Source organism: Panthera pardus, unplaced genomic scaffold (genome assembly GCF_024362965.1).
Source record: "Panthera pardus isolate Hobbes unplaced genomic scaffold, ASM2436296v1 HiC_scaffold_20, whole genome shotgun sequence".
Lineage (NCBI taxonomy): Eukaryota > Metazoa > Chordata > Mammalia > Carnivora > Felidae > Panthera > Panthera pardus.
The window spans coordinates 27,154,991-27,227,079 of NW_026526766.1; the positions used below are offsets into that span (position 1 = coordinate 27,154,991).

General features: G+C 43.8%; 2 long non-coding RNA genes across 13 annotated transcripts; both read left to right on the top strand.

Annotated features, from left to right (window-relative positions):
* Positions 1 to 8,908: 8,908 nt before the first annotated feature.
* LOC128778573 (uncharacterized) lies at positions 8,909 to 19,560 on the top strand. 2 transcript variants are annotated; one of them, XR_008424167.1, is made up of 4 exons: positions 8,909 to 9,414; positions 14,155 to 14,244; positions 14,525 to 14,615; positions 18,971 to 19,560. It is a non-coding gene; the product is annotated as an uncharacterized LOC128778573 (long non-coding RNA). The 2 variants fall into 2 exon arrangements; XR_008424166.1 differs by having other exon boundaries at positions 19,058 to 19,559.
* A 904-nt stretch (positions 19,561 to 20,464) lies between these two features.
* LOC109251686 (uncharacterized) lies at positions 20,465 to 48,635 on the top strand. Of its 11 annotated transcripts, none has more exons than XR_008424168.1 (11): positions 20,465 to 21,434; positions 26,273 to 26,336; positions 27,062 to 27,199; positions 30,305 to 30,465; positions 30,808 to 30,965; positions 40,609 to 40,828; positions 41,241 to 41,333; positions 42,785 to 42,920; positions 45,473 to 46,693; positions 47,702 to 47,972; positions 48,497 to 48,635. It is a non-coding gene; the product is annotated as an uncharacterized LOC109251686 (long non-coding RNA). The 11 variants fall into 11 exon arrangements; XR_008424173.1 differs by having other exon boundaries at positions 42,785 to 42,895; XR_008424170.1 differs by having other exon boundaries at positions 41,241 to 41,326.
* Positions 48,636 to 72,089: the final 23,454 nt, after the last annotated feature.

Consider the following 72,089-nt stretch of genomic DNA (forward strand, 5'->3'; position numbering starts at 1 on the left):
TTAGTGTGACATTTCTGAGCTTTTGTTCCACAACTATTCAACACACACACACAGATGTTATTCATATTCTTCAATCTACTGAAAAGAAAAATACCCAAGTCTACTGTGTTACCGGAACTGAAGTAAACATTGGCAGCAAGTGTGGAAGGACTGACTGACCTGGTGGTTTAATATTTTTCCACTTCAAGCCCTTAATGTGCATCGTGTGAATCATCTAACAACAAAATGTCATGCTCTCCCTGAGGTTTCTCTGCTAATTACCCAGTGAGTTTTGCCTTCCCAGTTTTATGTTTGGTGTGATTGTGTGCGTGTGTGTGTGTGTGTGTGTGATTTTCTCCCATTCCTATTGATGTATAATTGACAAATAAAATTGTATGTCCTTGAAGTGTGCCACCTGATGTTTTGATATACGTATAGGTTGTGGGTTGTGGGAGATAATGGTCACAATCAAGCTAATTAATGAATCCATTACATCACATAGATTTTCTTTTTCTTTTTTTCTTGTAGTAAGAACACTTAAGATTTACTCTCCTAGTAAATCTCAAGTATACCATACAGTATTGTTAAGTATAGTCACATTGCTGTACATTAGATACCCCTTACCACCTCCCCCCACACCCCTGGCAATCACCATTCTACTCTCTGCTTCTATGAGTTTGATTCTTTTAGATTCCATATATAAGTAAAATGACGTAGTATTTGTTTTTCTTTGTCTCGCTTTTTTTTACTTAGCCAAATGTCCTCCAGATTCATCCATGTTGTTGCAAATGGCAGAATTTTTTTCTCTTGTAGAGCTGAATAGAATTCCATGATTTTTAAATTTCACGGGTTCCATTGCTTAATTCTTGGGTGCATTTATTGGAAAATGGAGCTCTCGATCCCTGACCTATCCACCTTAGTGGTTTGAGGTTTGATTTACAATACTTACAAGAAAGAGAAATCCCACAAATGATGTAAACGGATATAATCTTCTGTAAGGAGATGATGGAGAAAGAAGAAAATTAGTTGATATTTGACCAGAAGTAGCTTATTCTACTACTAATAAAATCAATTAAAGATGTACAAATATCTCTTTTGAGCTAGGTATTTTGGGAATAGAAATCATAAATAAAAGATGGTCCCAGCTCCAGCTGGCCTCCTTTCTTTATGCAGCATGATGACCCCTCTCCTGTAAGGCCTGGCTCAGGCCCAGAGAGGTTTACAAGCCTTACCTTCCACCTTGGCAATTAACAAGGTATTGAACTCAACTTATGGCTGCTTCCTAGAAGAGATCCTAGTGCCATGTGAAGATCATAAAATGTTCTTTTTCTTACCACATCTATATCCTCACTCACATTTTCTTTTTTTATGTTTACTTATTTTTGAGAGAGAGAGAGAGAGAGAGAAAGAACATGAGTGGGGGAGGGGCAGAAAGAGAGGGGGAGACAGAGGATTTGAAGTGGGCTCTGTGGGCTGGCAGTAGTGAGCCTGATGTGGGGCTTCAACTCATGAGATCATGACCTGAGCCTAAACCAGAAGCTCAACCAACTGAGCCACCCAAACACCCCCTCACTCACATCTTCTAGTGTAATATTGCTAAGGACTTTTGGAAGAAAAAAATTTAACTGCCCACTATCCCAATAGTTTCCTGTTTTGGAAGGAATTCCGGGATGGGTGGAAGTTGAGTCAGATATTGAATCTCCAGAGGGTCTTTGTGATCAGGGTTGTTGGAGACTAGTCCTGGGTGCAGCTGCAGAGACTAGTGTCCAGCACCATGGACTGGAGGGGTTTTTGGTGGAGCGGTGATGACAGCAAGTGTCCATTGTCTCTGGTGCCATTGGGCATGCAGTAAGGAGATAGTTCTGGTGGCTGTCCTTTGCCTTCCTAGGTTCTCTCCAACTCTTGTTCTCTGGGCTTCTCCTAGGTTCCTTGAGATACCTAATACCCATTTGATGAATCCCTTGTTTTGTTTGAGTCAATCAATGCCTATTTCTATTGTTTGCCATCAAGAACCCAGACTGCTACCAACATTTTGCATATGCCTCGCATCTCAAAATCTTTTTAGATAAATATTTTGAATGCTTAAAATGATCAAAGTGATCATGATGGTCTTTCTTATCATTTGGGTAGTATCAACCTGATCAACACTATCCTATGTTTCCCCCTCATCCTCATGTTTTATCTTCTGTATATTTAGGACTGAAGTAAAATTTTTATTTGACTATAAAACAGCTTTTTAAAAAAAATTAACTCTAAGAGAAGTTAAAATATTTAGGTATTATTGACTCAGAAGATGCATTAATTCCTGCTATTGTAGTTAACTAAGAGATGTGTCTGGGGTATATATTTAACCTATTTTCATGAATGAACTAGCCTGCTTCTAGACAAAGGATTGAGCGAAAGTCCCCAAGCTACTAGCAAACATTAGTCTCCCCTAAGTGCTTTATAAGTTCCTTATTTTGGCACGCCTGCAATATGCCATCCAAAGATGTTGAAGGGAATGTCTATGGACAAAAAACAGCTCGAAACTCTTGATTTTAGGATTTTATTTAGCTGGTTCTTATAGCAAGAGCTTAAAAACTGTGCTCTGCAGAGTCCTGGGGGCTTCATGGAATCCCTTTGGGGATTTCAGGAGAGGTATGCATGAAGGAAGTGACAAGGGCTAGAATGTCTTCCTGCAGAACAACATCTTTTTCTTTAAGTGTCAGGTTTTCACACAAACCACTGGACCTCTTTGAAACACAGTGAAACTTTCGGACCCCTATTCTGCAGAAAAATTCACATACAAGACATAGAGAAAATTTTCGCATGTAATTTTTAGGGTGTTCATAGATTCTGATGATCTTTTTGGATCTTTATTCTATAGGTTCCCAGATTAAGAACCTTTGAGGAAAGCTTTCTTAGTTGAAGTTTTCTTTTACTTAAGAAAGGAAAAAAAAAAAAAAAAAAAAAAAAGGAAAGAAAGCCACCATCTGTCTATACTCACGTGTTTGGGTTTTCTCCATATCTCCATATGTAGGCAGTTCCAAAGAGCTGTCTTTTCATGGCCCTTTGAAATGGGTTCTCCTTGCACACAACGATGTGTGTAAAGAAGCTTTGTCCTCAGCCAAGACCAGTCCATTTACCTGTTTCACATCCAGAAGACTACTAAGAAAAGTTTCTCTGCAAAATAATGTCTTCTTGAATACCCTTGAGCTGGAGAGGACTTTTCATAGGGAAAGGCTGGAATAAGGAGCTCATGGCTGGAAGACACCTTCAAGAGTCCTTAGACTCAAAGGAGCTAAGAGATCTAGATCAATACCCAAGGAAAGCCCAGAGAAAATGCTGAGAGGGGTACGGGGAAAGAAGGGAAGAATATGGAGAACCACAGAAGGAGGAGGAATGATCTCGATAAGGGTCAGAAAGTGGTTCAAGCACTTTCTCCTTCCTCAGGATCTGTGTGCATCTTGCTCCCACTGCCTGGTCTTGTCATCCTTCTTCTCATCCGCTTCACTCTGTGAGTCTTAGATGAAGAGTCCCCTCCTTTTCCTCACCGCTCAATATAAGGTGGATTTCCTCAGTTATTCTTTCTCCTAAAACTTAAAAAATTATTCTTATAGCACATATCATAATTTAATATTATATATAGAGAGCCATACATATATAATGTATGGCTATGATATGATATGATATATTTATACATATATAAAACAGGCTTTGAGGGTGAATATGCATGTGTATATATAATTGAAATATGAATATATGAAATATATGAATATATGAAATATAATATTTAATAATATATATGTCTACAATATAAAATACATACTATATTAGTGTTTGTCCTTGTTTATTGTCTGTCTCTAGAAGCCACTGTAGGGTCAAGGACTGTGTCTATTTTGTGCTTGACAAAGAGTATGATTGTTAAACAATAGTTGTTGAGTGAGTGAGTGAATGATCACTAGAAATTATGGTTCTCCCTAGATGAGGCAAAGAGCTATGCCACCCATTGGCCTAAGGATGGGTGACTTAGACTTAGGGAATGAAGAATTGGTTGAAAGTAGAGAATATGAATTTTTAGAGGAGGGACCTGCTCACAAGAAAAAGCTGAACTCAGGAATTGCCTTGTTCTGGATTTCTGTTTCAAAACCCCAAAGTGAATACCACCTGTAAGTCAGATACAGCCTGTTCCTGCTGGTGATCCCCACTTCCACCTCTAGTTTAGAAGGGGCTCTACTTCTGAGAAGGGGTGAGAAGGATGGGAAAGAGAAGAAAATCACTTTCTGCAGTCCACAGTGTTGAGGTAGCACCTCCTAAGACCTCTCCTGCAGGCAGTGGAAGAAGACAACCATGCTTACCTTCCCTTGGCTGTAGATGGTGTAGTCCCTGCATAAGTAAGAACTTTCCAGTGAGTGTGTGGTTTCTATATTCATTGGAGTCTGCTTCTGGGCCTTAAATCTTACTTGGAAGTGCAAGCATCCAAGGAAGGCATTCTGCGCTGTGAGCGGGAACTGGAAATGTTCCCTTTTGCTAGGACTAACGCAATGCAAAAAGGAGCTGAGGGCTAGAAAGGCAAATATTCTTCCTGGAACGATGACCATGAGACCAGTTATATTCAGGAGATTTCACATTTTGTAGTACCTTTCTCGAAGTGTATTAACTTTCTTATAAATAGATAAATAACATAAAAGCCCACAGCCTTACATTTTCTTGGTTGGAGTTCGCATGAGTTGACTTTTCTTTATCAGTTAGAGGGAAAATAATCCTCTCATCTTGCCTGAATTGCCTGAACATTCTAGAGAGTGATCTAACTTTCTGTTTCACTTCCTGCTCTGTAGAGGTGGCATTGACAAACTATATATATATTCTCTGCAGTAAAAACCCCAAGAATACTTGGCTTTTGAAGGACCCTGAATGCAAGGAGGCAGAAACTTGGTTTGGAGTCCAGACCTGCCACTTACAAAGCAGATGATCTCAGAGAAGTGACAGAGCGGCTGGCATCTATGACTGAGAAGATTTAGATGGTCTCCAAGCTCCTGTTACAAGATTGTGTGACATTCTTAATGAACCCAAGAATCTATGTTAAGGTCCTTTCTATCCTGTAATTTAAAGGAGAGGGAGGCTGACTAGTGAATATAAATGATTTTTGTTCTACAGTTTACCTACTCCAGGGGTCAGCACTATAGGGTAGGTGTGCATCTCCTTATTTGTTCTAGAATGCTCCTTGGGGAGGGCCAAGACCTATTCAGCAAGGAGCTTCATCCATCCTGATGAAACATTTGGGGAGAGGAGAGGGGGTTTATGTGTGTTTGTTGAGTAAACCAAATTTATAAGAAACTTTGTCTAAATCCTAGATTCCATCTCAGCTTATATAGCCAGAGAATGTGCTAGAGTTGAAACAGACAACTCCACCCACGAGAGAATTTCACAATGAAATCTCTTGCGTGCTGCAGCGAAGTCACAGACAGCGCTGTTTCACAATGTAATGATGTGGAGGTAGAGGCCAAATTTATATGCAGAACAGATGGGCCCATAGCTAGAAGAAAGGGAAAGACTGCTCCAAAATAAGCTTGTTAACTATTATTATCTCTGAATATAAGCAGGGAGAAAATGCAGTGTTTGGGACAAGCTAAAAGTATCTTAGGACCTTTTGAGTTTATAGTCATTTTTTTCTCACATATTTGTAAAAGGGCTATAGATGATGGGATGCCATCCCATCTGATGAGTACACTTAGCATGATTTTAATTAGTAAATTCGGCAATCCCTTAGAAAGAATTCTACCCAAAGGTGTTGTCTCTGAAATATCAAAAAAACCTAAGGACACCTGAGGAAACATGGACCCACGTTGGCTTTTCATATCTGTTGGATGGGTCAGTGATGACTCATTTAGAAGTCAAAAATTTCCCTTCACTCCTCCCAAATATTTTCTGCCCTATATGCTCACAGATTCTTGAAATTTCTTCTTCAGTGACTTCCTTTCATTTTACCATTTAAAAATGAGATATGAGAGACAAGTACTTCTACAGATGTAGCACTTTGACTAAAGTTCTTACTAAATAGTAAATGACTGATACAAAATTCATTTTCAAAGGTGAATTCCAATGGGATAGCTGGGAAAGATCACGTAATGAGGGCACAGGCTACCCAGGAAAGTGGAGAGGGTATAACACACAGTAAGCTTGGACTGGCCTGGAGCAAGACAAATGTTACTTATTTTGCTCTTTTTGTAGATGCATAGTTTTAGTGAATATAGGAGAGTCAGATAATTATTAGACTTTTGCCAAAGCTGGGTCTTTAGCACTGACTTTAAAGGAAATATCTGATCTGTAAGGTGTGATAATATCCCAGTGTGATATGTGGAATACTAAGAAAAAAAGTAGTGGTCCCATATATACTTCTTAGCCCATCAGTGAATATGAGGAATTCTTCGACCACATGCATAGAGGGAGGGATAGGAAGAAAGGATTGATAAGAGGAGGGTAGAAAAAAAAGCTGTAACTAGGTGTCTGAGAGGGGAATGGAAACTAATAAGAACCCCCCACCCCACCCCAAGTGCAACCATAGTAATAAAATATAGCATGTTGTGTGGTTTCTATACTCCAGGCGCTCTTTTGAGTATTTTACATATATTAACTCATCTAGAGAACACATTTGTCAATATCATCACATAAATATCTGTTCTTAAGTTATTCATTCAATAGACCTTCGCTGAGAGTTGATTATGTACCCAACACTTTACCAAAGTTTGGAGTTACAGAGGTTAACAGAAAAAGGCAAGGCTGGTGCTGCTATGGAATTCACAACTTAGTGGGGGAAAATAAGCAGAGAATAAATAAGTAAATCGACAAATACCATTATTCTAAATGATGATGAGCTCTATGTGCTATCAGCACAGTATAATAGAGAGTAACCGGTGTCCAGGGGATGATGGAGTGGTCGGGAGGCACCTCTCTGGGGAGGAGACGAGTGACCTTCCACCTGAACGATGAGCAGTCAGTCACATGAAGTGGGCAAGGGAGGCTGGGCATGAGGCACAACACTTGCAAAGGCCCTGGGGTGGGATACATGTGGTTTGTTCGAGGGACTGAAGAAGGATCAGTGTATGTGGAGCACAGTGAGCACAGACGAGTGGTAGAAGGTGAGTGAGGTCAGCTGGGAGGAGGAAATGCTCTGTGTGGCCTGTCATTTGGATTTTAGACAAAGTGAGAGGAAGCACTTAGCATCTGGTAGGTTCTGAAGATGAAAGGCATATGAGATTAAGCGCCTGTCTCATGGGTTCACCAACTAGCATCATCTTTCTAGAGCCCGCTTGTTTGGCCCTTCGCCTGACTTAACGTTTGTCGTGGTTCTAAGAAAGCAGCACACCTAAGTGTGAGAATGGTCAAGAGAGTCTCTGTGGTGGAAGCTAAGCATGTGCTGGTCATGCAGAGAAGGGGAGTGGAGAAAGGAAATCCACGAGCTAGAGTCTGGCTGCCGTCAGCTCGTTCTCAGTACCTGTAATAGGCAGCACTCACTTTTCTTACCGATTTTTACCTTTGCTTGAACATACTTTATCTGGAACTCTCATGTTCCCTGAGGGTGCGTGCATGTACTTACTTAAGAGTGTGTGTGTGTGTGTGTGTGTGTGTGTGTGTGTTGGGGCACTCTACATTCTTTGGAGCCAAAAGACATTTGGTGGAAAGCTTATTAACTTTCTTGGCTCCACCAGTTGAAGTATGGCCTTGTAGTACCGTATAAGCTTTTTAGGGATGAAAATTTCCATTTCATCTCAGATATTTGCTATCTTGGTCCCATAGACAGATGTCTAGAACCTTTGAGGTAGTGGTACATGCTCAGTTCAGTTCACCAAACATTTGCTGACGGCCTACTCTATGCCAAGTGCTGGGTGAGGCCCTGTCTCAACAAAGATGGGCAATTTGCATGCCTCGCCTTCATGGAGCATGTCTGAAACCAGAATAATGTTTCACATGTCAGCTAATTCTGCCTTCTCGCTTCCCCTGTGCTATACTTCAGGTCCTAGAAGTCCACCTGCACACGAGCTCACCCCCGTGCAAGCTGGGCTCCAACCTAATCCACAGAGGCTCTATGTTGTTCTCAGTGAGCCACATTACCAGGACAGCATGCAAGAATCAGAGGGGCCAGAGTCAAGAGCTGCGTTCCATTGTACTTCTCCAGCGGTCATGGATAGCTGGAGCCTTTGAAATGGACACAGATGATTTACAGGCAGAAAGCATTGAGAGGATAAAGTCTCAGGAATGAAAATCCAAGAGGAGAAATAAATGGGGAATGCATCCCAGGGAGAGGAATAATATTTACTAGAGTATGTTTGTTTCAAGGCGGATTCCTAAGTTTTACTGCTTAGAGTGGTAATCTTTGTGAGAAATTTCAGGCCAGAAGAAAGGACTTGAGAAGCCAGTCTGACCTGTGAAATGCTACATCCTTGGCATCTGTCTGCCGGGGGAGGGGGCTGGCTGGCCTTTAAGGGGCACGATATTCTTCCATTTGCCTAAGAAGCGGTCTCTTTCCTCCCTCAATTCCCCTAGAAGCTTTCCCTTTAACAAGTGTTTTCCTAAGCACCAATTCGGTACCCAGAACTAGGCCAAGCAAAGGGGATACGGTGACGAGCAAGATATACCCAGGCCAGCTTGGGGAGACAAATGAGGTAAATGGTCACCAAGTGGTTAAGTGATTTTGCCTGCGATAAATACCACGGACGTCATGAAGGAGAAACACGCGGCAATACATGTTTTGGCCACCTTGGTATGACGATGAAAGTTTTTCTGATTGTGTCTCGGGTTCCAGGCCTTGGGTGTGTCTTTGTGAGCAGGATTTGGTCAGGTTGAGCTTGGACAAGGAGGACTCTATCCCCTAATGCGCTCCTCCAGACCTGCTTTTCCTCCATGTCCTCTTTTTCACTTATTCCCACCCTTCGCCTCTTCTGCACAGTCTGGGAACTCCTTTAGGTCAGGGATCATGGTCTTGGCTCCGAGTCGCAATGCTCTGTGCAGCGACTGGTACATGACAGGTGCCAAATTCATGTACACTGAGTTGAACTATAGACCTTTCTACAGCGTCTCTGCTTCCAAGTATAGGCTTCGGCTGGGCAGAGGGGCTGTGGGTCCTACCTGGGTGTCATTCTTCAGTGCACCGAGGATTCCTGACCGCAGCGTCTGGCTAAGGGGCTGAGACAGGAGCAGGACAGTGAAGATGGCTGCGAAAGCAGGGGATTTCTGCTCCAAGCGCTCCCCGTCCTCCATCGAGTGATGCAGGTTTCGCACAGATCCTTTCTACTCTGCTCTCAAGGGATGCGAAAGATTCGGATGTCAGCTTTCCTCCTGAAGGGTTTCAGAATCAGACTGATTGCTTTGTCTCGGCCAGTACCTTCCAGATTCTCTCAGAGGGACCTCCTGATGGTGTTCCGATGGAAGGTGTCAGTGTTTCACAGCAAACGCAATGTAATACAACCTTGACTCTACATGCTCCCCCGCCCCCAACAAAAACGGCACTGTTTTCCCTTGCATTCTTTAGGTTGCTACCATCCACCCCGCAGCATTGCTGCTACCCTAGAATCCAACTTGCTTTCCACCACTAATTGCCTTGCCTCCGCGCTCGCATGCGCTATCTTGTCTCCTCCTAAATATATTATGTATTTCTCCCTCCTCTCAGTCTCAGTTACAGATTCCTTAAAACAAACAACTGGTCACCCTGCCTCAAGTTCATGCTGTTTCCAGAGATAACTTCTCGAGATACAGATTTATAGTGACTGCCTCGGAGAGCATGCTTGTCACCCACGGTGTACGTGCAGAAACCTTAGGAGGGCATAAAAAGCCTTTGAAATCTGATCTCAGGGCACCTGACGGTGTTTTCACTCCGTTCTCTACTTTCAGATATACTGTGCTCCCATGGAACCAAGCCATGTGCAGTTCTGAACCCCATTACGTTCTTTGGGCCTCGAGGCATGATGTGTCATCGTCTAGAATACGCCTCCAGCCTCTTGCCATGCCCTTTCTCCATGTCAGCCTTGTCAACATCTACTCAGTGTTCACGATCCAGCTCAAGCATCCCGGCTTCTGAGAACTTCTCCTCTCTCCCTTTCCCATCCATGCACCCGACCCAGTTATTCACACCCTTTTCTGGGACAGCAGTTTCCACCTGACTCTACTCTGGGATCTATCATAGGGCGCTGGAATTTTCGCTGTCTACCCTTTTGTTCTTCACCTGTGTCTTGTTCAGGTTTATGTTCCCTGCACCTTACACTCAACTTCCTGTTAACTCCGTGGCTTTGGAGACATTATATAACCTCCCCCGTTCCTCCCCCCCCGCCCCCCCCCCCCCCCCCCCCGCCGCCAGCTTCAGGGGCCCACTTCACAGATTGTTATGAGGGGTTAACACGATACCTACAGCACAGTGTAACTATCTAATAAACGGCGCTGTCTGTTGATGTTATCTATTAGCCTAATATCGATGCAGATAAGAATTGTCTGGAGGGGCGCCTGGGTGGCTCAGTCGGTTGAGCGGCCGACTTCGGCTCAGGTCATGATCTCACGGTCCGTGAGTTCGAGCCCCGCATTGGGCTCTGTGCTGACAGCTCAGAGCCTGGAGCCTGTTTCGGATTCTGTGTCTCCCTCTCTCTCACCCTCCCCCATTCATGCTCTGTCTCTCTCTGTCTCAAAAATAAATAAACGTTAAAAAAAAAATTAAAAAAAAAAAAAGAATTGTCTTCTGGAGATGTCAGGGACTGTGTATGTATGTCACCAGAAGGCAGGGTTTCTTCTGTGCTTTGGGTTTGACGTAATGGATTTTGAGGAGAGGGTACGGGTCCACTGTTACTTTCAGCTGCTGAAGGGAGATTTTCACTTAGGGCCCATGGTCATCCTGGAGGAAAGAGAGGCGTGAGCTTTGCCTGGGACTAGTCTGGAGCTGTTGGTATGGAGGGTGGGGGGTGCGTGCAGAATGAACAGGTTGCTGTGTTACTTGTGCTGTCATAGGATTTTCAAGGCGAGACGGTTACAAACTGGACAGAATCATAAAAAATCTTACCTAGATATATTTTATGGTTTGAGCTAACTATTAAATGGCTACTTTGAATCTAGCACAAAAGAAGCTCAAGGCATTGTTTTGGCCTTAGGTTATTCGCCGCCTCCCTCTTCCTGCCCCACCATGAGGAAAGGAAGCTACTTTCATTTTGGCATTAATGTATAGTGCCAGACCTGCGTGATCCAGTGTGGTGTGACAGAGACTCAATTCTCTCAGAGCGCAGTGAAACGTGAGGTCAGCATGCACAGAGACCTGGGAAAAACAAACTGATTTAAGGCACTACACTGGGAAACTCTGTTCCATTTCCTTCTGAATGGAGTCCACAGTGGTGCTGGAAAACCATCTGGAGAAACCCAGCCCCAGGAGAAATAGCATGGTGTAATGCATTTGATTAAAAAAAGAAAGGGAAAAACCATGGTGTGTGTTATCCTCATGCTAAGACTGGGGGGGAGCCAACAGCCTGCGAGTGGTGGTCTACGGAGATTTCGCCTGGATTACTTTAAAAGCACTTTTGCAGAGCCAGGCAAATGAAAGTCATGTGTTTATTCATTAAGGAGACCTTCTCTTGGGGATATTTTATTTGCAGTTCTATAAAGAGGCAAAACCTCCACATTTTTAATCTTCCGTGCAAGAACTTCTAAGCACTGGAAAAGCAGTCACAGGAAGAATGAGTTTGGATGTCTCAGAAATCCTGATAAAGTTTGGGAACTTGTCCAGGCTCTTTGAACTTTTTGGCTGTGTCATATCGGATTCTGTCTGTGGTAGCAAGTTCACTTGCAGCGTGTACATTTCTCAGGCTATTTTGGTGTTTTTATCAAGGGCTGGGCCCAGCCCCAGAGGAGCAAAGGTAGCACTGAGAGAGTCTTGAGCATGGGGATGTCTGGCCCAAATTTCCTCGGCCTTCAGTGGGAGTTTGAGAGACACGCGGGGGTCATTTATTCCATCCGGGGGGAAGTGTTCTACTGATCACAAGTGGTCAGTCTCCAAGCCTCTTAGTCAAGTGGTACCAGTCCAGTACAAAGGGTCTTGCCATAACATTCAAGGCCTAGTGGGATGAGACCTTTTCTTTTATTGTTTGGAAATTTTGGAAGGTTGAAACTCCCAGTCAAGAACTCAACACTGCTTTGTGTCTTTGGTCTGGACTATGGGCAAACGGATTCAAACACAGACAGTCAACTTCAGCTCTTTGTGATTCTTTGTACAGGCGTGGTGATCAGACAGGGCACTTGATAAATGTTTTCAAATGTGTCGAATCCAGAGAAGGATGGAAAGGGGCTTTTATGTCCCTGTCCCACTTAATTTTGTATGCCGTTGGACACACAAGGGCAAATGGAATTGCTTTTGAGGGAATATGATTTAGGAGAAAAACATGCACATCAGTGATCTAATTTCACATACATTTAACAGATTAAAACAGCAAAGAATTATTGCATGGTTTCTGTGGATCAGAATTTAGGGTGGCCACGCTGGGTGGTTCTGGCTCATGGTGTCTCACGAGGCTGCAGTCACAATGTCAGCTGGGGTTGTGGTCACTTGAGGGCTTGGCTGGGGCTGGAAGATCTGCTTCCAAGGTGGCTCTGTCACAGGGCTGTCGCAGGAATTCTCTGCTCCTTGTCACATGGGCCTCTCCATGGCGCTGCTTGAGTGTCCTCATGATATGGCAGCCAGCTTCCCCCAGAGTGAACTGAGGAGAGATGGAAAGCAAGCGGGAAGCCACAGTGGCTTGACCTAATTTTGGGAGTCACACACCCGCCTTCTGCCATATTCTCTTTATTAGAAACGAGCTGCTAAGCACAATGTACTTTTAAGGGGACAAAAATTAGCGTCCGCCTTTGCTGAGAGAAGTATCGAAGCATTTGTAGAGATATTTAAAATTTTTTTTTTCAACGTTTTTTATTTATTTTTGGGACAGAGAGAGACAGAGCATGAACGGGGGAGGGGCAGAGAGAGAGGGAGACACAGAATCGGAAACAGGCTCCAGGCTCCGAGCCATCAGCCCAGAGCCTGACGCGGGGCTCGAACTCACAGACTGCAAGATCATGACCTGGCTGAAGTCGGACGCTTAACCGACTGCTCCACCCAGGCGCCCCTGTAGAGATATTTTAAAACTAACACACTACGAGCCTCAGAGCTCATTGATATTGACGTGAATCTCAAGTCCGCCACTTAATAACTGCATTGCTGGGGGCAAGTTGATGAATCTCTGGGACTTAACTTCTCATTTATGAAGTGATATCCAATAAACCTGCTTTGAAGTGTTATTGACACGATTAGAAATTATGCTTATAAAATACTTCAAATAAAAACCAGGTCATATTTACAATGAAAATTGTAGCTATGATTAATGTCATAAATTCTAACATTATTAGAGCACACCCACTGAGAAAAAAATAGGGGAATCCCACTTTTAAAATTATTTTTGAAAAATGTTTATGTATTCACTTTGAGAGAGAGAGAGAGAGAGAGAGAAAGAGAGAGAGCACACGCATGAGCAAGTGGGGGAGGGGCAGAAAGAGAGGGAGAGAGGGAATCCCAAGCAGGCTCCGTGCTGTCAGCACAGAGTCCAAAGTGGGGCTTGATCTCATGAAATCTGAGCTGAAATCAAGAGTCAGACACTTAACCAACTGAGCCACCCAGGGGACTCACATTTTAACATCTACTCATCTAGACAAAAGGGTTCGTCCTCCTGCATTAGAGGCACCATCTTGTCCCACGATTCATTGCGCTGATTGGTTGTTCTGTGTCAGTAAGTCTCTTCAGGGCATTGTACCTGGAGATGACATCTGTCACACCCTCTTTCGAAGAGCTGATCATAAAACACACACGGACACACACCCCACTCTTTCAGTTAGTGTGCCATTTAATACATTCCCATCATCTGAAAACAATTATCCTGTGGACAGTGATGGGACCGGATATGAAAAAGAGATGGAAAATGTCAGAATGAGGCATTTGATGGCAGATGGTTTTTACTGTTTCACAACGATGCTTTCCCCGGAAGCCAGGGTATGACAATGAGGCCAAACAGTTGCCCGGTATGAGGTTGTTGCTCAATGGAGTGATTAGACCTCATCCCCCAGCCTTGGAACAGTAGCAGGGTGGCCCAATTGGCACTTTTATTTTTATTTATTTATTTATTTATTTATTTATTTATTTAGAATGAGGCCCCATGCTTCCCAAGAACCATTAAATTCAATTGGATTTCAGCAACTGGTGAGGTTACCTCAGCAAAGGCCTGTTTACATGCGGTAAGTTCAAGGTTTCTGGATGGAACTGAAGGTGAAACTGGCAAAGCCACCATTAATCCAGGAAGCGAGGGAAAAGCAGTATATCCGTGGTGCAAATGTGGGAACAATAAAGAACAAAGACCATGATCTTCCTGCCCTGGGAAGACACTGTTCCCCTCATTTCTACCTCCTACTAGTCAAAGGCAGGGAGGCGGTGGCGGGGGGGGGGGGGGGGGGGTGGGGGGGTGGGGGGGAGGTTCCAGTTTTCCCTGGAATGAATTGTCACAACTTTCCCCTCTAGGCTTGAAACGGGTTCCCCTCTGAGCAGCTCAGCACATTGTCAAACCAGTCTTGACTTGAAAGACATATGGCATCAGCATGGAAGATGTCATGTAAGTTACCCCCACCCCCACCCCCAAGATTTTCGAAAGATGTTACATCCTGCATCTGGGGCCTGTAGAGCTGAGGTGGTGGAGAGCAGGCAGCTCTGCAGGGGAAGCTGCCAGGGGGCCGGAGACCCCATCTGGAGAAGGTCCTGAGCTGGTTTCTGTGGAGCAAATGAAGGAGAAAAACAACTGACCGGGGCGGGGGGTGGGAAGACAAAGCAGGCGACGGGAAACGTTGGTTTTATGGAGCTTGCAAACCTGAACTCAAATATTAAAAATGCTTTCATCAGTCTCCTTAATCCAGAGAAATTCTTTTTGGCTTAGATGGGAGGAAAAATCAGTCCCTTAAGGGGAAAGCGAGAGGAGAAGGAGGTAAGGATATGAGTCAGATTCACGGAATTGCCGGCAAATGACTTCGTTTTAGGAGGTGGAGGGGGACTGTTCGCAGCTGATCAATGTTGCAGGCCACGGATCATGCCCGCCTGCCTTTTACAGATTTTTCTCTCTACTTCAGAAAAGAGTTTGACTCCATTAAGTGGGGGGAAAGGTGAGGGGGGGAAAAAAAAAGCTATTCTCTCTTGTTTTCTTTTTTCTCTGGGGAGTAAGCAACGCTTGGGCTCCAAAGCTGTGTTTTCCTTTGGGTTTCGCCTTTTAATAGGGGTTGAAGAAAGTGGTTATAGACATTCGAGGGGAAATAAAGCCTGCGGTTTATTAACAGGGCTGGTTTTAATCAGCAGTGATTTGACTAGGGTAACATTAGAGCTACAACACTGATAACCGATACTATGATTTTCTATGCTTTTAACCCCAAACTGAAGTCTTGTGGATTCACTGACAGACACGCATTTGTTTCCCTGGCCAGGCTGTGGGGAGTAAGTTTTGTGAGGACAGCATCCGCTGAGGGCAGGAGTAGTGGGGCGGGGGAGTCTTCTCAGCTGGAATGCCAGCTTCAAACCTTGGGGACGCGAGGGCTGCTCAGTGAGGCCAGCGGAGGCGAGAGGGAAGAGTGGAAGGCAGGTTCTAGCTTGGAAGCCAGATGGATCTGGCCACTCCGGGTCAGGGCGCAGATGGTCAAGTATTCACGAATACTTCTTCAACAGACCTGAGGTGACATCTCAGGTCGTGACACCTTACAATTTCCAGATGTTGTTTTTCCTCCTCCTTTTAGGAAAGTTGAGAAAGTCTAGCCACTTCTCAGGCAGAAGGCTGCTCTTTGGGGTAACTCAATCCTGTCCTACATGGAACAAAATGTTCTGGATCTCTCCCTCCGGTTAGCATGGCCTCCACCCAAATCACTGCCAAGATCCCAGTGAATTTCCAGTTTGACCTTAAAAATCAAGGTCAAACTCCTGGACTAGTCAGCAACTCGGGTTTGCCGTATTTATAGCCAGCGGTAGCAATAAGGTTTCTAGGTAGGTTCCCTGAAAGAGGAAGGCACTTTGTTTTTCAGTGTATTTTTTTTTTTAATTGTTTTAAATGTTTATTTTTGACAGAGAGAGAGAGAGACAGAGCATGAGTGGGGGAGGGGGAGAGAGAGGGAGACACAGAATCCGAAGCAGGCTCCAGGCTGTGAGCTGTCAGCACAGAGCCCAACGCGGGGCTCGAACTCACAGTGAGATCATTACCTAAGCTGAAGTCGGATGCTCAACCGACTGAGCCACCCAGGCGCCCCTTTCAGTGTATTTTTTTTTTTTTTATCTATCTATCTATCTATCTATCTATCATCTATCATCATCTGTCATCTATTTTTAGCAAGCTCTTTTATCAGTCTTCTTAATCCACAGGGGTGGATTTGAACTCAGGACCCTGAGATCAAGAGTTACATACTCTACCAACTGAGCCAGCCAGGTGCCCCCACTGTATTTTATAAAAGGAGAAACAGAGGCCCAACATTTACCTTTCTCCTACTGATTGCTTAAAAGACAAATGAGATGATGCACCAAGTTCCTGGAGAAAGTGAGAGGTGAGGGTGGTGAGGGGAGTAGACCCATCCCCCAGCCAGTCGTCCTCACATTTCTGTAATGTTTCGTGTTTCTTGTTTACACGGATACAAATTACTCTCTCAGCCTAGAGAGTGCTTTGGGCGCGTAGAGTTTCTTTCTTGTTCTCATGCCAGAGAGGCAGTAGTCAATCCCCAGTCTCTCCCTCGATGTTCCTTGTGAAAGGGGGCACATATCCAGGAGATGGCTGCCCAAGGTGATGGTGGAACCATGGCATGGAACCAGGCATGTGGCCAGGAAGGAATCAGAGTGAGTCTGCGTCAGTGTCGGCTCAGATCCACCTACCCAGCACCTTCCTCTTGCCTCTCCCTCTGACCACACTGCCCTTGTGTCCCTCTTTAGTGGGCATCCCTGAGGGAGGCTGCCCAGTTCACAGTACCAGCTCCTGAGGACCTGCCCCTGACTCAGACGGGTGGGGCTGTGGAAGCCATTTCTTACCACCCTGGGCTGAGAAGCAGACAGCTCAGCTCTGGGGCAATAGATTCTCTCTCTCGGGAATATGAAATCATACTGAGAATCACAGAGACTCGGGTTTGTTAGAGCCGAGTCTCATGAATGACAGCCTTTTGGAACAGTGGTTGCCAAATATTGTTTTCATTACGGGTGGGTTAAAAAATGGGACATGTATTCCCACTCTATTTATATATTTGTAGATTATATACATGTATACTTTTACTGGCTAATATCTCAAGGCACACTATATTCTTAGGGTTTTTTTTTTTTAAATGAAAAGTAAAGATGGCCTTGGTAGTAACAAGCACACCCAATGCCCGAATCTTGGTTTCGAATACCATTCTCCAATGAAAGGAAGCAGGACTCCTTGGGTTAATGGTTGATTCTTGGACCGGGGTATTGAAATGCAGAAGATTAGCCAAGAGCATCTTGTAGTGCCAGAAAGTAGGGAAACACTCAAACAAAACAAAACAACCTAATAATGGGGGTATGCCACAGGGACACAGGAGCCAGCTGAAAGAGCTCCCAATGGCCAAAACTGGAAAAAATGGAGCATCAAAATAATATGGCATTATATCCAGAACATAAAATAAATATCCATGAGTCCAGATTGATATAAAAAAATGATTAAGTAAGTAAGTGAAGAGGAAGAGGCAAATTTCATGTGCTGAAGCATTCCAATTAATTTATGTAGATAATACAGGAGGTGGAGCATAATTCCTTGCTTCTTAAGTGCGGGCCACGCGTGGTGACTTCCTTCGAAGGGGACAGTATGGAAAAAGGAGGCAGGGGGAAGCAGCTTTCCAATGGAGAAACTTGAAAATCTCTGCCTCCACCAGGTGATCAGGTCAACATCAACAGTCATTAAGTCAGGTTGATGGTATTTGATATGATGTGATGAAAACGGTGCTTTATTTCTATTGGTCTTTCCTCTAAAAATGCATAACCCCAGACTAGTCATGAGAGAAACATCCGACAAATCCCAATTGAGAAACACTGGACAAAGCACCTGCCCAGTACTCCTCCAACTGTCAAAGTCATCAAAACGAAGACGAGTCTGAGAAACTATCACGGCCAAGGGGAACTGAGGAAGAACAAGGATATATATATATATATATATATATATATATATATATAACTAAATATAATGTACTATACTGGATGCCATGATCAAATAGAAAAAGGGCACTAGATGAAAACTAAGGAAATCTGAATTAAGTTTGGACTGTAGTTAATGATAATCTACTAATATTGATTCATTAATTACAATAAATGTACCATGCTGGTAAAAGCTGTTAATCATAGGGAAATTGAGGGTGGATCATATGGGACCTCCCCATCCTATCTTTATGATTCTTATGTAAATCTAAAGCTGTTCCAAAAAGAGAAGCTTATTGTTATGGGATGAATTGGTTAAAACATCATCCTTCAGGGGCCCCTGGGTGGCTCCATTGGTTAAGCATTCGATTTTGGCTCAGGTCATGATCTCCCGATTCATGAGTTCAAGCCCCCCATCCGGCTCTGTGAAGACAACTCAGAGCCTGGAGCCTGTTTCAGATTCTGTGTCTCCCTCTTTCTGCCCCTCCCCTGCTCGTGCCCTGCCTCTCTCTGTCTCAAAAATAAATGAACGTTAAAAATATTTTTAAAAATCCCATCATCCTTCAGCAGCTTCCCTGGCCTCTACCTAGTAGATGCCTATAGCATCCTTCCAGTTGTGACGATACAAATGTCACAAGTGTTAGCAAATCCCCCCCCCCCCCCCCCCCGCCGGGGGGGGGGGGTGCAGATCGTCCCCAGTTGAGAACCATTTGCCTTAAAGAAAGGCTTGATCGAGTGGGAGGGCCGGTATGAGATAGAAAGTTAAAGAACTTTCTCACAAATAAAAAACGGCCCCTCTAATTTTGCCAGCTACGTATTTGTGTGCGTGCGTGTGCTTACTCATCATTGTTGGCTGAATTAGAGGAAAGTAGACAAGCTGATTCTTCATGCTATAAGGAGTTGGTGCAGAGGATGAGACGACAAGGTCATAGGAAGGTCGGAAAGAACAAACAGCGGAAGACCTCAGAAGTGTGAGGAGCAGAGACAACAAGCAGCAGCGGCACAGGTAATCGAGGGTCTGACGTGGGCGATGTAGCTCCACGTGCTGGGGGGAGGAGCTCCTGCATCCTCCCTACTAAACTCAATTACACAGGTATGTATTGACCGCTTGCTCTGAACTAAGGCTCGTGCTAAATGCCAGGCTTCTAGGTCACCCTCCTTCACGGGCCGGTCGCTTCTCCCAAGCTCGTTCCTTCCCTTAAGGTGCTCACGTTGCTGCCCAGAGGCCCCGGCCACCCTTCAGGCTCGGCAGTTGGGCTCCGCCTCCTCAGAGACAAACCACTTGCTCAGGTCTCTCCCTGTCAATAAAATTGTCTAAGACCCCTCATCTCTGGCCTTTGCTGTGCACATACACACTATTATTTGACACAGTATATGCATATAATTATATATTATGCATATATTATATAATAATTATACACATGTTATATGCATGAAATATATGTATATGTAATATGTTATGCACGTGTATATGTTACATTATATAGTATTAATATATAATATATTAATATATAGTATATATACACACAATACATACATATATTGCATGTATTAATAATGTATATAATATATGTAATTATATACACTATTAATTATAGACACACACTATTATTATGCACTATTAATTATATGCACACACAAGTATTATACACAGTATATAAATATAATTACATAAATATATTATTATACATATAATACATATATACATATAATATATGTATGTAATATATTACATACATGAATAGAATATATCCCATTATACATTATTAATATATACAACATATAATATATAATTATATATAAATTATGATGTAATTATATATAAAATTGCCTACACTTACACTATCACATATACATTTAATTTATATATTTAATTGTATAAGCTACATTGGTTATCTTCTTTCTAGCTTTATTGAGATATAATTGACCTACAACATTGTGTAAGTTTAAAGTGTACAACATATTGATTTGATGCACTTAATATATTGTGAAATGATTACCGCTGTAGAGTTAACTAACACGTCCATTACCTCAGTTAATTATCATTTCTTTTTGTGGTGGGAATATTTACCATCTCCTCTCTTAGCAACTTTCTTCCCCCCCCCCTTTTTTTTCAATATATGAAGTTTATTGTCAAATTGGTTTCCATACAATACAGTGCTCATCCCAACAGGTGCCCTCCTCAATACCCATCACCCACCCTCCCCTCCCTCCCACCCCCCCATCAAGCCTCAGTTTGTTCTCAGTTTTTGAAGAGTCTCTTATGCTTTGGCTCTCTTCCACTCTAACCTCTTTTTTTTTTTTTTTCCTTCCCCTCCCCCATGGGTTTCTGTTAAGTTTCTCAGGATGCAACTTTCAAGTATACAATGGAGTTTTGTTAACTATAGGCACCATGCTATGCACTGCACCCCAGGATGTATTCATCTTATAACTGGAAGTTTGCATGCTTTGACCAACATCTCCTCATTCGGCCCGCTCCTCCCTCTTCCCCCCAGCCCCTGGCAATCACCACTCTACTCTCTGTTTCCACGAGTTCAGCTTTTTTAGATTCCACGTGTAAGTGCCAGCATATAGTATTTGTCTTTCTCTGTCTGACTTATTTCACTCAGCATAATGGGCTCAGGGTCCATCCATGTTGCGAATGGCAGGATATCCTCCTTTCTCGTGGCTGAATCATATTCCACTGTATATGTATACCAGGTTTTTTTTTTTTTTTAATCCATTCATCCACTGATGGGCACTTTGGTTATTTCCATATGTTGGCTATTTTGAATAATGCCGCAATGGATCCAGGGGTGCAGATATCTCTTTGAGATCCGGATTTCATTCCTTTTGGATGGATACCCTATATGGGTTATTTCTGTCCTTCTAAATCTTCACTGTACTTGAATATCCCTGATCAAATGTCACTTTTGCTATGAATACTTCCCAGTTTTACCAGTCACAAGTAGTTTCTTTTTCTGCTGATTTCCATTGCTCTCCCAGTTCCTTGACAAAGGTACAAAAAGCCTACATGTCTCTTCCCTAAAAGATTGCACTCTGCTGTTGTCATGAGAGTGTAATCATTGTTGTGTTATTTTAATCTTTGTACCCTTTGTTAACCCTGTGGTCAAAAATTATTACTTAACTACAAAGCTATTTTAACTGAGGTCTAGATTATTTGAAATAAATTAATATCTTACCCTGTCATCCTTTTGACATATTTGCATTTCAACAGGAACTTTCTGGAGAAACACAATGCTGAACGTACAAGATTTGAGGGTGGCCATTTAAGGTACGAAGCCAGGTTAGTCATATTAATTAGGGGCAAGTTTTATCTCGGACTCCAAATCTCATTCTGTGGGTGGAGGCCTCATCTACTTATGCCTGAGACTTGCTCTGCCTTTATTCTTAATACATGGGGATCAAGATTGAAGAGTTGGATTCTTATGGAAAATACTCCTCTTGGACATTTTCTGTTAGCCTTTCCTGTATACAAAGCACCCCCAAACTTAGCGACTTAAGATAGTAATATTATTTTTTAAGCTTCTGTGGTTGGCAAAGCAGTTCTTCTGTTGGTTTTGTATGAGGTCATTCACGTAGGGGGTCAGCTGGGCCAGAGGGTCCAAGATGGCGGGTGATGCTGGCTCTTGTCCTGAATACCAGGGTTCTCCTCTATGTGCTCTCCCATCCTCCAGGAGGCTAGACCAGCTTCCTGACATGGCAGCCACAAGGTAGCATTCCAAAATGGCAACAGCAGAAGCTACAATGTTTCTTCATTCCAAGGCTCCAGATTTCACACAACAGGAATTCCATAACATGCTATTGATCAAGTCAACTCACATGCCAGCCGATAGTGGAAAGATGGGGAAACAGATGCCACTTTCAACGGGAGGAGCTGCAAAGACTTTGTAGCCCTATGAAATCGACCAGACAGCTGTGTCGCATCTCCAGTGACCCAAACCCGAGGGACTAAGGCTACCATCCCACGCTATGCAGAAGTCCTCTACTTGTTCTCCTCTCAAAGGGACAGAGGAAGGATATGCTATCTTCAAAGTCTTCTCTCTGCCCAGAGATGGGAGACAAATGATTTCCCAATACAATGCTACACTGGACTGACCCGAATTAACCAATGGTATGATATCCTCGAAGATTTCTTTCTTTGCCCAGAAGTAGGAGAATTGGAACTGTCTCATCTGTGGGGAAGAACACTATGTTGGCTGACCACCATGTATTTCTGGAAAATTAACCACTTACCTCTAAGTGATGGCCGGAGGCTGCCCACATTGCCAAACCATTTCTTGCAGGTGGTAGTAACTTCCTAAAGCCTAAGAATGTGAAGTAGCTGGCAAAGCATCATCATAAAACTATCTTTAAAGAATGCTGAGCTTGCCTGAGTGGAATTTAGAGGGGAGATTCTATCGTCTGTAGAAAGTTAAACAGTCCCCCCCCCCCCACCACAATACAGTCTTTCCTCTGCCCCAAAAGTTTGTAATAAGGATGAGTAAGATGCTGTGGATTCCCTGCACTCAAACACGAGGGAGCATTTCTTATAACATCCTTTTGCCTGGTCAGGGAGGGGAGATGTTTGAGGAATTCACCGAGCACCACATTCCACACTCACAACCACGCTCAGAGGGAAGAATTGGCATTGCACAGCTCAGGAAATGGCATCTGAGGGGCTAAGAAATCGTCTACTATCTCGCAGCTAGTAAGAACTGGAAGTGGAATTCATGCTTAATTCCAGGTCTGTCTGAGGGGAGACTCACCACCACCGCCCTCTCTCCCAGGAGGATGTACACACAAGATCTGCCAGATAGATCATGCCTTGGATAAAGGAATACAAGAAACCAAGGACTTGTAGAATCCCAGAGAGGAAAGCGTTGGAGGAAGTTTGGGGATGGCCTGGAAGCATGATGTTACTCCATTCCTGTCTTTAGAAGAAAGGTCCAATGAAGAAAGATTATTGAAGTAAGAGATAGATAGAGATAGAGATAGAGATGATAGAGATAGAGATAGAGATAGAGATAGAGATAGAGACATAGAGATGGAGGTGGAGTTAGAGAGAGAGAGAAAGAGAGAGAGAGAGAAGGAAGGGCTGCACCCTGAAAATGTGCACTCTGGCTTCAACAAAGGCTTGGTGACCCAGAGGCATTTCTCATTCGCCAAGGGGAAGTTCAAAGCACTTTCTGGTGTGTAGTGTAGGCCAGCCTGGGCTTTCCAGCCAAGCATGTGCCATGACCTGGGAAAAGCTGTTGTTAATTCTATTCAGTTCAGTCTAGCATTATGCAGGGAAATCATTTGTCTTAAATAAGACCCTGTGTTTTGCAAGGTACTGTCATCTTGTTACCACATATTCACAAATACCCGGGGATTACCTGTCGAGGTATTTTTTGCCTTGTTTCACATTGGCTGGGCATGTCAAAGACCCAAGCCCACCCCACATCTCCCAGGAGGGGTCAATTCCACTGAGGGAATGTCTAGTGGTTGCCTGGGGACCGCTGTCCAATACTCAAGCCTTGAAAAGGGAAGGGAGAGTCTCCCATTGCCCAGTCTGGGGCTGAACTCCTCCACATCTTGAAAACCGTTGTATTATTTTTGCCTATCCATTGTGTGCTTATGACTGACTCGTGATAAATGTGGGCTTACTCAGCAGCAGGCTTATAAGCAGAAGAAGGGAGAGAACCCGGTGTCCCATAGACTAGGGGCCAAGATAACAAGGGACTCTTCTCTAATGTGATGGAGGACAGAAGGAAACCCACAAATACGGGCATCAGATGTTCTGCTAGTCACATAAGTAGGAGCCTGCAACCAGATTTATTTGCTCTGGAGAAATAAGAAAGTGGTACATTTCTTATACTCAAGCATTGTTGGGTAAATTAACACTCATTACATATATACCTGCCAGATAGGCGTGTGCATATATATATATATATATATATGTATATCATATATATATATACATATATATACATATATATAATATACATATATACATATATACATATATATACAATGTACATGTATATACAATATACATATATACATATATATATACATATATATAATATGCTCTCTTATGGCATTTTCTGATGATTTTGTGTTCTTTAGTCTTACTTCTGCCAAGTTGTTAGAGAGACTAAGATCATTTCTTATTGTAGCATATTTCTTGGACCTAGGCTCACGCTATGACCTTAGTGGACATGTGTGTCTTTTGACGCTTGCAACATATTGAAAGCTTATTAAAGATTACTAAAAGACTCTTAAATTTCCCAACTATTTTAACAAGAAGAACCAACCTAATAGTGCAGCTGAGGGACACTCGGCTAGTCCTAACAGTGGGCACGTGATTCTCAATACTGCCCTGCATTTAGAATGGCAGGTGTCTTGGCACATTGTCAGCACAAGCCAGTTGACTCACCCCAAAGAGCCAGCCCAGTGTCTGCGGCATCCCTGATTGCCTAGAGAGATTTCTGTTTGGTGTGTGTCTTTAGAAAATACACTGTCCCATTAGTAACAACCTCCTCACCCTTTCTTTCATTCCAGCTGTAGCTGACGGCCCCAATCCTCTAGAAAACAGCACCGACCTAGCAGTTTAGGATTCTCTGTAGAGTGTCTTTTTCAGTGGAAGGGTTAAAATGCATTACATTACATTGAGTTAGTCTGCTGTGTCCTCCGTGTGTTAGAAAGGCAGCCTGGGCTCTCCTGCAGTTTTCATTAATATGAAGTGAGTGGTGGGTGCAGGGGTGGGCGTGGATAGAACAGGCTCCACTAGTCCTCAGAGACCGAATTTCCACAGTGGGCTTCGGGAAGCCATGGCTGTCAAAATGAGCCACTCAGGATGATACCTTTTCCATTCTCCAGTGTGAGTGTGTGCGTGTGTGTGCGTGTGTGCGCGCGCGTGTGTAGGGGAGTTCAGAGTCCATTCCTCCACTTGGTCTGAAAGTATTTGATAAGTGGAGACACAGAATTTTAAAGAGGAAGAGGTTTTCAACAAGCTCACATAGGCTGAACTTCAGCAGACTTGGCAAATGGGCTTTCCATTTGGGAAATGAGGAAGTAGGGCAAGTTGCTCATTGTTCTGTTATCCAAGCACGTAAGTCATATATTTTTATTGTAGAAGATTTAGAAGAACCAAAAAAATACAAGGACACAATTAAAATCACCTAAATTACACTATTAATATCTGCGTGTAAGATGAAATTAAATACTACATATGTATAGTTGGTGAGGTATTTAATATGATGTGATATGCAACATTTTATAAAATGTATTGCATTATATTACTATTTTTTTCTACAAAAGTATGAAAATATATGTATATACTCTATTGAACTTAAGTGGTATGTAGTTTCAGACTCTCTCAAATGTGATTAACGTAAGTATTTTAAGGAAGAATAAATGAAGTTTTCCATTAATGAACAAATGCATGAGTAGGTTCATTTTCCACTTGGTGGGCGGGGGGGGGGGGGCTTACAACCCTTCCCCAAATTTTAAACTAGAGGAAATCTGAGAGATTCACACTAACCTCTTCGTAATGGAATGATAGTTCACCTCCTCCTGACTCTGTCACCAAAACATGCCAACCAACACATGCACACACACCCATCATTTAAATAGTAGTGCTTGTTTATCTCACTGTGAACTTGGCCTGGGACAGGAAGTCTGGTTCTATAGGTTCAACTCTCAAAAATACAAGCAATGAAACTCTCTGTTTTTCATTTCTTTCTCTTAAATGCCCTCTGCTCTCTTTTATACACACACACATCACCACCACCACCCTTCTGCAGCATAAATAAATCCCTCATGTGGGAAGGTCTTATGTAATCCCAGAGATTTCCACGTTGCTTATGTTGGGCTGAATGTTAGGCGTTATCTTTTTTTTTTCTTTTTTGCAGTGTAATCTTTCTCTTCAGAGATGAACTATGATTTAACAAATAAAGCTTCAAATAAAAACCCGGCCAGTTCTTTTGAGGTCCACTGCATCTGACTCAAAATTGCTTTGAGACTTTAGTTGTACATCTCTGACTTCCAGATATTGCAGAAAGGTGAGAAGTGGGAAAGAAACATAAGCCAAAAACATGGGACATTTCAATCTAATCTCATTTTCTTCTCCTCCACTTTTCTGTACAGGTTAAGAATAGGGTTCTGATGCCCAAGGCCTGACCTGAATCCTGACTTTGCCACACTCACCCAGGTGACCTTGAACTCTTAAAGTTCCAGTTTCCTCATTAATAAAATGGCTTAATAATAGTCCTCTTTTACAAAATTATTGTGAAGGTTAATCAAGATAATGGGTGTTTAGTACTTAGAACAGGGACTTTTAAACACTAAGTGCTAAATGTTAAGCAATTATAATTCTATTATCATCACTGGTCTTTTTGAAAAAAAATTTTGTTTGTTTTTGAGAGAGAGAGAGAGAGTACATGCCCCCATGTGTGTGTACCTGTGCCTGTGAGCAGTGAGGGGCAGAGAGAAAGGGAGACAGAAGATCTGAAACAGGCTCTGCACGGACAGCAGTGAGCCTGATGCAGGGCTCGAATTCACAAGCCATGAGATCATGAGCAGAAAGTCGGACTCTTAACCGACTGAGCCACCCAGTTTCCCCATCATAATTGGTCTTTTCTTAATATCAGTATTACTGGGCTAGCATTGAACTTGAAACTAAAAAAATTGTAGAATGAGCTGCAAAGCTCAACATAAATTTCCTCCTGAAATACTAATTTATTTTTCTTCTAAATTTAAAATAAATACAAGCATATATAACACCCATGAAGGGGTGGCGGCAAGCATTCAGGAAATTTCCTGCTTATAAAAGAAATCTAACCTGGTAAAAATAAATGAATACGCAATTAGACTTTCCTAGGATTTCTAACTACAGCATGTCATGATCTGTAATGCTGTATTGTCTGTCCGTTTCAGTACAATACCCGGATTATAAATTATGACCTTCATAGGCGAATTACCCAGTGCAGCCAATATTGCTCGAGAGGGTGGTTGTGAGAGAAACCTAATTCTGTTAAAGATTCAGTTACAAAGGAGAACGTCAAAGCCGATGAGGTATGATGCTGTCATGGGATTGGGGTTTAGTACCATGAAACTGATCATCCATGAGTCAGTTTTTGGCTCAAATGTGGGGAGCCTCCAGGGAACACTAATAGGATTCGCAAGTGTTCTGGCACCATCTCAGTGCTGCGTAAACCATGAGACCAGGGCAAGAGAGCTCAAGAGGGATAACATTTCCTGGCTTCTTTCTCCCTGGCTTCTTTCTTTCTGGCATGTTCCGAGTATCAGAGCTTGGGAGCACACTGTGTTGACCAGTGTTTAGTGTTGAATGAGGCGGGATGGGAAGAGAGGACAAAAGGGTAGTTTCTCCCTTCCAGAGATCTTACCAGCCATTCCTGAAAGGGATCCGGGATCAGGCTTGGGGGCAAGGGAAATCCCCCCAGGTCTCCCAAGAGTTGATAGGGCATGTGAAATAGACAACAGAGTCTGAAGGAAGAGACTACGGCCAGATCCTGAAGCATCCATCACGAATGCACATTCCATGGCTCCTCATGATGGTCTGTGAGATCCCTCTGAGCCATCTGAGGACAGTGAAACTAGTTTCCCCATAGACGAAACTGAAATTGAACTGAATATGACAGCACATTTGCCTTGCTCATTTTTCTTCTTCATAAACGTGTCTGCTGTCCCCTGGGCATCTTGGTCTGCTCTCTCCAGCCTGCCAGAAATGGCATTCTTTGTTACAGGGACTCTCAACTGTAGGTTTGTCAGTGTGACTGTTCCCATAGTGAGCATGACAGAATCCCCTGGGTTCTGCTCCTTTTATAACATATTTGTGTTATCTGTGAATGGGATGAATTCATTGCTTGAACTGGGGGTGGGGGGCATTTCTTCATGGACAGGCATATTATCTATGTGTTTAATTCTTCATGGGGCATGTTATCATGGGGGCATTTCTTCATGGACAGGCATATTATCTATGTGTTTAATTCTCAGCTAGAAAATATCAAATGGCTCACACCTTGAAGAAGGATAGCCCATCAGTCAGATGGAGATCATGAGGGTCTGGCATGAAAGCCACTGAGTTCCACCATAGCTTTCCAATGTACCTTTACAAGTAAGCTACTTAATTTCTCCAGATCTCAGTTTGTGGAGAGAGTTGAGCTGTGTCCCAATTGTACCTTTAAGATCAAATTTTAATTGCTTATTGTTTGATATTATATATATACATCCATCAACCAAGAAAAGTATACATGTTTCTTGACTGTCTTGAGGATTAAAGAGATATGGGCCTAATGTCCCATAAGTACAATGCCTAGTGCATGAGAGTCACTCAATAAATACATCATGGCTGCGTTGTTGTTTTTATGCACATAAACATGCATATTACTCAAGCCAACCCTGAGTTTTAAACTCTCAGTTGAGCTCAATCCTTGTACATGAACATAATAACTGAAGGGATCCAGCTGCTTCCCTTGACCATGCACGATTGCTGGTTTTCATGCTGGATACTTTGGAGCCTTCCCATCTGGTCCCATGGCACTGTTGGAACCTTGGGAGTTTGAGGCAGTTCATCCCCACCCCCCCTACCCCCCCAATCCACTCAACATAGGAGGGTGAGAGCCTCTCCTCCAGCTGGGGCAACATTGGGAGTAGGTAAGTTCCTGGCAATCTGACTTGCTCCTTGGAATGAGTTTTCCTGTAGGACAATATGTTACATGGTATCTGGTTTCTTGGAGCAGTCCACAAAAGAATCTTGTGTGAGTCAGGGAGGAAACACATGGCACATTCAAATGGGGAATCTGGGAGGGTTTAGTAAAAAGATTGTTTACAAAGATGTGGACAGGGTGTAGAGAAATCATCAACGATGGTGTAGAGAAATCACCAACAATAGTGTATCAGCCTGGAGACTTGGAATGGGAAGGCTTAGGTGCCATGGCAGGAATATGTATCAAAACATGGAAACAGACAGCTTAGTGGGAAGGGCCACCAGCCAGGCCCCTACAGCACAGAGACACGACTAGCTTGTGTTCCTTGGGCAGGGAGCCAGGGGAGTCAATATCCTCTCCTCAATCTCTTATTCCCCATTGAGTGAACCCAACCAGAAGTCAAAGAACCAGGAACCAATCTGTGTAGACAATTCAAAATCTTTTTTTTTTTTTTAATGTTTATTTATTTTGAGGGAGAGAGAGACAGAGTGTGAGCAGGAGAGGGGCAGAGAGAGAAGGAGACACAGGCCCCCAGCTGTCAGCACAGAGCCCGATGCGGGGCTTGAACTCATGAACCATGAGATCATGACCTGAGCTGAAGTCTGATGCTTAACTGACTGAGTCAGCCAGGTGCCTCCGTGTAGACAATTCAGATCAGCCTTTTAGGGTGGAGCAGGCTGGAAGCCAGTAGAGTGAAGATCCCCAATCATAACGTGGTTTTCTAATCATGAATCCAATCACAATTGTTCCTAAGGGAAGTATGCAAGCCACAAATGTAGTATCAAATTTTCTCGGGGCCACATTTAAAAAATAAATTAATTTTAATAACATTCTATTTAACTTTATATACCTAAAATATTGAATTCTACCATATAATCATTATAAAATTTACTAATACAGTATATTATATTTTTTTAAACCCAGTCTTCAGAATCTGATGTATATTTTATACTTCTAGCAAGACTATCTCAATTCAACTAGTCACATTTTAAGTACTGAACAGTCCTGGGGGGCTGGTAGCTACTCCGTTGGACAGTGCAGGTCTAATATATTTTAAATGCTGAATAAATGCCAGATATTATTATTACAAAGGGCGGGAATTGAGAAACATGCTTTGCCTGGGTTTGGAGGGGGGAGGTGATGGAGGCTTTGGAGGCTTGTGTCAAAGGCCCGACGGTCCCGTCTGCTGGTGTCCTCCCTGTGCCTTGACATGCCTCACATGGCCATCTCATTTACAGTCCCAGATTCTTAAACTCAAAGTGAAGGTAGAGATGGGCCCTCCTGGGAGAGATCGGAGGCCAGGCTGTGGGTGACTTGAGAGGACAGGAATGTGAGTTCCCCATCTCCTGGGACTCATCTATCCCCATCATCCCATTCCTGCTACCTCACATCTCACCCCCCCAGCGGGCCACTTCATCCAAGCCTCTGCTTTGGCTTACGTCACATCCAGAATTTCTGCCCGTGGAGTTTCTCTGAAGAAGGTGACTGGTTTCAAGAGCCGGGCAGTGTTTTCAAATGACAGTTCAGCCCCTTTGAGAGTGACATCATGGCAAGAGTGATGGTATTAACTCCAGTGTTGGTACCAGAGGATGGCAGGGACTCAGATGCCTGGTGAGCTGGCCCCACCTCTTAGCTGTGTTTTTCCACTAAAGATTTAATTAAACCACTGCTGTGTCAATATTCCTAGCATGCCGCCAGTCTCTTACCCTTGCACGGAAACATTCCGGGTCTCCAAGCATAGATTCATAGGGAATTGGGTGCGGTGGGGGGTCCTGGGAGGGAACCTGGTGTCGACAGGCCATTTGGTGAGGGGCTTTGGTTGCTCTGTGTGGGTCCGAGCGGCTCAGGCTCAGTTTGCAGCTGCACCACAGATCCGGAATAAGGGCAGGCCCTGCTTCAAAGTCTTTGGTCAGAATGACTTCACGGCCTTTTGTTCCTCCACCAGCGTACCAGGAAAGAATGGCCCGCGTACCAGCTGGGGTTGCCACCCTGGAACCACGATGCTTAGCCTTTCTTCTGTTACGAGACTGTTGAGACTGTTGGAGTCTCAAGGCTACAAGGGGCGTGGTTTTAGCCTTATTTTAAATGGTTGTGGAAACAGGATTGAGAGGGTAAGTAACTTTGCTTGAGGTCACGAAGCCTCAGATTTGGGATTTGACTTGACTGTGCCACTTTTCAAAGTAATCATAATAATGACAAAAATAATAGTGGCAATATGGAGTAAGCACCCGATAAAAGGAAGCCATTATTGTCACACAAGTAAGATAAATGTACAATTTGCATGTTATCACCTCCCTCTTCCTGCTCCTGGGCCAGAAATGGTAGCATTATATGGACTTGCTTTGTCCGTTAGTGGATGAAAGCAGATTCCCAAGGAAGCGGTGTCTCCTTCAGGCTCTATTAATTCTTTTTTTTTTTTTAAGTTTATTTATTTATTTTGAGAGGGAGAGAGAGAGAAAAAGTGCGAGTGGGGGAGGAGCAGCGGGAGGGAGAGAGATGAGTGATGGAGAGCCGAGTCCTGAGGAAATGAAGACAGAGGAGAAGCTTGAGTTAGCAGAGGAAAGGTGGATGGGAAAGGGACATGGGTGGCTGGGTGGGAAGGGTTCCAGGATCGATTCCCTCCCTTTAATTGTGCACATGGCCCACAGTGGCAGAGATGGTGGCTGTTCACTGAACAGTCCACATGTGCCCCTGCACTTCCCAGACCCCCTTGGATTTTCTCACTTTCTGCCCTTTGCCACATCTCCGTTAATGGGACTACTATCTGAACAATTGAGCAGACCCTAATCTGAGAGTCGTCTGGGGCTCCTCTCCCTCCCTTACCTTCCATATGCAATCTATCACCAATTTCTTTCAAGGGTAGCTCCAAAATACATATCCTGACTTATTCCTTATCTCATGTCTTCCTAGCTTCAAAGCTACCGACCTAGTCCCAGAAACCACATCCTTTTACCTGGGCTGTGCCTCTTGTTTGGTGTGCCTGTTCCCAGCCTTATTTCCCCCTTCATTCTTTATATAGCATGCTATTTAAAAACATAAATCAGGTCACATCTCTTCTGGCTTAGGATACCTAGTGGTTTTTCATGGCATTTTGAACAATAATCTAAATACCATAAAATATAGGTACCTATAGGGTATTTACCTATACCCTCCTTAATTTAGTGTTGGCAACCTCTCTGTCCTCACCTCCTGCCCTTTTGCTCACTAGGCTAAGCCCACTGGCTTTCCTTCTGTTAATCCAATACCATAAGCTTTCTCCTGCCTTGGGTCATTTGCACCTGTTATCCCCTCTGCCTCCAGGACTTCACAAGGCTGGATCCATCTTGATGTTTAGGCCTTAGCTCAAATGTCACCTCCTCAAAGAGGTCTTTCCTGAACACTCAACATAAATGAGCCTGCTGATCCCCATTCTATCACACAAACTCTGCTTTAATAGCTTCACAGTGCTTATCATCACCTGTCCAGTTACCATGGCATGGAGAAAGAATATAAGTGCCGTGAAAGCAAGGACTGTCTTTTTAGCCTTGTTTCTCCTTTATAAGTGCACTTGACATGTAGTTGATCGTTGGAAAAATACTCGCTGAATAAATGAATGAAAGTATCTACTTGAGTTCGATTCCCAATAGTAGTCTGTAAGTTTACCAGCCAGATGAGAGGACTTCCCCTAAGAAATTCTGCCCTCGCTTAGACCTGGGCAAGGGACCTCTGTTGTAAGATCCTTGCTTTATAGGGTTCTACTCTGACCTTCCTCTAGCCTTGTTCTTTCTCATAAGATGAAGACATCAGGAGGTTCAGGGGATATGCCCTCCCAGAATGCAGTCTAGAAGGGAGTATAACATTTCTAGAATTCCCTTCTAGAGTGTCCCTCTTTTAGACCCCAGAATTCCCTATCCAGTGACCTTGAGCCTACTTCCAAAGCCTACATGGGACTCTTCTCCATGTCTGTCCTCCTTGGGCAGACCAGCGTGCATGGCCCTATGCCTGGTGGTGGCACAGGGGCAAATGTGTGATGTTAGGTGTGAACAGATCTTAGATGTGCAGGCTGGGGAGTCCACTCAGCTATGCGTGCTGTGGAATGGAGTTCGAGTGATAAGAGAGGAGGGGCAGGTGGAGAGCTGAGGCTTGCTTCTCCTCATTGCCAGTTTTAGCATGGAACACCAAGGAATCTGAGAAGCCTGCATTGAAACCCGGCCTCTGGAGCATGATGGAAAGAGGAGAGGAGGAGATTATATATTGAGCAATACGTGAGCTTGGTTTGTAACTTCTAAGTATTTATGTGGCATCTCCGTTTGGACTCTCCCCAGCCTACAAATGCTCTGGGCAGGCCTCCCGAGCTGTGTGGAGTCCTGGCTCCCTTTGCATTGATTTAAGATTGAGTGAAGGCCCTTGGAGCATTCCCTCCATCATTGAAACAGAGGGGCCCCCAAGAGAGAACCAGGAACTCCTGGTGGTGCAGTAAGCCATGTTCCTTCCCCATCGTTGTATTTGTGCTTGCTTTCCCCAAGGTCATTAACAGGATTAACGGTAGAGGGTTTGTGAACAAGATTAATGCCCCATAACAGGGGTTTAGATAAATCAATCAAGTACATACATCCAATGCTATACTCTGTACCTATGAAAACATTTTAGATAAATAATTGGAATAACAATCCTATAACTACTAATAATCATAACAATGACAGATCTTCCTCCTTGAGCACTGGGTCTCTGTCCGTCAGCATGTGCAGCAGCTCAAACTCACCATCTCACTCAGGCCCCCAAACCACAGGGTGGGTTCTTAGTTCCAGGCATCAGCAAGGAAACTGAGCTTGGGAGGATTTGGTTATACAAGGGCATGTGGATTAGGGAGTCGCTCTCTGAGTCTTTTGGACTGGGCCACGGTTTCTCCACAGGGCGGAGGTGGCATCTTCCAGAATCACAGGGGCCCCCCCCTTTCCTTAGGAGAAGGGAAACCAGAGCTCCCTTTTTTATTGAGGTATGATTGGCATACAATGTCGTGTAAGTTTAAGGAGCATAAAGATGTTGGTTTGACACATTTACATAGTGCAGTATGATTACCACCTGGTACCACCTGTGCCATTGCTTTTTTTGAGAACATTTACAACCTAACCTTCTAGCAACTTTGAGGTATAAAATCAGTATTGTTGAGTGCAATCACTCCGCTTTGCATTAAGTCTCCAGAATTTATCCATCTGCTACGTGCACGTTTGTATCATTAGACAACATCTCCTCAGTTGCCCGAGCTCCAGCTCCTGGCCACTACTATTTTACAGTCTGTGTCTATGAAGTCAGCTCGTTCAGACTCCACGAGTGAGTATAAATGATATCGTGCAGTTTCGGCCTTTCTCCAAGCTGACTTGTCTCAGTGCAATGTTCTCAGAGCCCAGCCAGGTCATTGCAAATGGCAGTCCTGTGGCTAAATAATATTCCACTGTACATTTATACAGCTTCTTTATTCATTCATCGATTGGCGGACCCTTAGGTTGTTGCCACCTGTTGGCTCTTGTAAATCATGCTGCAATAACATGGGAGTACAGCTGTCTTTTTGATATCTGGTTTCCATCTCCTTTGGATATATACCCAGAAGTGGGATCGCTGGATCATATGCTAGTTCCATTTTTAATCTGTCGGTGGGAATGCCAATTCTCTCAGCCACCATGGACAGCAGTATGGAAATTCCTCAAAAATGCAAATATAGAAACCTGTGCCCTTTGACCTTCGGTTTGCTTTTCCCTCCCCTTGGCCCTTTGATACTTAACCTCTCTAAGTCTTCAATTTTTTTTTTTTACCAGTGAAATAAGAATAATAATAATACAACAATACAACAATATGGAATATTACTACTTGTTCACTCTCTCGATAAGTTCCTATTTTTCTTTTCCTCTTCTCTGGATGCTGGTTGTCAGCTATTGTGTTCCCTGTGGGGTCTAGGAGGTGGGGTAAGTGGCCCTCCCCATGACCCATTCTGGGAAGAGCATCAGCGAGAGAGAGTTGGGAATTTCCACACCACCCAGCTGATCTCCTCCTCGCAGCTGTCCAGACTGGTGTACTAAATCATTTGGTTTCCTCTCTTGTCTCGAGGTGCCCATCAAGGCCCTTCCAGTATGACAAGGCCTCAGGCACAGGGTAGTGAGAAGAGAGAAGGGACTGAGAAGTGAAAAAAAAGGCTATATAAAATGCCTATAAGAAACTGTATGAGTTTGTTGATTACCCCAGAGGTATTTTTAAAAGCTTAATGTTCTACATTACAAATTACCTTTTGAAGTTACCTACTTCATCAACATCACATCATTGTTGTCATTACCATTATAAGTGTTCCCATTAACAACAACAAAAGCAAAGAGTAAGACTAGGCATTTGTGCTCTTTAAGAGGAATATACACTCCTGCTGCTCTCCCTGTGTTCTGCTCCTTCTTGTTGACCCTGTGGTAAGAGCCTTGAGTGTATGACTCACTCTCTCCTCTGGATGATGTTCCTCCCAGATTAGCAGAAAGTCCCCTCTTCTTCTGTATTTTATTTTCTCTTCAGGTTCCTGGCATGCCTGTTCTTCTTCCCAAGAAGGTTCTCTGGCACATTCAAGGTGGAATGATTTCAAGTCAACTTAGTTGTCCCCATTTTCATCTTAGTAGACATCCACTCCAGGTGCTGCATTTGGCACTGAGTGGAAGAGTGACGTTCAGATGGTAGTAAGGGGATCGTCTGGCCGTTGGATTGTTCTGCGTGAAAGCAGACCTATTGGAAGGTCTTTCTGTAAGTAGCTAATACACATAAACTGTGAAACAGAACAAAAAGACATAATGGATTAAAAATAGATAATAAATAAAGGAAAATACAACAGACAAAAGAGAAAACATCCAACTTCCAACTAGACAGAGATATAGGCCCTACTAAATTTTTGGGGTACGGTTTTGAAAGGCCCATTAGTAAATGCTCAGGGTATGGATCCAGGTTTCCTGGATTCGAACCCTCTTTATCCTGCTTGTCAGCTTGGGACCCTGGACTAGTTAACTTGCCTCAGTGTCCTCATCTGTAAGATGGAGATAATACAAGGACCTCTATCATAGAGCTATAATGATGAGAAATGAATTAGTATTTGGAGGATATGTAAAATCATGGTTGTCTTGGGGTGAAGCACTATATCAGTGTTTTTCAAGGAAGTCATAAATGAACTCAACATATCCAGAAAGTCTCATGCACAGAAATGGAATCCCACCAGTCCTGAGGCTCTGTTCTCTGCTTTTCGGCATGCTAGGAGTCTTCAGATATCCTGCCAGATCAAATAGTGCCACCTTGAATTAGCTACTAAGTGACAGTGTATTGTTTTATTTTATGGAACACCATAAATTCAGTTTTTCTTTTTTTGTGCTATGGTACACATTGGTGCAGTGGTCCTCCAGATACATATGTCTTTCCACGTAATGTCCTGACTATGTCCTTAGGTGGGAATCCAAGAAGTGGAATTGGCGAGCATGAAATTTTGTCTTTTTTTTGAAATCTTATCTTTTGATACATAATGTCAAATTGCCTTGTGCAAAGATCATGTAGCGTACATTCCCAGAAATAATGCCGGCAAGTACCTGTTTTCTGCATCCTCCCCACTGTGAGGATGGATATTGTCAATTATTTCCTAATTTCTGTTGTGTTACATATGAACACCATCAGCATTGTGGTCTACAAGACAGGTGCTGTCCTCATTGCTTATTTTGTATTTTGCCTTTACGACTCGCCTACTCATATTTGCACATTTTTCTAGTAAGGTGTGTACCTGTTGAAGTTCTGAGCTGCAAACAATAGAAACCAATCTAAGCAGATGGAGAATTGATTTTTGGGGGGTATCAGGTGGCTCATGTCATTGACAAGGAGGCTGAAAAATGAGGCTCAGAAAATAAGCAAGAACAAAGGAAGGACTGGATATAGAAACCACAGCCTAGGTTATGCGGGAGGGTAGAGGTGGATTAAGCTGTCACCAGTGGACACATCTCCCCACTCCGAGCACTGCTCTCTCCCAGTGCACTGGTCGTTGGCTTCTGTAACTGCCCAGTCAAGGAAAAGGCAAGAGCCCACTATGGGGTTTTTGTCTTCTCTTCATTGTGTTGTACCAAGGCTTTGTACATTTGGAATATTGATCCTTTGCATGTCTTTTGTATGGGAGATACCTTTTCTTCAATTTGTATTTACCTTTTAACTTTGTTCAGAGTGTATTTGGCCACATTGAAATTTAAAATTTTCTTTCAATAATTATACAATGTTTTCAGGCGCTCATGTGCTCACGGTAGGCTCCTAAATTGTTCCTTTTTAACTCCAGATTCTTCCATAGCATCAGATAGGGGATATCTGTGGTAGATTGTCCAAGTAATGGCCCCAGATTTATTCGTGTGTCATTGCATCCATACCCTTGGCTAGTCCCATCCACATTAGTCAGAACTTGCTTCTGGCAGTTGCTTCAGCCAATAGGACAATCCAAGCACGGTCAACACATGATTCAGGCAGAGGTAGGAAAAGAACTCACACACTGGAGTCTGCTCTCTTAGACCTGTGTGACCCCTACCACACAAAAGATGATCTGAAACTCCTCCAGAGCCAGCAGAGGTCATCTATGCTCAAACCAGAACTGTTCAGCCCACCCATGGAATGGTGAGGAAGTATAAATGTGTGCTGTGCTGGTCTCAGTCTAATGGTGAGGCTATTGGCTAGAATTGCAGGAGGGCATTCACCTGGGCCTGGGGCGAGCCCCCACAGAAATGTCCCCGTTCAGAGTCAGTGTTGTAGCTGCACTGGTCCTTGTGGTTCTTATTATGATTGCAAGAGGCACCTCAGCAGCAACTCTCAGGGAATTTTGAAACAACAGTCAAGGTTTTATCGCACGCAGGGTCATGGACAGTGCATGGCACGTCTGGGGTCATACAACGAGGTTGTGGAGAGAGAGAGAGAGAGAAAGCATGGGCTTGAGGTTCTGCTTTTATTGGGATTGAAGATGGGGCTTGTCTAGGGTTTTGTGGGTTCACTCCTTGTTGGTGAATTTAAAACATAAGAGCAATAATTACAGCATGGACAGGGAAAAATACACTTATTTTTCAAATGGTCAGTTATGGAAGTCAACCAGGGACCTCTAAAACAGGGGTGGAGTGGCCTGGCTTTTTATCTAGTCTTGTGGCTGGCAGTGTGTTTATTGGAGATAGCTGTGTGAAGAGGCTGCCTGGAAATCAAAAGCTTAATGTCAGACACTTGCATTATAATCAAAAAGCCAACTCTCAGGTGCTTGCACTGCAAAATGTTTGATATTTTAAGCCACTAAGTTTTGAGGAAGCTTGTTACACATCACATGCAAACCGATACACTAACTATACATTCAGCTCCTTTAAAAATCCTATTAATTCTAGGAGTGCCTGGATGGCTCAGTCAGTTAAGCGTCCAACTCTCGATTCGGCTCAGATCCTGATCTCATGGTCTTGGGATGGAGCCCTGCATGGGGCTCAGCATGGAGCCTGTTTGGGATTCTCTGTCTCTCCCTATCTTTCTCTCTCTCTCAAAATAAATAAATAAACATTAAAAAAATAAATGTAAAAGATCCTATTCATTCTATTATTTGTTTCCCGCCTATAGCTTCCCAAACTATATAACCTGCAGGAGAGAGTAACTCAGGACCTAAAAGAACTCACAGGTAATTCAATGTATTCTACACTAAACTTTCTATGACATTCATTTCCTGGAAGCTCTTTTTTATTAAGCTTATTTATGTTGAGAGGGGGAGGGGCAGAGAGAGAAGGAGAAAGAAAATTCCAAGCAGGCTCCACACTGTCACTGCAAAGCCCTGAAAGCTCTTAAGAGAATGCCACTGATTGGTCCTCTCTTGTTGACTTGAAGAGTATTTGCTTTAGGTGATCCAAGGGATTGGAATCTCCCTCATGCTTCTATTTTGGCAAAAGGCAGAATAAGAAATATCCCTTTCCTTCATTGAAAAGGTCTCCTTGGTTGGACAATTCCCGGCTTTCTAAATCTTTTCCCAGTTGTTTCCTCACCCCAAGACACACTTGAATTTAACCTCTGCGTTCACAAATACATGGAACCTTCTTATCAGTTAAAGTTTTCTTCGCTAAAATCTGAGGGCTCTCTCCACAGCAATATCAGGCCCATCATTTACTTAGCCCACCATTTTGTCTGAAGAAACACGATGGAGAGAAGGCGGGTGTCATTCTAGCTGACCTCTTTCACGTCAGTCCTGAGCCCACCCAACATTCGTCAGCTTGTAGGTTTGGGAAAATGTCTTTTGGTAAAATCATGGGGTGGTAAACATTCAGAGAACTTTGGGTCCATATGATCCAGTCTCTTAGCCCAAGGATGCCGACTTCTTAGTGACAGAGCTAGGGCTAAATTACTCAAAGCTATTTCCTCTACTGGCTACGTATCAACTACTAAGAACGCACGTGTTGGCAGTTCCTAATGCTCATTCTGTCTCCCTTTCTCACTGTGTCTCATACCAGGTGAATTTACTCATTCCCAGATGTGTAAATTATGTCTATGACTTCCAAATTTATATTTGTAAACTCCAGACTCATGTATCTAACTGCCTACTCACGATCTGTCCTTGGATGTCTTGCAGAAATATCGGAATTAATGTGTCTAAAACAAGACTTTCAGTCATCCAACTGGTCTACCCATTCCATATCCACATCTCTAACCTCACCCAGGTTGTTATTACTGCTTCTGCAGACTCTCCCACCAGTTCCTGTAGACTATTCTAAACAGTTCCTGAATGTCTTGCCACTTCTCTATTTCTCCTCTAACCCGTTCTCCACACAGCATCCAGAATAGCCTTCTAATTATGAAAACCAGATTATCTCCTGGTTACCAGTTATGACCCCTTCCAATGGCACATGGAGTAAAATCCAAAATCCTCACTGAGGCTGGCAAGTTTTCATCATCCGGCCCTTGCCTGCCTCCTACTGCACTTCATCTCTCAGCCCTGGTCTTTCAGGTTCAGCCACACCAGCCTTTTGGTTTCTCCATGGGTTAAATTTTCCCTGCCTCTGGGTCTCCGGCTATGCTATTCTGCTTGGAAGCTCTCTTAGCTTTCCTCCTGGCACTCTAGGCTTCGGCGTGAATATAGATAGCATCCTTCCAGGCCTTTCCTTATGACATGCCATGTTCTTTTCACAGCACTCATTACAGTTTGTAGTTCTTTCTTTTTTTTTTTTTTAATTTTTTTAAATGTTTATTTATTTTTGAGACAGAGAGAGACAGAGCATGAACGGGGGAGGGTCAGAGAGAGAGGGAGACACAGAATCTGAAACAGGCTCCAGGCTCTGATCTGTCAGCACAGAGCCCGATGCGGGGCTCAAACTCACGGACCGTGATATCATGACCTGAGCCGAAGTCGGACACTCAACCGACTGAGCCACCCAGGCGCCCCTGTAGTTATTTCATGAATGTGTCCTCCTGCTCAAACTCACTTATTGTCAACAACTCTCTAAGTACTCCCAGAGCAAAGCCAAGTCTACCTTGCTTACGGTAGCAGATTTGTTAAATGCAAATCTGGAATCTTCATGCATCCAGCGCATGGGCTTATATTGCAGAGTTAATCTCTGACCTTCTCAGCCAGAGCCGTGTCTTCTCCGACTACATCTTCAAGGGCAAAATTGTTACTTTGCATTGCTTGGCATTATGCCTCCTTTTTATATAAATGCAGGAATTTGAGGGCTTATTTGTTAAGTGCTATAAGTTGGCTTATTTACTTTTTTTTTTTTTTTTAAACAGGAGAAAACCTCAGAGTTTTCATACAGGCTCACAAAGGTCCAGTGATGAAATTGGGACATAGAAATGAGTGTGGCAGGCAGCTTTTGTACATTTTAGACGAAAAAGCATAAATCTTTGATATTTCACAGGATGATTATGCTTTTTACGTTGAAGAACTATCATTAGCAAGGAATTCTAAAAATGATCAGGTCTGGAGTAGACAACTAAGAAAAGTAACAAGGTTTGTTTATACAGAATTCTTTGTTTTGAATTTCATATCTCTGACAGTAGGGATGTCTCTCTTCCCCTTGGTACGTCAGGCAGTCTCTTTCCTATGAGAGATTTATTTCCTTCTTTCTGGAGACAAAGGGCGGTCTTAGTGTTCTTCTTGCATTGGCCCATTTCTTAAGTAACTCAATTCCAAATGATGAAGATGTATCTGTGGAACTCTTTGTGGTACAGATGCCTCATAAACTGCAAAGACCCCCAGATGCATATCTGTGTCTTTTAAAAACAGCTGTCCATTCTTTCTGACCTCCTACGTCCATTGCTTAGGAGAATCCTAATTCAAGCAGGGAAAGTAGAATCATTATTTCCCAATACTCTGAGGCTCATGGTCTGTAGTGAATGACCCCAACCCTTTACTCTCATAGGAATAATCCAGATAAACTTATCAGAATGGAACAATGCCACAAGAAAAAGACGGGCTTGAGAATCCACTGGAAAAATTCATTTGCTGGTTGGCAGTAAGTAATTTAGGTCAAAGGTCTGTCCATAGCCCAGAGGGTGATACCACGGAGGCTATGGGGTTTACAGGAGAGTCTGATTCTGTGCCGATCTGGTCTTCTGCTTGGATACATTCCAACCTGGAGTTGCTTTCTTTACACATTTCTAATGAGTCCTTGTAACGATGATGTGGGCCAGAGAGGCCCAAATACATGCATTGCTCAAGTGAACATCCTTTTCAAAAAGCAGACAGTCCCAAGTCTCAGAAAGCAGGGCTCTCCAGTACGTTCCTGAATATAGGAGCACAGCCTGAATGTTCCTTGAAGAATTTCCTAGGTGTGTGACCATTTGTTGAGCTGAAGGGAAGGAAAGAATTAGGAAGCACAATGTCTACGCAGGAGGTGACGGGGTATGTCACCATGAAGGCCTGCTTCCATTGTTCGTCCTGAATTCACCATCTGAGACTTTCTTGAACTTTTTCAAGTTTGCAGGATACAAAAGATATCGGTTTCATCTATGCAGATAATAAAATCTCACAGGCCTGTGTCTGTGAAGCCATTCTGTTATATAGTGTGACTATGGCCAGGTACTACCAAGCACTTTTAAATTTTATATTTTTAATGTTTATTTATTTATTTTTGAGAGAGAGAGAGAAGGAGAGAGAGAGAATCCGAAGCGGGCTTCAAGCTCCGAGCTGAAGCACAGAGCCCGATGTGGGGCTCGAACCCACGAACCGCGCTATCATGATCTGAGCCAAAGTCGGATGCTCAACCAATGGAGCCACCCAGGTGCCCCAAGCATTCATTAAATACTTCTCTTGGACACACCTTTAAAAAGTAGGACAAATCTTTATGAAAGCCCAAATAAGTGTTTGCCTAGCTCAGAAAATAGAATCTCAAACCGGCCCCGTCTGCTGCCTTGCCCAAGAAACTCAGTCCCTGTTTTAATGCAAAATGCAGTTTTGGACACAAGTTGCCCCCAGTGGGGAGAGGGCGAGGCAATTGCCCTCACCATCCAGTCTCATCTTGGCCTTTGCTGAAATTGGCCCAGGTTCAGCGTCTACACTGATGCCACACGCCTCCTGTAGCCTGGGCTCCTGCACCTCCCTGGGTTCCCAGGCAGTCCTGGGCTGGAGGCACAGCGAACACACAGGGCTTCCCAGCAAGCTTCCCCCACCCTGCCCCAAGGCCAGGCCTTCCTCTTCCTCTGCTTTCTCATCAGCCGGGAGCCGAGGGAGGATGGGAGGTCCCCACCTCTCCCCTCCACGGCAGACTGTGGTCCGGAGCCCCGGAGGACTTGGCCCCTGCTTTGTATCTGCCCTCCCAGAGGAGGAGAGTTTGCAGGGGCCAGTTTTGAGATTATTTGGAGCTGGTGATCAGTGAGGTGTCTTTAAGCTGGTGGAGCCAGCTGTGCTGACTTAGTCAGCTGGCCTGGATAAATGCCATCCCGGCTTTCCTTTTGTTCACTTAAGGAAAATAATGTCAGAGTGCAGGACGGGCCCCCGGCGGGAGAGCTGACACCGTGGAGACGATTCATTAGCAGATGCTCCGCTGAACCTCAGCTGTTCTCTCCAGTGACATTGGTGCGACAGGGAGCTATTTGTTCAGGTGACGGGGTTTGGCGGGCTTCAGGCCAGGACCCCCACCCCCAACCCCAGGAACCCCCTCCCCCCCTTCCAGCACCGAAAAACACTAGAGTCTCCACACGGGCTTAATCCTCAAACCGCAAGAATCTAACCAACTTCTCTCAATGACACTTGGAGGTTTTTGGCAGCCAGAGCTCCTCCCCGCAGCGATGCTGGGGGCCAGGTACAGATGGGCTGGATTGAAAAGCTGAGTTTGAAGGTCACCACCACCGCAGGATCTTTCTCCATGTGGTCATCACCCTGGTGGGGTGGAGTCTGCTCATGACCAGGGGGTGATTGATCTGGGCTTAGAGCAGCCCATCTCCAGGGGCCTAACACCCACATGTATTTTCAGCTAATTTTGTCAACGAGCTCACTGGATTATCTATCCCTGGTAAGGCCTCTTAGAGGCTCAAGGATGTTTGAGGTTTTGAACTTCCAATTTTTATTGTTCCCAGTATTTGAAACTGGAAGGAAATACTAAATGGGTCTTAAAAAAAACCTTACGTTTTAAATATTCAATCTACTTGGAGTATTTGCAGAATCGTATGCTATCCCTAGTGAGATATGGCAACAAAGAATCAGAGACCCAATGAGTAAAAAGTTGGGCCAGACAGTTACTCTGTCCTCAGCATTCATAGTCTCTGCCTCTCCCCTCTTGGCTGTGGCCCTTGGTTTAGACCCTATGGTGAAATGCTGGGCACTTTGGTATCACCCAACTGAGAGGTAACTTGGGGACCTAGAAGATCAAACAGACCTCTCAGAGAGTAATTGAGGCTTTATTATTAGTGGTTGATGACTTCTCGGTAAGTTTCCTTGACTAGTTCTGACCAATAGGCTGTAGGTGAAAGTGGTTTATGTCATCTCTGGACTCAAGTGTAGAAGAGTCAGTACATGACCCTTCTTGGCTGTATCTTCCCTTCCTATAGGGCCCAGTCATGTTTCAAGTGGTAGAGCCTGGTTCCTGAGAGTTAACACGTCGTCCTTGCCACGTACTTGAACACATAGCAGAGCAAAAATAAACCTTTGTGTGTAAAGCCATGGAGATCTCGGAGCTCATTTTTTAATCGTTGTATGGCTTAAGCTATTTTGACCAATACAACATTGTACGTTAAGTAGGTTTTGTTTAAGCCATTGGATTTTAATATATTTAAAATACTCTTATGTACGTGTATTATTGTGGACGTGTAGAGTGTACGATTATAAACTTTTGGCTCATACATTTTTCGTGTGCAATAAACAAAATGAACCAGGAATTAGCATCTCTGTGTGTTTTTCTCGTCTTTTTGGTTTTGCACGAATTAAGCACTTAATGCTAAGATGGTAACTTAGCATTAGGATAGTATAGGCAGTAGGATTAGGAGTCTCTAAGTCAAATTCTCTCTGCAGTGAAAAGAGCCTGATACAGGCTGTGGTCTCAGGAAGTTCGGGAGATTGGGGGAAAGGTTGGGAATAGAAATGAGGAGATATAGAAGCCACGGATATTCAGGATCACTCTCTGCACTGAGGCTCGATTCACCCTCCAGGGCCCTTCCTCACTTACTTGGTCCCACACGGGTCGGTCCCCTTTTGAACTGCGGTGCTAGTGTTAGTTATATTCGGTCTCCCATTATCTTTGCATTCATTCCGCAAAGATCCATTCATTCTGCAAAGATCTGTGGAGCCTGGGATGGGATCTCACGTCAGGAGATGGGAACTCAGAGCCCTAAGCCGGCCCTTAAAGACTCACAGTCCAGTGAAAAGTTCCCTACAGGGGTGTGCTCCCTCCTCACGAGAAGGCCATATGCCTTTCATTTCCCAATTTATCTCCCACACTCCCTGGTGAAATGCTGGCTGGGTGGAGGCTGTTGCATGGATGATTGATTTAATGCCTGGTCTCTGCTGGGCACAATCAACTGGATCTTTATTAAAATCCATTCCCCGAAGCAAAACGGTTCTGTTTTTGTTCAGATCCATTTTCCTGTCTGCGATTACTATGGTCTGCTTTGGGTTGCTTCACGCTATGCAATTCTGGCAAAGTCCTCTGCATTTTCCATCCCTGAAACTTACTCAAGAGCAGCCAGGTTTTGTGTTCAAGAGTGAACAACTGTGCAAACTTGTGCATTTGGAGGGGGCAAAGGCTGCGAGGTGGGAACCGCCCCCCCCCACCCCGCCAGCAGAAGTCTGATTCGCTTGTGAAACGTGGTATCGCACGGGAAGACCATCTGAAGCATCCCCCTTTTCCTCCATCACTGACATTCAACTTGAAATGTTCTCTTTCCAGATACAAGTCAAAGCAAGACTTTTCCAAGTGTCAGCTTCACAAGCTCAAGCTAGTTCTTGGCAGTGAAATAGGTTCCCTTTTGCCCCTGGCAGAATATTAGCAACCCAAGCACAGCTAGCTGAATAGAGCTGCACCAATGCACTGGGGTCCCAGCTGCTAAAGGCCACCTCGGTCCCAGCCTGTCCAGTTCTCTAAAGACATCTGCCCCTGATTCGGAGGGGTTCAGGGTGTGCCGTCAAGGATGACATAGCTGTATCTTTTTTTTTTTTTAGCTTCTGTAGGGCAAAGGACCCAGCTTGTTCTCTCTGCAGCTAGATGAGCTGAACTGGCTGCAGGAAAACAGCCGGCATTTGTCAGTGAGCTGCACCGACAAGATACAGAAGACAGAGCCCAAGCAGAGGAGGGCAGCTCAGGAGCAAACAGTGCCAAGCACCGTCGAGTAATCCTTTGCAAACTCGATGGCAATCAACGCCACCCAAGGGCACCGGATGTGCCCATAGAAACCTCTTGCATTTTTGGCTGAATGTGGCTGTGGACTGGCGTTTGGGGAGAATATCTGTTGTTTTCAGGCAGGCCAGACTGCCGAATACAAAAGTGACTCTTTTGATATTGATAAATAACGTGACTCATGATTCCCTCCCCCCCCCCCCCATAGAAATTGTGCGAACCCTTAATTATCAGGGCACTTTCTCAGGGGCACATTAGAATATACACTGAATTGCGTTATCTTCACCTTGGCCCACGCCTCTGTAACACAGGGCGGTAAGTTGCTCTTAGAAGTTTTTGCTTTTGTTTGTAAATCATCAGTTCAGACTGCAGGAAGGTTTCCAGGAATTAGGAAGAGAAAAAGCCTAGCAAAAAATACACAGAGTGAGATTCCTAAAGTAGGTTCCCCACCCCGCCCCCCCAACCCCCTTCTGGTGAACGGGTCACAAGATTGCAATTCTAAACAATCTCACAATTAATTCTTGAGCTATGCAGCCCAATTAGAACAAATGCTTTCTTTCTGGTTTAATTAGAGATGAGTACGCGCCTGTGAGCTTATTTGTATAAAATAAGCACTCATTAAACCAGGTTTGGATCAGGCTCAGCTTGTTAGAAATGCCCTTGAAAAGGGTGCTTTCTCTCACTGTCTCTGGCCCTTTTAACCCCTTCAATGCCCAGAATGAACTTCGTAGACGTGGACGGTATAAAGAGTATCTTTGTGGCAACCTGGTGAACTTGAAAGAGGAGAGATGCGTTTGCTAGATTTGCTGGTAAAGAGGCCCTTCCTCTCACCTCTGTACGCTTGGCATCTTCCTAACCTGCCTCACCCACCGCGGGCAGGAAATCTGGTTGCATCTGACGAAGGTCACTCAGCTGTAGCAAGAACAGGCTTCCATGTGATGTGCGCTCTTGAACGTCTCACTATCCAGAGAGTGAGCCATGGGCCAGCAGCAGCTCTCAGGTTCACCCCAGACTTGTGAGAATCTGCATTTTTACAACATCCCCAGGTGATTTTGTGTACACATTAAAATTTGAGGAACACACTGGTCTAGAGGTAGCAAATGGTGAAGATTTTACTTGAAAAGACAAAGGTCCCTTGGGAGCCCCCAAGAATGTCACTTCCATTGAAGAGAACCAGCCCCTGGCCCTTCCTCTACAGTGGGGGGGGGGGGGGAGGGGGGAAATGCCACTTTGACCCCCTGTAAACTTTCTACCAAAGACTCAAATATGTCCCTTCCTGTATCCTTTAGTGAGATCCTCTGACGGGCTCTGGGTTATGAGGCCGTTCCTCCTCCCATCTGTGCCTTGGCCTCTTACCCACCCCCTTCAGCACTGCTGGGTCTCTGGACACAGGGAGAGAGAGAATTCCTGTCCTCAAGAGGCTCCCGCTGTCATGGACCAAAGCTGGAGGGAGAATATGCGTGCGAACAGTCATGGGACCCCCAGGCCCAAAGTGAGATACATTGGTCACTAGATCCAATGTTGGAAAGGTCATACAACCTGGAAGGAGGGAGCCCTTGTCTTCAAGGAGGAGGCTCCATTATGTAGTATCCCGACATGTGCCAAGAGGCAACTTTCAAGACTGTTCTGCATTATCGTCAAGGGCATCCTCAGGCAGCAGCTACAAGTATGACCAGTTTCTGGGTGATGGTAAGACACTGGGAAAGTGTGGCTTCACTTTGAGTCAGACAGCATGGCTGCAGGCTCCAGCCACTGTGAGGCTGGCCTTCCAGGAAGATGAAGCTTTCTAGGTCTTGTGCCTTCAGCCCTTGTCTAGCTCACCTGAGGCAACTGACATGATGAAGCCACAGGACTTAGGAAGCAGCATCAATGAACAAGCCGTGCAGTGAGGGGCCCCGGTGCTCCCCCACCACCCCCAATAAAAGAGTTTTGGGTGTCAAAAAAAAAAAAGAATGTCATGAATTATAAAAAACTTGCCAAGCACATAAATGCCACCTCTGCTCAGCAAGAGTTTGCCCTTTTTTTTTTTTTTTTTTTCTCATTTATTTCATCAGAAAGTAAAACTTGGGTATAACAAGATGGCAGCATGAGGCAAGTTACCGACAAGGCTGAGGACTCCTTTGCTCCCTCATGTCGTTCAGCCCTGGACTTTCTTCAAAGAGCCTGGAGCAAGAAGATATTGATATGTCCTTGCTTCACCACATGGTGCCAGAAAGAGGGTTGAGCTATAGGTATAGCAGGTTTTAAATTTCTCTCCTTCCGTCCTAGACACGGAGGCTATTGTCACTGTTGATTAGGGGACAATGAAGGAGACCGGATTAGCAGGTGAGTCATCACCAGTGAGCCTTCTAGCTGGCCCTGGTCTGACGGTGTCCTGTTATTGCCTCTGCCCTGGTGATGGGCTCAGCCCTGCAGCCCTCCCCACTTCGGCTGGATGCTGGGGCAGGACCATAGGCGTCTGCACAGCCTAGGATGCTTGTCCCCAGCCCTGAGCTCCAGCCCATGAAAGGCCCATTCCTGCTCCCTTGACCTTTTGCTGATGAAACAGAAACCTGGAGGAAGACCTGGGAGGGGACCATTCCTCCCTCTCAGTGAGCTTTCCTTAGCCCACGATGACCGTGTAATACATCAGCTCGTCATCGTCTAATGGCGTGTGATGGCGGAAGGAGATGTGAGGGAGGCAGGCTCGGCGGGGTGAGACAATCTGGAAAAGCCAAGAGTAAGGAGCTGGGATCAGGTAACCATGCAGTTTGCTGGAAACCTTGAACATGATTCTGAAAAGTTCAACTAGAGTTCTGGCATGAAAGGTTTATTTATTTATTTATTTATTTATTTATTTATTTATTTAGTGCAAGTGGAGGAGGGGCACGGAAAGAATCCCAAGCAAGCTCTGTGCTGCCAGCGTGGAGCCTGAGGCAAGGCTCCCTCTCAGAAACCGTGAAACACGACCTGAGCCCAAATGGAGACTTGGGTACTGCTCTCCTTCTCTCTCTCGCAAAATCAATAAATGAACTTTAAGCATAAAATAAAATAAGTTTGCTACTTTAAAAAAGTCGCATAAGCAAAATTTGCTTGATATTTAAAAATAAGAAAATAAAATTTTAGATGATCAAATGTTGCTTGCCCATCTACCACTTTCAAACACTTGGGTATATCCTATCTTTCCCCATTTTATGCGGATCGAGGTATAAACACATAGAGAGGTTTATAGATTTAAAGACAATAGAAAATGGAATCAGTACACACACAAATGATCTACAATACTATCTTCAGTGACTAATTTTATATCGGTGCATAGATTACAGTGTTTTGAAGCTAATTTGCTACAAATTATTACGGGGCATTTGGAGTATTTCCTCATCTGTCTATTTACCTACCTACCTATCTATATCTATCACCTTTTTATGTTTTACTGTCTTAACAGTATTAAACTACATTCTTATAGTTAGATTTTTGCACATATCCTTAACTGTTCCCTCAGAAAACATGCCTAAATATCATTGCTTGCTTAAAGGGAGTCTGTATTTGTGAATTTTTAATCTTATGGGCTCACTGTCTTCCAGAAAGCTTATACCAAGTTTTACTCTCTTTTGAGAAATAGCTTTCTCACTCTAAGCTAATGTTTTTTGGGGAAAAAAAATCCCTTTGGGTTTTGGGGCCAATGCTTGGAGTTAACATCTACCACAGTTCTGCCCAGAACTGTTCTTGGGCTCTCCTTCAATGACAGAGAGGGTAAAACATGAGCCTTCAAGAGCCGAGAATTCAGATGATGGCATGTGGAAGCTTTGTTCTGATTGTCAGTCTTCCTAACTACTTGGGAGGGCCAATTAATCCCTGGAAACCTGGGGCTCTGGAGGGGAACGAACTAGGGTGGGTCTTCAGTCTGTGATGTGCGGGTACCAACAGGGGTCAGGAGAAATGGCCAGTTTCTACAGCTGCCTGAGAGGCCACTGCAGCAGGTGCCAGAGCGAGGGCCACCCATTTCCCCTGAGAGCTTGGTGGTCCTGCTGGGTGAGCCACAGCCACAGGAGGCAAGGAAAAGCACAAAGGCACATTGGATTCAGAAAGGGAATCCACTGAGGGAGGAAGACCAGCCTGAGGGATCAACAAGAGTGCTGACGCTCCAGAGTAGAAGAAATGAAGAAGAGTGTAACTTAAGAGAAAGAAAGAAAGAAAGAAAGAAGGAAAGAAAGAAAGAAAGAAAGAAAGAAAGAAACTTTCAAGGAGACAGATTCACAGAGCCCCCCAAAAGAAATTTTTAGCTAAAATACACATTTTGCAAGATAAGAAATGTAACGGAAGAATTGATAACAGAGAATAATCGCTTGCTGATCACCAAATTAAAGATTTCATTAAGGAAACATGGCAGGGAGAAAGTGAGAATAATGAGGGAAATTGTGAGATTTAGAGAAGTGAGACCTTATACGCAGTGTTGAGGAATTTCAATAGGAAAAAAGAATAGATGGAGAAGTTATAAATAAATAAGACATTTTGAGTTAAAGAAAACTTCAATTTTGCAGTTGAAAGGGTTCAGCAGATGTCATGCAAGATTAATAGTAGTATTAATGTTAATGGCACTGGTAATACAAACCAGATCAGAGCCGGCCAATAGCGCTTCCTGCAATGATGGAAATGCTCTGAGCTCTGCACCTCAGTGGCCATTAGTCACATGAGCTTTGGAGCTTGTGGTATGTGAATAATACGGCTCAGGAACTGACTTAATTAAAATTAACTAACATTTGCACTTAAACAGTCATATGTTAGTCACTTCCACTTTGGACAGCTCAGATCTAAACATTTCCTGGTGAATTTCCAAAATGCAAGTCTCAGTGTAAAAGCTTATAAAATTCTAGACAAATGCAAAAGCTTGCCTTCAAAGTCTAGAGAGTCGGAGTTGGATTGGACTTCTCATCTGTAATACTAGAAGTTAAAAAGCAAAAGCAGCACATGTATAAACTATTAAAAGAAAAATACATAATTAAAAAAATCATCTATTCTGCCACGATAACATTTTTTAAACAATTATTATTATTATTATTATTATTTTGAGACAGAGAGAGCTAATGCAAATGAGAGATGGGTGGGGTAAGGGAGAGAGGGAGAGAGGGAGGGAGGGAGAGAGAGAGAGAGAGAGAGAGAGAGAGAGAGAGAATCTTAAGCAGGTTCCATGCTCAACACAGAATTCAACAAGGGGCTCAATCCCATGACCCTGGGATCACGACCTAAGCAGAAATTAAGAGTCAGATGCTTAACCAGCTAAGCCAGGCACCCCTAAGATAACATTCTTTATAAGGAGAAATAAATTTGACATTTTTAGATATGTAAGTATTCAGAAAAGTTCTTTGTAAACTATAAATAAGAGCAGAACAAGGATTTACATGCAGAAAAGATAATATGTTCCAGAAACTTTGGTGTATAATGAATCTGGATGTGTATTAGGTGATGTGCAACAGAAAGGATGATGATGTCACTGGAAACTGTGATTTCAAGATTAAATAGTTTCTTGAAACACACACACACACAAATTAGGAAAATCTAGAGACCAGGAAAAACCAGCAATAATGTATCTGGCAGAACAACAGCAAAACCCTATTATGTCTGAGCCCAGAAAACATACCACTTTCTTTTATAATTCATGGAATAAGGACAAAGGTTGATTTTGTCTTTGGTTAGAATAAAATTCTAACAAATTTCAAATAAGGGAGCTTTTATAGATCATATTATTCGACCATAATCCTTCACCCCCAAGTCCTAAAACCTAGAAAAGCATTCATGGAAAGATGTCACTCAAAAGTTTAATTAGTTGAGATTTTGGACACATCTATATCTAAATAACTTCTCATATGAAAGAGTAAATCAAGGTCTGAGTTACAAATCATACAAAAAAATTAGAATGGAAACGTAGGGGATGCAGCCAAAGGTATGCTGGGAGGAAAATTTATAACACGTTGTCTTCATTATACTTAAGTAAATAAATTAGATAAAGAAGAATACAACAAACAAAAGGATTAGGAAAAGAAGGCTGATAAGAATAAAACCTGAAACAAATGAAATTAACACAAACTAAAGAAAGAACTAGTTTTGGGGCACCTGGGTGGCTCAGTCGGTTAGGCATCTTGCTGAAACTCTTGTTTTGGGCTCAGGTCATGATCTCACGGTCATGGGATCGAACCCATAGGCCAGCATTGGGCATGGAGCCTGCTTAAGATTCTCTCCCCTCCCCTGCTCTTAAGATTCTCTGCCCCTCCCCTGCTCATGCGTATGTGCGCGCTCTCTCTCTCTCTCTCTCTGTCTAAAATAAAAAAAAGAAAGAAAGAAAAAGAACTAGTTTTTTAAAAGATGAAAGAGTCAAAACCATAGAATGGTATGGAAAATAGACAAGAAACAAAAGATACAATATTAAGAATGAAGCATGGGGGCGCCTGGGTGGCTCAGTCGGTTAAGCGTCCGACTTCAGCTCAGGTCATGATCTCGCGGTCCGTGAGTTCAAGCCCCGCGTCAGGCTCTGTGCTGACCACTCAGAGCCTGGAGCCTGTTTCGGATTCTGTGTCTCCCTCTGTCTCTGACCCTCCCCCATTCATGCTCTGTCTCTCTCTGTCTCAAAAATAAATAAACGTTAAAAAAAATGAAGCATGAAGTATAAAAATAAATACGAAGAAGAAAAAAAAAACTATAGGGGGGTACTTTATGCTGTCTACAGTAATATGTATAAAACATACCAGAAATTAGTAATTTTGAAAATAAAATATAATTGACCCAATGACGGTAGAAAAATAAACATACCAAAAATTTATCCAGCTCTGTTGATTTTCACAGCTAACTTGCATTTTATATGAAAAAAAAATAAACCTTTTCTATGTTAGTGAAATGTTCTGGTATAGAGAAAATTATAGAAATTTCCCAGTTCATTTCAAATATATTATTATCTTGATATCAAAAATTATAGAATAAACAAATGAATAAGGACTTTAAGTAATTAGCAAGTAAAATCCATCAGTATACTGAAAGAATGCCTATTATAGCATAACCCAGGAGGGTTTGTATTTGAAAGAATGGTTCACCATCAGGAAATCTAAAAACAAAATTATTAATTCAGTTAAAGGAGAAAGACTAAAAGTACCAGTAGATTCTAAAGAAGTCATTATAAAATTTGGAAGATGTTATTCATAGAGATTCTACTTCAGTTTAAATAGAAGTCAACTGAGTAAATACACTGAGACTCTCTTCTTCTGTAAACAGAAGGGACAATGGCAGTATGGCTGTTACTATTTGACGCTGAAGCTTCTAGAAAATAAAATCAGCAGAATATATGTTAGAATTGAAAATCCTCACAATAATCTTTTTTTTCAGAAGATGTTAACGTATTCCTAGAAAACTTGAAAGATTATTAAAAAAACCATTTAGAATTCATAAAGAGATTTTGAGAATGTATATGTAGGTGTGCATATAAGTATATATAAAACATATAATAATACATATACATAAAATATACAATACATAAATATGTAAAATTCATATATTTATATATTTTTATATTTGTAAAAATCAATAGTCCTTTTTTCAGATATAGCAATAAGGGAATAGGGGAAATCCCATTTGAAATAGATATGAAAACTATAAAATAACCAGGAATAAACTTTATTTTTTTATTTTTTATTTTTTTTTTTTCAACGTTTTTTATTTATTTTTGGGACAGAGAGAGACAGAGCATGAACGGGGGAGGGACAGAGAGAGAGGGAGACACAGAATCGGAAACAGGCTCCAGGCTCCGAGCCATCAGCCCAGAGCCTGACGCGGGGCTCGAACTCACGGACCGCGAGATCGTGACCTGGCTGAAGTCGGACGCTTAACCGACTGCGCCACCCAGGCGCCCCAAGGAATAAACTTTATTGAAGGACTTAAGGTAGTAACAAAGAAAGAAACATACCATGTTCCGGAGGAAAGTCTTAAACTTGAGACTGAAGTCTCAACGGTCATGAAATCAGTGATTACATGAAAGTCACTCTCCCCTCTTCCTGTGGGACATCAGGAATCATACTTCTTGATTAGAAGTGAAAAGTGAAAGTACAAATATGTAAAAATTTATAATAAAAATTTGGAAAAGGAAAATACTGAAGGGTGGCAGAGAGACTTTGCCTAGCCGGATGTGAACACATACTATAAAATTTCTGGAAGTAAAATCACAAGGCATTGAAATTAGGACAGGGACACGCTAAGTGAGCCCTCAGCCTGCCGGGAAGAAGTGGCCCTGGAGAGAAACCTCGATGACAGGAGAAAGACACAGAGAGAAATTTTCAAGTCGGTGTCTGTGGCTATTTGTGGGATCTGACAATTCTCTCTGCAAACCTAAAATGTAATTTTATGTAAAATGTAATTTTATCATTTAAAATAATAATGACCGAAAGTAAACATAATCCTATTCTGGGTCATCTGATGATCACCCACAGCTAAGGACGGCCACAAAATCTGTGCCACACTTGCATTTACAATTAAGTGCCTTTATGATCGCACTGGTGGTAAAGTGGCCCTGATTTAATAATCCTGGGCAAGTAAGAACAGACGTAGATTTAAAACACTGATGACGTGCTTGTGTTGAGTGACAAATACCAATGTGGCTCAGTGACAATGAAAGTTAACATCGGTGGGAACAACAAGGGAGCCTTAGGTCTTCGCATGACAAATAATATTCTCGGCATACCCAACTCGAGAGGACCTGCCTGCCCCCATAGCCCTGAGTTACCGGTCTTTGCTGCTGACCAACAGCTTTGTTATGGCAACATATTGTGTTCGTCTGAAATTTACTGGTTTTGCAATTGTATTTGTATTTGATTTGCAAAGCAGATTTAGTCTGATGTAGCAGAGCTCTAACAAGAAGGAGTTTATATCTAGTATGTGTTTACCTAAAGTAACGAAAAATAACTTACGTTAAAGAGGCAGCATCGGCGTAAGAATAGAACAAAGGATTAGTGGAAAGATCAGAAAGATGTACGTGGACTAAGCATGGAATTACACAGCATTTTATTTTAGTGGGACGAGGAAGATGAATAAATAACAGATACACACAAAACTAACCATCCGTATCAATGAAAACAAAGACAGATCTCTGTTTTACCCCGCCTATAAAATTGCAGGTTAGCCACAGAGTTTCTCCATGTTGGCACTGTTGACGTTGGGGGTTGGCTAATTCTCTGTCGTAGGATGTTGCCAGCACCTTCCTCCCCGCAGGTGGGACAAACGAAAATGTGTCCAGACATTGTCATCGAGTTGAGGGAGGAAATTGCCCCCAGGTGAGAACCATTGGTTTAGATGTCCTCAAGATCTAAATGGAAGAAAAATTTTCATCAGCATCATCAGGAATACCCCAGGCCACATTTGTAAGAGAATGTCTATGACTACATGTTTAGAGATAAAATACAGTTAAATAATCTCTATCTACCCACATGGGACTCATGGATTAAACCGTGGTGCTTCCATACAATGGAGTAGTATGCAGCTACTAGAAAGGTTCAGTGATATCTCACTGAGAGGGAAGCCCGTGATACATTCTTAAGTAACAAAAGAGGTTTGCAAATTTTCTTTGTAGCAGGGAGAATGGTGGGGGGGGGGGGGGGGGGGTCCTGGATGGCTCAGTCTGTTGAACATTTGACTCTTGATTTTGGCTCAGATCATGACCTCACACTTTGTGGGTTCAAGCCCCCATGTGGGTGCGGAACCTGCTTGGGATTATCTCAATCCGTCCCCCCTCCACTCATGCTCACTCTCTCTCTTTCTCTCTCAAATTAAATAAATAAACTTAAAAAAAACAAAAGGAGAACAGAAAGCCTTATATATGCATATGGGTGAGTGTATATAAATATCAATTATTTTGTGTGTTGGAGAGTTGAGAATATTGTCGGGCAGACACAAACTAAACACTAGTCCTGGTCACCTTGAAGGCACAGAGACCTCACTGTGCAGATGGGTTTGAATGGGCCGTAGGAGGCTTTGGACTTATTTTTATCACTAGTCCATTGTGACAAACACATAATGATTCTATAATCCAAAAGGTAAAGCCAGTAGAGTTTATGTAGTTCAAAGGTCTAACTATCCAGGGAGGGGAAGACAGTTTATGGCTCAGTGTGCTAAGCGATATAACATAGTGATGATTATCCTTTTGGGGGGCTAGTGTGCCATGGGGTGGTTGAGTGTGTTTTTTGTTGGGCAGGGGTATATAGTGGGTCAAACAGTGGCCACCAAAAATAACTGTCTGTGTCCAAGTCCCCGAGACCTACGGATGTTACCTCATTTGGAAGAAAAGGTCTATGCAACTGTAGTTAAGTTAAGGATATTGAGATGCCGTCACAATTACCCAGGTGGGCCCTAAACCCAATGGCAGATGTCCTCCTAAGAAAAAGTCCAAGAGAGCCGTGAGACACACAGAGGTCAAGTGAGGAGGAAGGCAGAGGCTGGTATGACGGAGCCACGAGCCGAGGAAGCCACAGCCACCAGAAGCTGGGAGAAGCAGAAGTGGATTCTCCCCTGGACTCTCTACAGGGAGCATAGCCCGGCCCACACCTTGACCTCAGACTTCCGGCTCCCAGAGCTGTGAGAGAATAAATTTCTCTTGTTTAAGCTATCTGGTCTGTGGTAATCTGTTGCCGCAGCCACAGGAAACCAGTATTAGGAGGATGATTTATTCTTTCTGGGACAGTTGAAGGAAGCTTCAGTAGAAACGTGGCTGTCGCCTTGCACTTCAAAGGAAAGTGAAAAAGGGAGGGAGTCTGCTCAAGGCAGGCGAACAGCATGAGCAAAGGCCCGGTGGCCTCACGGGGCAGAGCTGGGTGAGGGTGGCTGGGACGTGAGGTGTATTTCCCGGGGAGGGTGAGATGGAAGGTGAAGCACCATGTCGTCTCCTGATCTCCTCAGCTGGAGAATGAGTTTACAAAAAATTGGGGGATGTTTTCTAAGAGGATGCGGCAAATTCATGTCAGAGACAGAACTCTGGTGAATCTGCCTTCAGCACTGGAGTCATGAGGACGGGGGATTGCAGCCTCTCCAAATACCCAGAAAAAGAGAATCTCAGAAGGGACTCCTGGCCTTCAAAACGTGGCAGCTTGCTGGATCCTGCGGGCCCCGTTCTCAGCCAGTTCGCTCACATTCCTAGCAGACGGCTTGCTTTGGCGTCCGTGTAATCCCCGCCAGAATGGGAAGCCCCCAAGCTAGTCAGAAAGCAAAATATTTTCCTCATTTGACATGATAAAGCGTGTGGCTTGTGAGGAGAACTGGCACAACCCTGGGCGTGTTCTGTCTTGTCCCCTCCACTCCAGCAACGGGGGGAAACGACTCTCCACCAGCCAGCGTGTCACAGGGGGTCTTCTGTTGGCCTGGGAGGGGACAGTAGCCGTGACTTTTCTTCGCGTACCATACATGGCCCTGCCTTCCCCCCCCCACCCCTCCCACCACTGCTCAGCGCCATTTCTGTTGCAGGTGGGTGTGATTCTCCTTGGTGCCCTCAGAAATATCCAATCAGGGAATCTTCCGGTAGGGCATACTGAGACTAAAAAGGAATGGGCCTACATGCCAGAAACGCTCGCAGATGTATGGCTGAAGACATTTGTTTCACAGGACTGGCGCTATAAATAGATGCGGATAAGCAGGAAGGCGGCAGTTTGCATGGGTGGCCTTGTCTCCGTGGCAGAGATAGTTCCCAGAAGCACGCACCAATGGGGCTGGCTCTGGATCCAATGACGTTGCCAAGTCATGGCCGCAACATGCCTCACAGCTGCCCTCGTGCCACGCCCTTTCCCTCATTGTTCAAAACACGTGTGCAATCATCTCTAGAAACTTCCATGAGAGGCTGGGGGCTCTCATCTATTGACGGTACGCCCTGCATGTGAAATCCTGTCTCCCCTGTGGCTGGGGGAGGGGGTGTGCGTGTGTGTGTGCACGAATGTGAGTTTGTGCATGAGAGTGTGCACGCCTGTGTATGAGTGAGTGTATGCGTGTGTTTGTGTGCGTGTGCATGTATGCATCCGTGTTTGCATGTGAGTACGAGTGTGTTTTTGTGTGCATGTGTGCACATGCGTGTGTGCCCCACATCCCAACCCACGGGAGCTCTGAAAGCCTGGGTCCCGGCTTCATCTCAAGTGAGCACCATGGGAGTTCTCCCTCGTCCCCCAAACAGAGGGAGGCGGATTCCCCTGCTCTTGGGAAAGACTGGAAGCTTGGATGAGGGAGGGGACGGGGGGCAGGAGGGAAGCAGAGGAGACTACAGGCTGGGGTGCAAGTGGTGCCAGGAGCTGGTGGAGCACCTGGTGTGTGGGAAGCAGGGGGAGGAGTCGCTGAGGAAGGAGCGGGGGTCAGGCTCATCAGTCACAGTCTGTCTCCTGTTGGGGCCCTTGTGGGCCAAACAGAGGTGGGGGCGAGCAAGGGGGTGGGGGAAGGGAAGGGAAGAGGCCAAATTCTCCAGCCCAGCAGCCGATAAACTGGCGAGAGGAAACGAAAGAAGGAAGAAACCACGTCTCTCTGACCGAACGCTGGAGGTACAGAACAGTCTGAAGGGCTTTGTCTGGAAGCCGGTTATTCTAACGCTTTCACGTGGGTGGGAAGAAACCAGGGGCCTCATGTGCTGTGCTCCCCAGACATTTGTTTCCCATCCCACTGTGGCTCTGTGTGGGGTCACTGATATCCATGATCTCGGTCAAGGCTCACAAACCTTAGCTCCATTTTACAAAGGGAAAGACTGAGGCTCAGAAAGGTAGAGTCACTTGTTCAAGATCAGAGTAGGATCAGGAACCCATGCCTGGGATGTAACAGAAGGTCCTTGTCTTGCTTTATCTTGGGGGCATGCAGATACTCTTTTTTTAAATTTTTATTTATTTTTATTTATTTATTTTAAAAAAAATTTTTTTTTTTAACATTTATTTATTTTTGAGACAGAGAGAGACAGAGCATGAATGGGGGAGGGGCAGAGAGAGAGGGAGACACAGAATCGGAAGCAGGCTCCAGGCTCTGGGCCATCAGCCCAGAGCCTGACGCGGGGCTCGAACTCACGGACTGCAAGATCGTGACCTGAGCTGAAGTCGGACGCTCAACTGACTGAGCCACCCAGGCGCCCCTATTCTTTTTTTTTTAAAGTTTTATTTATTTATTTTGAAAGAGAGGAAACAGGAGAAGGCCAGAGAGAGGGAGAGAGAATCCCAAGCCGGCTCTGCACCATGAGCACAGAGCCTGACGTGGGGCTCGATCTCACAAACCATGAGATCGTGACCTGAGCCGAAATCGAGTAGGTTGCTTGACCAACCGAGCCCCCCCACCCCGCCTCCCCACCGGTGTCCCCAGATATTCCTAATGGCAGAGGGTGCTTCCCCTCTCTCATAACACAAACACCAAGTGTTCGTCTGGGAACCGCTACGTGCACGGAAATACACCGTCTCATTTGTTCCTCACAATCACCGTCTGGAGCGAGTGGGGGAAACTCCTCCAAGGGCACGCAGCAAGGTCATGCCTGAGCCTGGAGTCAAGCGGAAACCTATCCGATCCCAAGGCCATGCTCTGGCCCCCTGCACTCTACTCTGCTTCCTTAGAGGAAAGAAGGCTCCGCCGACTCCCAGCCCCCACATCCCCTTTGCAGCTGGCTCTGCCCAGGAGAGGAGGTGCGTTGTAGGCACGCCACAATGCCCATTACTCATTACTCACGGGCCTGCCAGGCCTCCCAGTAATTAAGCCCTTAGAATTTCCCTCAGCTTGGGTGACGTCATTGCATAATTAAGGTGACGGTGATGTCCAACTGCAAGCACCAAACAAAGGTCCCTTGTTTTAATTTATCATCCGAGCTCTCCTTGTGCAAAACTGAGCTCCCACTTGGTGATTAAGGAAGACGGTTTGACCCCACTGAATGAGGGCAGGGCTTGGGGCAAAGCAGCAAAGTGGCAGAGGAGGAGATGCTACAGCCGCTCTTAAATTGGCACGGTAATGAGGGCACCAATGAAAGATAGGAAAGGGTATGCTTACCCTGGAAAGACGAGATGCCGGCACGAAGCTGCTGCCTTCCTTTTAGGTAATTTTCTTGCCAAGTAGCTAAACAGATTTTTCTGGGTCCCCTTTCAGTTCTCATCTGACCCTTGGATGGAGCTACTAAGTGCTCACGTGTCCCGAGGTTGATCACTGTCTACCCAGAGTGTCGTCCTAACGCACGCAGATTCTACAGCACAAAGTACAAAGGTTCAAACTCCAGTCTTTGCCAAGTATTAGTTTTGTGACCTGGGACAAGCACGTAAACTCCCCGTACCTCAGGTAACATATCCATAAAGAGGGCAATAATGTAACACTAGTACCTACTTCCAAAGGGTGTTGTGAGGGAGTCAGGTGAGTTACTGTGTGTTGTGTTGAGGACCCTGCTTAGAGCATCAGGACCGTATGAGTGTTTGTTGTTTTTATCTCAATCACTTTCGTAACCATCTTTGTATACCTGTGTCGTGTTTTACATGGGGCGGGTGTTCAAAAAACGTCCCTTCCCTCTTAGTTAATTTCAACGTTTTCAACACACACACACGGAAGAAATGGTAAGTATGTGATGGGAGGGAGCGACTGCTATGGTGGTATTGACTGGCAATTTATAATTTAAAAAACAATTTATAAATGTATCAAATTGTTCACATGTCAATGATATCTCAGTAAAGCCAGAAAAAAAAAGAATAAATGTCCCTTCAGTACATTTTTTCTCTCCCTCTCTTCTCTTTCTTTGTCCCGTCTCTCCACAAACACGGATTCATTTCTATCTTCATGCACAAGTTGAAGAACGTAAAATATGGTGAAGATCGACTCCCATGTGATTGCTATGGGCGGGGAGGCAAGATGGCAGTGCTTATAATGCGTCTGTGTTCCCTCCTTCTTTCCACCCCCTCAGTATCTATATTTATGTAATATAATATAAATATTTTATACATATATTTATATTCTTTTCCATCACATTTTCTGAATTCTTTTGAACTTTAGCTATTCATTTGTGAAATTTTCAGGTTTTTTGCGAGTTGTTCTGAAGTTCTTTAAAAGCCATTTTATTATTTACCAAAACTCTAGCAATTGTAGAAATCTTTGACTAATTTCTCCAATGGTACATTAATGTTTATTTCTTTACAAATTTCAATTATGTATGTAATGTACAGGAATTCATATGAGATGATATAGGTTTAATAGCTTTTGGGGAAATCTGCCATATTATATTTGCCCGATTTTTAATTCTCTTCAGAGAAGCAATTTAAAGAATTGCTAAGGAATGTAACGGGATTTGTACTTCTTACGAACATATGTATTCCTTGGAAAAGTATATGTTTAAAACCCCAGTAGAAGGTGAAGGCTGATTCACTCACGAATTCATCCAGAAGCGTATGTTCATATTTGTTGCTATGTTCAAGAATACATTTATAAGATTATGGGTAAATTTAGGAAATTCAGCAACTTGGGCGTTTGGTGACATGAGCCTTAGAAGAATTTACTTCGCATTGTCTCGTTATTCTTCTATGAATGAATGTTCCACTTGCCTTTCTGATTATTGAGAAGAGTTAAAGCAGGATCAGAATGAATGACCACTTGCTGAGAGAAACATGGAAGGTCCTCGGTAGTAAATAGATAGGAAGGCAGACTAGGGGTTTTTATCTAGTAGACATCCATAGTGAAGCATAACATATGTACAGGAAAGTACACAAGTCATGAGTGTCCATTAAAGTGTAACTTACACCCAGACCTGGGCATAAAACATTACTGGCCCCCCCAAAACAGCTTCTTGTTCCCCATCCCAGGCACTATGCTAGCTCCCCAGGTTAACCACTGTCCTGACTTATCACCGCAGATGAGCTCTGTCTTTATATGTCTGTTTTGTACTTCACGTAAATAGAAGCATATCTATGAACGCTCTAGTGTGGACTTCCTTGGCTCAGCACAGTGTTTGCGAAATTTCTTCACAACATGTGTATGACTCTTTAGTGCCTGTTGTGTGGTGTTCGTCAGGAGCGTTCCACGATTTGTCCATTCTATTGTTGATGAGCGTTTGGATTGTGTTCAGTCTGGGGCTATTCCAAAGAGTGTTGTGACGTACATCCGAGTACATGTGTTTTGGTGAGGGTAGGTGCACGCTTGTTTACAAGATTTTGAAGACTTCTGCAAAATTTTAACTGACAAACTTTTTAATCTGACTTAATATCAACTTGCTGACTATACCGGGGTGTGGATTTGCGGGGTTTCAAACGTTTGCATAGGTTCAGTTTTTGTGGCTGTCCAAAATGGTTTCCTAGAGTTGTATCCATTTACATTCCTACCGGAAGAATTCTGGCTCCTCTATATCCTTGCCAACTGTAGGTATTACCATATATCCAGGCTTTTTTCATATGCCTACTTTTCTTAATGTTTAGTTATTTTGAGAGAGAGAGAGCATGAGTGGGTGAGGGGCAGAGAGAGAGAGGGAGACACAGAATCCGAAGCAGACTCCAGGCTCTGAGTTGTCAGCACAGAGCCCAATGTGGGGCTCGAACCCACAAGCTGTGAGATCATTGATGAGGTTTTTGGGGTGACAGTGGGGTTCAGGCGGTCTGGAGCTGATGACCACGAAAGAATTCTTGAAGACATCTTTGGTGCAAAAAGGTGGTTTTATTGAAGCACAGGGACACCCGAAGAGCTGCCCCGGGACCAGGAGGAGAGATTGGTTTTATGCTATGGAGTTGGGGGAGGTACCGGCTGGCCAGAGGAAGTTTCCAGTGAGATTTTCATGTGCTAAAGAAGACTCTCAGGATAGTGGAAGCCTAGCTATTGTCAAGGGAAGGTGGTTTTCCCTCTAGCAAGGCATCAGCGTTAAGACAGTAGGGAGTTCCTGGAGAAATTTTTTACTCTGCCAGCCTCAAGTATCTGTCAACGGGCTGCTGGTTACAAGGAAATTTAGTTCTATCTGCCATTTCCTTCTGCCTTTGTTGCCCACACCACTATGGAGGGGAGTTGGAGACTTAGGTCCTGCAGGACTACGATCTATCAGCTAACCCTTTGTTTACCCCTTTCCTTTGTTCTTGGGCAGCCAGGAGTGCCTGAAGAATATCCCGCACACCCTGCCTGGAGGTGGGGGGTGTTTGCAGCCAGTCAGCTTGCCCTAAACTCCCTCATCAATTGTCGGAAGCTTAATCTCCTAAACCACCCAGTTGCCCCTCATATGCCTTATTCTATCATTCTGACATTCCCTTTTCTGATGTACCTATCCCATTCTTTAGCACATTTTGAAAACTGGCCAGTCTGTCTTTCCCGTGGATTCGTAGGAATGAGTTATACATTGTAGATACACATTTCTTGTCGTATGTGTTGTGAGCATCTTCTCCCTCCCTGCGGCTTAGCTTTTACCTAGTAGCTTCACGGTGTCTTCTGATGAAGGCATGTTCTTAACTGAAAGTAAACCAGTTTGCCCATCTTTTCCTTAACAGAAAGTACTTTTTGCATCCTTAGGCTAGACGATTATCAGTGGCCCTCCCGATGCCAAAATTACGTGATTCAGTGACTATCCCTTATTTTTTCCTTCAGGTTCTGCTCTCCTGCTGCGGGAGCAAACAGACACATTCAGGTTGCACCTTCATTAGGAGGTTAGGTGCTGGGCCACGTGGGGATGGAAGACAAAGCAGCAAACAGACCCAGGCATCAGGCAGCCTGGCGTCAGGGGACCTGGAACGCTGCCCGGCCATTCTCTCTCTGTTTCTGCTCACACAACCCTCTCTTCTCAGTACCTTCTTTCTCTCTTTGCCTCCAGACTCCGTCCCTCTGTGAGTCTCTGTTTTAGAAGACAGTGCATGAGTAGAAAGATGGAGGTATGGTGAGGCCAAAAAAATTGTCACCGATCCCACGGGGAAGGGGCAGGCTGTGTCACAAGGGGCCGCAAGGAGGAGGCACCAGAGGCTGTCAGGAGGGAGAGGGAGGAGGGAGACTTCGGCAAGAGCCTTTATTGTGGTTTCCAGGAGAAAGCAACGGTAAACTAGGATTGGCTGGTCTGAAGAATTTCGGCAGACTGCTGGGGCTGTCTGGAACTCAGTCCTGGGTGATAGGGCAGGTGGGTAGTGGCCCAGAGTGTGAGAGCCCAGTAAGGAGATGTTGGGATGTGGGTTTGTATTTGGAATGTGTGCTTAGGGGCAAGTTGTTCCCTGTCTCTAGGATTGGCTAACCTGGGAGGGGCCGACCCTCCCATGTCAGCCAGGCCCTGGATGTCAAAGCATCAGAATGCCGAAACTAAGAGACTTGGGTCCTCCAGTCTCCCCTCCCGAGAACTGTCAGGCCCCTAACATAACTTATATTCGTGACACTTCCCACGGGAGGCTGGCTTGTCCAGTGAGGCCTATTTGCTTCCGAGCAGAGTTTCCGGGCAGCCCCCCAACCCTACAGCTGACTGGCCAGGCTGGAGATCGGAACCTCAGCAGGATCTGCGGGCCAGGGTCACAGGAGTGATGTTTGCACCTGGTCAGCTCTCCTCGGAGAGAATGTTCTTTACCGGTATCTACCTACCTACATACCTCCCCTGCCTTCAGGTGAGCTCCGATCTGCCTCACTCCTAAGCCTTCCTAGCTTCCCTTCTAAGTCTGTGGCCACGTGTGTGTTTCCTCTCTGAATTTCCAGACTGTCTTTTCTATTCTTTCATGGAACTTTGCACTCTCTGCCATTTGATACATGCTGTTGGGGTATCTGCTTTTATCTCCTCTAAAAACACACAGTAACTCAGGACTTGCTCAGGTGGCCTCGCTCCTCTCTTCTCTGCACTCCCAGCATCCAGAATGGCGCCTGGTGCTTAGTGAATGACTTTAACCGTGAATACTTACTGAATATTTTACGTTAGGTCCCCACGGAAGCAGGACCTAAAACGAGGATTCAGGAACAACTCGGTTGCTTTGGCAACCAGCCCGAAAGCACTGGTGGGGTAGGCGGGGAAGAGAGGCCGCAGCACAGTGGGTGAGTGCGCTGTTGACCCCTGAGGGAAAGTGGGGCTCAACCTGCTGCCACCGTTTGTGGGACACAGCTGGGAAGTGTCCCCTATGGGTTATTTGTCCATAAGCCACGGGGCGTGGACAGTCCCTAGGCTGGTTAACCCTCTGACACATAGAGCATGTTCCTGTAGCCAGGGCAGTCCCTCCACAGGATCCAACACCAGGAAAGCAGGCCATTGACCTATGAGCGACAATGGGGGTGGGGCACCAAGGCATCTCCTACCCTTCAGTTGCAAACCAAATGTTAAGTAGCCACCGGTCCTAAAATCTAGGCCCCCATACCTAATGGCCAAGAAACATTGAAACAAAGGGACAGGTTTAAAGACGTATCCTCAGGGGGAATGGCCAGCTGACCTTGGGAGTAGGTGGTTGATGCCTTCATGCTCCCACATGCGATGTGCCGGGCCCTCACAGCTGGGAACAGCTGGGCTGAGCTATCAGGGAAAAGTGTGGCAATGGCCAAGGAGTGCCCTGGGTGGACGGGCTGGGGATCATCTTCTAGCTGTTGTGATTTCACGTGAGCCCTCCCTTACCCCAAGCAGCAGTGTTACCCTGGGGGTGCCCTTTCATGTTTCTCCCCATCCTCAAAGACTTCTAGCCTTCAGGCGCCCTGACAATGTCCATTTCCTTCCTTGGAAACATCTGTGAATCCTGGCTCCAGGCAAGGTCAGCTTTTCTTAGCTTCCTCTGAGTTCTCCTGTCACACCGAGGTAGAGGCATCGTCCACACTGCCTGTTGCAGTGGGATGGCACGACTGGGGGTAAATTTAACCAAGGCAACAGGAATCAAGATAACCTGGAACGCTCGTCCCCAAACTCAATTTAGGAAGCCCACGTTACGGAAGCAGCCCAGGATGGAGTGAGGACGGACAGCAAGTAGAAACCGTGAACTGAGACTCTCTGGAATTTGGCATGAAAGCAAATGTCATCACTTTGCTCAAGGCACATGAGCATCTCGGCAACATTCCATGTTTCAGACATTCTTGAATTTGCCAATTTCGATTTTATATTTTTGGACACTTTTCTGGAATAATCTGTCGATTAACATATACCAGATTCCCTTTCTTTTTTCTGTTAGCAAAACCCTACAAAAATGTTTCCCAAACCCATCCATTCCCCCGAGTTTTCTGGTAATCACAAGCAGGCCTCCCCATGTGTCAGCTGACTGCAGCGTTCCGGAACATTCCACCAGCACCACAAGCTTGAGTACTCCCTGGGGGGCTTTGTCTACAGTCCTAGGCTGGGAGGGCCAGGTACAGCTGTCACGATGACAGGGTATTCTTTTTTAAAAATAGAGCAAATTGATTCTGGATTATATTTTAAGTTCTGTTATGTGGTTATAAGAAAGAAGGAAGAGAAGAGCAAACAAAAAACGGTACTACACGTTGGAAACTGGGATGAGGTGGCAAGAATACTGGCCTGGGAACTCTTCCCCAAGTGCTGACAATAGTATTGTGACCTTGGACAAGTCCTTGAACACTGCTGACTTCAGTTTCCTCCTCACCTACAAAGCTGGACCACGTTCCAGCTCTAAAATTGTTAAGAAAGCACGCATTTTAAAAATACACACATATGGCAATCCCTCATACACTTTGGTATAAGAAAAACAGTGCCTCTGCCATAAGCAGGTACTTGTGAGTAGTCTGGAGACCAAGTAATATGTATGAGGCAACCGAACGGGGAAGGCTCAAGTCTGGTCAATGACGTCATCTCTCAGGTTTCATAATTGCGTATTTTTATAAATGTGTTATGAAGTGTAGTAGCAATACCTTGAAGCAGAAAATTGTTGTTCCTATGAATTAACATTTAAAGATTTTTCTCTTGGCCACCTGGGTGGCTCAGTAGACTTAGCGTCTGACTTGATTTTGGCTCAGGTCGCGATCTCGCTGCTCGTGGGATCGAGCCCCGTGTCTGGCTGTGCACTGACAGTGTGGAGGCTGTTTGGGATTTTCTCTTTCTCCTTCTCTTTTTGCCCTTGCCCTGCTCATGCTCTCTCTCTCAAAATAAACGAACAAATAAACAAACATTTTTTAAAAGATTTTTCTCTCCATTCTTCGAGTTGCCAGAATCACTTCAATTTATATGACCCTCTTGGGGAGCCTGGGTGGCTCAGTACATTGAGTGTCCAACTCTTGATTTTGGCTCAGATCATGATGCCAGGATCGTGGGATGGAGCCCCACATTGGGCTCTGCGCCGGGTGTGGCTCCTGCTTAAGGATTCTCTCTCTCCCTCCCTCTTTCTAAAAATAAAAGAAGAAAAAGAGTTTTTATATGAATCTCTTGTGTGGCAGTATCACTAATTCACACATCGACCTGTTGGAATAACATTCTTACATTCCTTCTACTGATGAAGAAATTGAGCCGCGAGGGGTGAAAGACCTTGCCCAAGGCCACACAGCAGTGTTGGGATCGGAAAACAGCACGTGTTTCTGTCCATTCATCACTGGCGCCATCCTGAGTGAGATGTTCTGAAAACGGCACTTTTAGACTCAGATTTGCTTGGCTTCTCTCCCAGGTACTTGGCATGGTGAAAAGGGCTTTGGAAACACGAAAGCATGATCAAGGAGTTGTCTTTGTCTTTGGAGGAATTCTAGGAGGACAGGTTTACATGAACTACAGGTGAGCTCGGCATAGTATCCCCAGCAAGAAGGAAGCCTCTAGTTTGTTGGAGTGTGGGGATGCCTGTTGGAGAAAACAGGGGGCAGATTGTCTGAGCAACTGTGACTGCATCTTTCCCAAAGGGGTTGTTTCATTAGGGGATTTTCACGGTAAGTTGTCAGTTTCATCAAGTCTCAGAAGCTGGTACTTTGGTTTGCCTTCTACCTTTTGCATTTGGCCTTCTAAGAGTCCAAGAACACATTCTGCAATGTCACCGGATCAGTGAAGAGTTTCTCACTGAAGTCAAATTTTCATGGTTTCTTCTGAGCTAGAACCAGAATTAAACAATTCCAAAATGATCGCAGTTTGCCAAGTCTCAAATCCATCCCACGCGGCCAGCCTGAAACTGGGTCCCTATTCAGGCTTCTTCTTGTTTTAATTTGTTTATTTGTGATGGGGACTTACTGCCTCTAGGAGGGTCCCATTAAAAAAAAAAAAAAATCTCAGAAGACATCAAAAAGTTCTGACCAAAAACATCTTGATGATTTAAGTGTAAATATGTCAGCGACATATGGTTTTCATTATTCCTGAAATAACACATGGGTTTAAAAATCAAGGGGAAAAGTGTTTGGTAAAACACACTGAGGACTTGGCTGAATGTTTTTTAAAGACCGTTATGAAGCCTGAAGGGGAAAGCACCCCAAGTGGGACAAATCCAGGCAGCTAAATACTTCCTTGTTTGTGTCTTTCCTTGATCAGACATGACATTGGTGCTGTCACCGGCACGCTGATGTATCTGCCACGCCACAGAATCTGTCTGGCAGGTGAGGCTTTCGTGGACAAGTCTAGGTCCTGAACGCATCCCTGCTGATTAGGAACAACGCTAATTTTAAGCAAGAGAACGCATCTGGAGAATGAGAAAATAATTTATCTCGTAAGATTGTTGTGAGCATCTGGGCTAGTACATGTCAACTGCGTGGCCCATAGTAGATGCTTAATAAGTGGAAGCTTGAAAATGATCATCGTCCACTTGAAAAGTGGTCATTGGAGCACGAATAAGGTATTTCAGGGTGAAAATTGGTTCTAGCGTAGGAGAAATCCATGTGATCACTTCCCCAACCACAGAAACAACGGGTGAGAGGATAGGGCAACCGTGTCAAGTGTTGCTCAACACAAAGAAACAAGAATGAGCCCCAAACTAGAGGTCAGAATAAAATCAGTTTTCACTGACCAACTTACCAAGGCACTTGTTCCTGATGACACACTTTTAAATGTAAGGAGGTTCATTTTCACCTAAGGGTAGTTGGATTACTTTTTTAATTAACAATTTTTTAACAGCTCTCTGGAGTTGTAATTGACTTGGAGAAAATGTCATGGATTTAAAGTATTTGAATTGATAAGGTATATACAACTGTGGAACCACCACCAAAATCAACGCAGTGAACATACTGATCCCTCCCCAAAGTTTTCATGTGCCCTTTGTAATTCACCGCACCGAGGTCCTTCAACATCCAGCCCCAGGCAACTACTGAAGTGCTTCCTATCACTGTAGGTATGTTTGCATTTTTTAGAGTTTTATGTGAATGGAATGATAAAATACTTGCTATTTTTTATTGCTGAATACTATACACAGACACTGCATTTGGGATACCCATTTGCTGTTGGTGGCCATTGGGATTTTTTCCAGTTTTTGGTTTGTTCGTTTTCACTATTATGCAAACGAAGCTGGATGGACAGTTGTATAAACTTTTGTGCTTGCTTTTCACGGTAGGGACCTAGGAGTGGAATGGTTGGGTATGTTGTTAGGTGTGTGTTTAACATTTTAGGAAACTGCCAAACTATTTTCTAAAGTGGTTCTACCGTTTTGCATTTCCAAGTGCAGCATATTAGTGTTCTAGTTGCTACCCAAACTTGCCAACATTTGGTATGGTCAGTCTTTTTTTTTTAGTTTGTTTATTTATTTTAAGAGAGAGAGAGAGAAAGCGTGCACGCATGCGAGTGGGGGAGGGACAGAGAGAGAGAGAGAAGGAGACAGAGAATCCCAAGCAGGCTCCTCACTGGCAGCACAGATTCTGGGTTAGGGCTCGATCCCACAAACTGTGAGATCATGACCTGAGCCAAAATCCAGAGGCAGACGCTTAACTGACTCAGCCACCCACGCACCCCTGGTATAGTCAGTCTTTTTCATTTGAGACATTTTAATAGGCATATTGTGGTTTCTCATTGTGATTTTCATTTGCATTTCCCCAGCAACTAATGGTGTTGGCTGTCTTTTTGTGTGCTTACTTACAATTCCTGTGTCTTCTTTGGAGAAGTATGTATTCAAACCTTCCCTCATTTTAAAAAACTCAAGTTTTTGTTTTTTTATTGTTGACTTTTCAGGGTTCTTTTTATATTGTGGGTACAATTCCTTTATCAGATGTATGATTGGCAAATATTGCCTTCTAATCTATGGCTTGTCTTTTTATTCTCTTAATAGTGTATTTCAAAGATCAAAAGTTCTTCATTTTGACGAAACTTGATGTAACAGGTTTTTTTTTTTTTTTTTAATTGATTTCACTTTTGGTGTTGTATGTGATCTTTGCCTAATCCAAAGTCACAAAGATTTTCTTCCATGTTTCCTTCTAGAATTTTTCCAGTTTTCAGTTTTACATTTAGGTCCAAGATCCGTTTTGAGTAAATTTTTGTATATGGTGTGAAATTGGGATGAAGATTAACTTAATTTATTTATGCTTTCATGTGGCTATCTAACTCTCCAGCATCATTTGTTAAAAAGACTATTCTTTCTCGACCGAATTGCCTTTGTACCTGCATCAGAATCAGTTATCATGGATGTGTGGTCTATTTCTGGATTCTGTTTCGTTCTGATATATTTGTCTATTTTGACATCAATACCAATTGTCTTGACTACTACGGATTTTTAATAAGCCTTGAAGACTGGCATGTGATTATTCCAAATTTGTTCTTATTTTTCAAAATGGTTCTTGTTCTCTGAGGTTCTTGCAACTCCACATGAATTTTTCGACTCAGCCCGCCCCTTTCTGTAACAAGCTTGCTGGGATACTGATTGAGATTGCGCTGAATTTAGATCAATTTAGAGAGAACTAACATTTTAAAAGTCTTGAGTCTTCTAGCCCAGGAGCAAAGTAGATCTCTCCATTTATTTAGATCTTCTTTAATGTCTCTCAGTATGATTTGGTAGTTTTTAGTCTAACAGTCTTTCATTTTTGTTGTCAGATTTATTTCTAAATATTTCATGTTTGTTGTGTTATTATGGATGGTATTTTTAAAAAAATTCAATTTCTGATTATTTATTGCTAGTATTTAGAAAAAAACAATTTCTGTCTATTGACCTTATAGCTTATAATTTTGGTAAGCTCACTTATTAATTTTAATAATTTTTTAGTAGATTCCATAAAATGATCCATATAGATGTTTGTGTCACCTGTGCATAAAGACAGTTTTATTTCTGTCTTTCAAATGTGGGTGTCTTTTTTTCTTTTTTCATTTTCTGGTCTTGCTGCATTGGCTACAGTCCAGTATTATGTCGAATAGAAGTGATGAGAGTGGGTATCCTTGCCTTGTTCCTGGACTTAGGGGGAAAGCGTGCAATCTTTCACCATTAAATCTGATGTTAGCTGCAGGTTTTTACGGATACTTAAGGGTGTTCCTTTGTATTTCTAAGGGGTTTTTTTTGGAGAATTTTTATTAGAATTTGATGTTGGATTTTGTCAAATACATTTTCTGCATTGACTGAAATGATTATATGGTTATATATACTTTTTTAAAGTTTAATTTTAAGGGTGCCTGGATGACTCAGTGGTTAAGTATCAGACTTCAGCTCAGGTCATGATCTTGCATTCACGAGTTCAAGTTCATGAGTTCGAGCTCCATGTCAGGCTCCGTGCTGACAGCTCAGAGCCTGGAACCTGCTTGGATTCTGTGTCTCCCTCTCTCTCTGCCCCCTTTCTCCACTCACACTCTGTCTCTCTGTCTCTCTCTCTGTCTCTCTCTCAAAAATAAATAAACATTTAAAGTTTAATTTTATTTATTTTGGAGAGAGATAGCGAGCAAGTGGGGGCGGGGCAGAGAGAGAGGGAGACAGAATCCCAAGCAGGCTTCACCCTTTCTGCACAGACCTCGTGGGGGTCGAACTCATGAACCATAAGATCATGACCTGAGCTGAAATCAAGAGTCAGACACTTAGCTGACTGAGCCACTCAGGCATCCCGATTATATTGGTTTTCTAATGTTAAACCAATCTTGCATTTCTGCAGTGATATATTATTCTTTTAATACATTTTGTTGGATTTGATTTGCTAAAACTTGTTAAGAATATTTGTATCTATACTCATGAGGGTTACTGATCTATAGTTTTCTTTTGTTGTAACATATTTGTTTGGTTTTGGTGTCAATGCTCACCTCACAGAATGAGTTGCAAAATACGCTTTGCTCTTCAATCTGCTGGAAGAATTTGTTTTGATTTGGTGTTATTTCTTTCTTAAATGTTTACTGGAATTTGTTAATAAAATCATCTGGGCATGGAATTTCACTTGTAGGAAGGTTTTTAAATACAAATTCAGTTTCCTTAAAAGATACACTATATGGGGTGCCTGGGTGGCTCAGCTAGTTAAGTGTCTGACTCTTGATTTCGGCTCAGCTCATGGTTTGTGGGATGGAGCCCCATGTCAGGCTCTGCACTGACAGTGTGGAGGCTGCTTGGGATTCTCTCTTTCTCCCTTTCTCTTTGCCCCTCCCACTCTCTCTCTCTTTCTCTCTTTCTCAAAAAAAAAAAAAAACAACAAACAAAAAACAAAACGTGATAACAAGATACACTATATGACCTTCACAATATCTGTTTCATC